Below are 72,089 nucleotides of genomic sequence, written 5' to 3'. Positions count from 1 at the left end.
CACTCCCACTATCTCAGTATTCAAAAAAACTGATACATCTTTTATGGCCAAACCAATCTTTTCTTACATTGATCATGCATATGAAGAGTTATTTGATGACACTATTCGTCCTCGAAAGAACCTTCATGCATTGATTAGTCACCTTTATCCACCTCCATTTATACAAGTTAGACAAGCTTTTGCAAATCACCGACCTTCGAACCGAGAACCTACTACTTACGATTCTCTAGAACACAAATTTGCAACCATAGATATCGGAAGCTCTTCTTCTGGAACAAAACTATCCGTGTGGGACGAAGCTGTTGCTGCTTCTTCTTCTTCTACAGCTTCTGGCTGGGGAACTTGGTCCACTACTGCTCAACCTCAGACAAGGGAACACATTCATCATCGTTTCCCTGAATTCGACGATCCTCTTGACATTCCTCCTTTCAAACACAGTTCAGTAGTATATCCATATGTTTCTATTAATCGTAGATGCAGTCTTGAAGACAATCTGCTTACATCATGGTATACTTCTACCTTGCCATCTCGGATGGTTCGAAGTGTCCCACATCCCATTGAAACTCTAGGGATCAGCCCTGCGCTTTTAGCCAAAAAGGCAAAACTTTACCCCTCTGATTGGCTAGAATGTGTGACCAGGCCTGAATTTCTAGACTCACTTAGGGAACCTCCGACTGCTCCTCTTCTCCCTTCTAAACCAAATTGGATTAATGAGTTGAAGCTCACTCTCTCTGAAGACTGATCATTTCCCCCTTACAGGGTCCCAGTGCCTCCAACTTCTTATCAGCAATTCAGGGCTCAGATATTGCTCACTGCATTTTCTCATTTATCCTTCGAGGCCCTTCGAAATGATATTCCTCACTAAAACTTTCTATGGGCTTGTGACATTATGTCTCGAAGCCATCTCTTTAACCCTGTGGCCCAAATGGAACTCTATACATTTTTAGACCAACTTCCTCTTCTGCTTAACTGGCACTTCCATGCTTCCATTACCAGTGACGTTCTGGATGAAGCCAATTCTGCTCGAATCCAGGTTCAGTATGAGGCGGAGAATGAATCCTTTAAAAGGCAGGATTCTGAGTATGGGGAGGATGCTATTATGAATGAAGTGCATGAAGAGGGAGAAATGGACGCCACAGATAAAGCCTTAAAGCAAATAGAATTCGAAGTGAAAACCCAACAACTCACTTCTCAATTAAGGGCTTATCAATTAGACAAGCCAAACTTGGACAAGATAAAAGATAGAGTAGAAAAAGAATTTTCGTTTATTGAATTTTGCTGGACTAAATTTCACGACCTTGTAACTCTGTCCATTCCGTATTTCTACGAAATCGAGAATGTAATCAAATGAACTCTAGTATCAACAGCATTTATTAATAAAACTGAGCTTTCCGAATTTCATTTGTTAAATTCTGATTTAGCACTCAAATTATGAACTATATGGTTGATGTGCTTTAACTCCATTTTGACTCAAACTCTTCTAAAGTGTGAAGTCTTTTCTTTTGAGAAAGCAATTTTTGCCTTTCATGCCGACCCTAGGGCTAACATAATTCCTCACCCAACGGCTTCGAATTAACCAACCTTACCCTTCGAAACTTTATTCGATCATATTCAATTTCCCAACGTATGGTTGATAGAACCAAATAATTTCGAATCAATTAATTTTCAAACAAACAAACTAAATAAGGAATCCTCTTTTACACTGTTTTATTTGAAAAAAGTGATTTCTTCTGTATACTATCAAACCAACTATTGGTTTGACACTTAGAACAACAATTTCTAACCCAAAAATGTTTCAAGTTTTGCATCGAAGGATTTTACTCTCAACTAGAAACCTACAAACAGGTCCTTAATCTTTTTTGAAGTAAAATACCTAAGCACTTTTTCACAGTGAGGCATGGAATGTGCTTCAAAGTCGGCTTCCTACATTCGAAGCCGTTTATCATTTCATTCTGGCGCCAAAATTTGGCTTCGAAGCCAAATATTTTATTTCGAAGCTAACATTAGTATTTGAGATGTGTTTCCTCCATAATTATCAATATAGAAAGAAACTTTTCGCATCTGTAACTTTAGTACTTTTTTGTGAATTCCGTCCGTGCAACACGACTGGGTATATTTTTTTTCAGACACAAAAGTTTTAAAACCCTTTTATTTCGTGCTTTGAATTCACCTATTTGCCTATCACATAAACCCTTAATCTCTGCTGACCTTCCTTTTCCTCTACTCTCTTTCCCGCCTTCGGCTTCTGAGAAAACTCTTTATCAATGGCTTCTTCTTCTTTGAAAATACCAGTCGTGGAGAGTGCAAGTCCGTTTGTGACCTTGAAAAGGATTATTGACGCAGAGTGTGAGAAGTACAAGGCCGGTGAGAAAAACGCCATTGACGGACGCATCTTCATTCCTCGTCGTCATGAACAGCAAGAGTATGTGCTTGGGCCTATCTTCAAGGAGATTCCTACTGAGCTTCCAACTCTATATCCACGTCTAAAAGACTATTGTCTCCTTTACGAAGATGGTCTTGACTGGGAAAGCTGGAGGATGAACCGCCCCCATCGCTGCTGGCCCACGGTGAGACCAGAGTGCCAAGAGTGGTATGATCAGGTTGTCCCTGATAGGATTTTGGACCTTCAAAAGCTTTGCCTTTTCAATGCCCTCCAATTATCCATGTTTACTATCTTAGAGAACCCTTTCTTAATACCTGCTGCCCTTTGCTTTTGGAATTCCGCTTTTAATTTCTTTCAATTCAAATGTGGGATGATGGCCCCTACTGTTCTTGATATCTACCATTTATTAGGATTGTCCCCCACTAGACCAGATTATCCTGATCTACAAACTCCTTTTTCCCTCCCCTCTCTTAATTCATCCTATAGTGGCTTTGTCAAGGCTGAGAATAAAAGAGAGGGCATTGTGACTGATAGGGAATTCTTTTCTTTCATATTATATTGGCTTTGCAAATTTCTTTTCTGCACCTCTTCTCAGAGGATCATGCCTGAATTCGCCCCTCTTGCCAAAGCCCTTGTTTTACAAAAAAAGGTAGTCTTAGCTCCATACGTTCTAGGTCACGTATATAGAGCCTGTTCTATTTTTTGTGAGAAACCTTTGAATGCCCATCAAAGAGGTCCATTTTGAATACTTCAACTTTGGCTTTTTGCATAGTTTACTGAACTACAATCTAAATACCTTAAGTTTTTGTAGCCAAATCCTACTACTCATGGCACGAGGCTAGCCAACGTTTCACTCTATCCTTCTACCTTTGCTTTTTACTTCTTTTTCTTCCACCAACTCCTAGCTTTCTTTTCTCCCCATAACTTCCGTCCCTTCGAACCTACCAACATTGGCCCATCTTGGTTGAAAACCTTTTTGAGTGATAAGTTCTGCTCTTCACCCCAACATAAGAACATATGGGCCTCTATTCTGATCCCTAGAGAGTTATTCATTGAGACTATGAATCCCAGAGCTTACAAGTGCATTGCTAAGCCCTATTGTCCTGCTCAATTTGCTAGGCAATTTGGCCTCTCACAAGGGGTCCCAATATCTCTCTGCAGCCAGACCAATTTAAGTCTTACTAGCAGGGACTTAAAGGTTCGAAGATCCAGATTAGAAGAAGCAACTTCTAAATTTATCCAGGACTTGATTGACTTTGAGTATTTCCCTTTCATTCCTCAAAGTAACATATTGAAAAGGTGCCAGAACTGGTGGGTGACCAATATAGAGGTACACTTGGCCATTCCTCCCCAAGACCTATTAATGGTACTGGACATACCTCAACCCAAATCGAAAGGGGTTGGAATTGTTATTCCTTCCACTGCTCCTGCTACTACAGTTCTTGCACCTGTCATTACAAAGCCCATTCTTACTGCCTCAACTCCTCCTAGAGTTACTCGAGCTACCTCGAAGAAAGGTATGTACCCTTGTTTCTTTTCTCTTCTTTCCCTTTATAATGCTCTTAGCTTTACTTTTAGTTCTTTCTTTGATGTAAGTGGTGCGGGTGCCTCACAGGGAGGTTCTCCCCCAAAGGTCCAAGCTTTAAACCTTCTCAGGAGCAAACAACAATAACAAAAGAAAAGAAAGCTTTTACTTGATCCTGAAGATGAGGCACTTGGGGTTCACACAGCAGCAGAAGAAGAAGAAGCAGAAAAAGAAGAGATAGAACAAGAGCAAGAGACACCCTTGAAAAGAAAGAAGAAGATGACTATCTCTCTTGCTGATTTCACTGGAGATCCCATCTACGAAGCATCTGCTAAAGCAGTGCAAGCAGTGCATTCCAAAGAGCTTATTGTATTTCAAAGGGCTGAGAAGAGAAAACAACAGCAAATGCTTAGGGATGAGGCTGCCGTCGCTGATGCACTCCAAAAGAAAAATGCAAGAAAACAACAAACTACTAGACACTATGCTCTTCGCAGCTCTCCAATCATGATCATTACTTCTGAAACCAGTAAGTCCCTTCATACTTCTATTCATCTTTCTCAAATTCTCAATACTGAGGCTTGACATTGTTTTGTATTTCTTCTTTTGCAGCAACAACTAATCTGCCTCCTCCAACAAAGACCCCTTCAATCTCAGTTGAAGTTGAAAGATCTAGAGTTGTAAAGCCAATTCAAGCAATACTTCCACCTCTTAGTCCCATATTTTCTATACCCTTTTTAAACCCAAGTATTCCTGTATCTCTTTCTTTTGGCTTAACTCCATACTTCCCTAATTTATCTTTCAATTCCACTCAATTTACTCACTCTTTAAGCCTTGCTGCCTCTTCTTCTCCCAAGAACCTTCCAGCTAATACATTATCTTTAATGATAGTTGATTTCCATAGAGAAGACGTTGGTAGCTCTCCAATTCCTTGCTTATTATCTTTGTCTAGCTCCAGTCCCTCTTCTCTCGATTTACTGGTGGCCAAAACCATAGAAACTGCTACGGATATTCCACATTCTCCTCCTATTCCTATGCAGTCATTTCTTCCTTCTACTAGAGCTCTTTTTGCACCTTCCATGTCAATGGATGGGGTGGATATCTTCGAAGCTAGGCTAGCTAGTTTATTTGATATACCTTTCACCACTCCAACAGATAGCAGTGAGACTGAGCCATTAATTCTAGCTGATTCTTTATTAGAAATTTTTGAGAGCTCTTCCTCCAATGGTAAGACTTCTTTGCCTCCAATAGACTTAGACAGTTGCCTGGAGTTGCTAACACCATTTTCGAGGATTCCTTTTGAAGCCTTACAGAGGCCTATAATAAAAAATAGATTCCTCTAGTGCTACAAGATTGTTGAGCAATCCGGCATGACTGTTTCAAGTCATTTATCTCAGGCAGCAGCCACCATCGATTTTTACATCAACATCTGTCATGTTGCCAAGGCTGCAAAGGAGAAATTATTGAGAGATCAGAGCTTTGTTTCTAAAATACATGCCGAAGTGTCAGAACTGAAAGAGCAACATTTATCTGTCTCTCAATTTCAAGCTCAACTGCTGGAAAAGAAGGCTCAACTTGAAGAAGAATTATCAGCAGTCAATCAGGCTTTGGATCGAACTGCCACCAAGCTGCAAATCACCAATCAGGAGCTGACTGATCGAAAGCAAGAGATGACTACAGCCATTCAATTGTTCTTATCTCTCAAGAATAGAGCATCTAATGTAAAAAAATAACTGAAACACTGTACTGACTTTTGGGCCAATCTATGGCTACATGTACTTAACTTATTATGAAATAAAATCCTCACTCATCATTTGAGTGTTTTCATGTTCTTTTACTTAGCATTTATTCTATTCCTTGTGTTTCCCACATGGTTGGAAAATAAGGTTTCAAATATCTGCCATTAATCCTCTTGGGATGTACATATTCATTCAAATTTTTCAAATGATATGCTCCCGAAGGCAAGACTCTATGAATTTGATATGGTCCTTCTCAGTTAGGTGACCATTTTCCAAACTTGTGGCTTTTAATCCCTATTGGGAGTATTGTTTTTCATACCAAATCACATTCATCAAAGCTAATGTACTTGACCTTCTTATTATAGTTTTTGGCTGCTTTCTTCTTTTGGAAAAGAATGCTATTTAATGTCAGAATTCTAGCTTCATTGATACTTTCTAATTCTAAGCACATACTCTGATGGTATTGCTTAAAATCTAACTGATCCTGGCATTTCACCCTCAAAGACTTAACATTAATTTTCACAGGTAACACCGCATCATGCCCATTAATAAGGAGTGATTCCTGTACTTGACCTTGGAGAAGTCCTATAAGCCCATAATACATCCAACAACAAGTTATGTCAATCCTTAGATTGTCTTTCACAACTTTCTGTATTCCTTTTTTCAAGGACTTATTGGATGATTCAGCTTGACCATTGGCTTGTGCATAATAGGAGGTAAAATTAACAAAACTAATTCCAAACTCTGCCACAAAAGACTTCACCATTTTCCCATCAAATATAGTCCCATTATCAACAGTTACAGTCTGTGGGATGCTAAATCTATGGATCAGATCTTTAATGAATCCAATAACTTTGATCTGGTCTACAACCTTATATGGCTTAGCTTCAACCCACTTAATGAAATAATCTGTGGCTACTAAAATGAAACAATGATGTTTCGAAGAGGGTGGGTATATTTTTCCCATCATATCCATAGCCCATCTTCTAAATGGCCAAGGCTTTATAACTGCATGCAGGTCAGTTATGGGCACGTGCCTTATTGTGCCATGCTTTTGGCATGCCTAGCAACCTCTAGCATATTCTATGCAGTCTTTACGGATAGTTGGCCAATAATAGAAGTGTCTTCGAAGCAGCCATCTCATCCTTACACCAGGTTGATGAGCACCACAAATGCCTTCATGAACCTCAGCCATAGCTGTCAATGCTTTCTTTGGACCTAAATATTTCAATAATAACCCATTTGCCCCTCTTTTGTAGAGAGCATTACCATACATTATGTATTGCATAGATTGCAATTTAATTTTTCTGCTGGCTTTCGAAGATGGGCCAGCCAGATACTGCATTATTGGATGCCTCTAATCTTGTTCTTGTAAGTCATTATGATTGACTTCTAAGACCATATTCCTTTTATTCGAAGGTAGTATTACCTTCTGATATGTTGTTTGGTTTATGTTCCTTTGAGTGTTATCTCTTCTCTTGAAATTCGACACTTTCTGAGCCACATCATTAGCTTTACTATTCAAGAATTTGGGGACATAAGTTACATTTGCCATCTGAAATTGAGACAGCAAATACAATGCAACAACATAGTATGGCAACATGTTTACACTTTGACATTTGAAAATCTCTTTCACCTGGTTAACTACCAATTGAGAATCTCTAAATATGTCAACTGCATGAGCTTGTAATCCAATAAGTATTCCAATCCCATCATTAAGGCTTCATATTCAGCTTGATTATTGGAACAAGTAATTTCATCCACTCTGAAGCCATGTGTGGTTTCTACCCCTTATCGCGACTTAATTACTACACTAATTCCAATTAGACTATTGGCTTTTGACCCATCGAACCACATTTGCCATGGTTCAACATTAACCATACTAAGTTCCATCATTTCTTGGCTCTCTGTTTGACATGGATGGTCTGCCAAAAAACTAGCTAAAACTTGTCCTTTTACTGCCTTTTGGGGGACATATTCTAAATGAAATTCTGATAAAGCTAGTATCCATTTGCCAATTCTTCACCTCAACATGGGTCTAGATAACATATATTTAACCAAATATGTGGTTGCAATTACCAAGACAGTTGTAGGCAAAAGATAGTATCTTAATTTTATTGCAGCAAAATACGATGCAAGGCACAGCTTTTCTACAGCTGAGTATTTACATTCACAAGAATTTAGAAACCTACTAAGGTAATAAACTGCTTGCTCTTTGCCTTCTCCATTGTCCTGAGCTAAGAAAACTCCCAGTGAATCTTCTGTTGCAGCTATGTATAACTTCAAGGGCTTATCATCCCTTGGTGGCATCAGCACTGGAGGTTTAGCCAAGTAGGCTTTGATACCTTTGAAAGCAGTTTGATGCTCTGCTGTCTACACAAACTCCTCTTCATCTTTTAACTTTAATAAGGAAGGAAATACTTTAGTTTTCCCTGCAGTATTAGAAATAAATCTTTGAAAAAAATTAACATGCCCAAGAAATTTTTGTACTTCTTTCTTACTTGATGAAGGCCTGGCTTCGATGATAGGTTTGGCTTTGTTTTGATTAATTTGTATTCCCTTCTTGTGTACTACATAGCCCAAGAAGTTCCAGCTGATACACCGAAAGCACATTTGAGAGGATTAAGTTTCAACTTGAACTTTCTCATTCTTTCAAAAGCTGCTTCCAAGTGAAACAAATGTTCCCCCATGGATTAGGACTTTACTATAATATCATCAATATAGCATTCTAAGTATCCTTCAATGAGATCATGAAAGATAGTGTTCATAGCTCTTTAATATGTAGCGCCAGCATTCTTCAGACCAAATGGCATTTTAACCCTTTTGAAGGTGCCAATGTTCCCAGGACATCTGAATGCTGTCTTGTGGATATCCTCTTCTGCAATACAGATTTGGTTATAACTAGAGTGCCCATCCATCATTGATAAAATTTAATGCCCTGTTGAACTGTCTACCAATAAATCTACTATGGGCATAGGATACTCATCTTTCGGAGTTGCTAGATTTAGATTTCTGAAATCAATGCATACCCTCATTTTACCATTCTTCTTGACTATAGGCACAATGTTGGATAGCCATTCAACATACCTGGCTGTCCTAATAAAGCCTGCCTTGAGGAGCCTAAGGATTTCTTCCTTGACCTTTTGAATCACTTCAGGACTCATCCTTCTTGATTTTTGCTTGTATGGCTTGAAGTTAGGCCTCATAGGGAACCTATGTTCTACTAATGATCTATCCAATCCTGGTAGCTCATTATAAGACCATGCAAAATAATTTTTATATTTCTTCAAGACCACCAACAACTGGTCCCTGTCGAGAGCATTCAACCATGCACTTATATAGGTGGGCTGCTGTATAGAACCTTTCCCTAAGTTCACTTTTTTCAAAGGGTCTTGCATCTAAAGACTCACTGATACTTCTGTTTTGATTTCTTTTATCTTCGAAGCGATCTCCTTGCTCTGTTTTGCTCCCAGCTTCTTTGTTTCAACATCTTTGCCCTTCTCCTCATAGACAAAGTCTGTCCACAAGGCCTCTTCTTCTTGTATCTCCTGGACTTTTGTTTAAATGTCCAATGCATAGTATTTTCCCAAGGCCAACACCTTAACCTGTTACTGCTCCTGCTTACAGCCAATTGCCATGGCCTCTTCCTTTTGCTCTTGTATCTTCTGGACTATTGATTTTATGTCAAATATTGAGAATTTAATTAAAGCCAAAGATCTGGCCTCTTTTGTGTCATCTATTTGCCCACAACCAGGCATCATTGTCATATTTGGCGACAAACTCCTTATCAGCACTTTCTTGAACTAAATGTTTCAGGTGTGCTAATTCCTCATCAGCCGTCACTTCGGCTGATCCATCAGGTTTCCTCAATACACTGAGTGGTGCCACTCCTTCAGTATACAATTTGGCCTCTGCAAAATCTGCACAAACTATAAATGGTTGAGGATCTGTATTGATCTCCTCTGTCTCTCCACTGCCCAAGGCCATCATTATTTTCTGATGTAGAGAGGAAGGCACACAATTGTTGGTGTGAATCCAATCCCTACCAAGTAGAGCATTGTATTTAGCATTGTTGTCAATAACGAAGAATGCAGTCATACAGTCCCTGGTTCCCACACTCAGGTTGATGGGCAAAATGCCTTGAGCCATTTGTTTGTCTCCAGCGAAACCAGCAATGGTTGTACTGGTTGGGATTAGTCTGGGGTTCCTCTTTCTTAGTTTCTTCAAGGAAGATTTCGGAAGCAGGTTTACTACTGTCCCATTATCTACCAATACTCGGTTCATCTGTATCCCATCGAAGAAGGCCTTAATATACAAGGGTTTGACATGCTGTGTCATGGATGTCGTGGGATACTCAAAAGGGTATGAGAGGTTAATGCTCACCTCTTCCTCACTCTCATCTCTAGTTTCCATAGGTGTGGCCACTTCGGATTCATCTTGCACCATACTCACTTGTGAGTCTTCACTGGAAACTGGAATTGGGTCAATTTCTTGACCTTCTTGGTTCTCATCCTCAGCTTGGAATTCTTGTGGTAGTATGTGTACCATATTCACTGATACTAGAGGAAACGAGCCAAATTGGATGACTGGCTGTACTTGTTTCTCTTCCTGGCCAACTTGTTCAATTATTTCAGAAGTATCTTCCATGCTGCATTCTGGCACTTCAGTACTCGTAAATTCCTTCGAATGATATGTTTCTGCTGGTTTTTCAACCAAAAATGTTTGTTCAGCCATGAAGGCTTCAAACATTTCTTCTTCAACCATCTCCTTCTTTTGGCCTGGGCCAATTTCTTCCTCTGTCTCACTATCACTTTCCATCAAAGCCTTTTCCAGTCCTGCCAAACTGGATCTCTCTTTGGCTTTTAGTTCAGAGTGAACTTTGGCCAATTGCTCTCTGCTGCAACTCATCTTGTCTTGAAGAGTTGATTTTGGACTATGATCTAGCTTTAAACTTTTTCCTTCCTCTGCTTGGCCCTTTGGCTGGACCAATAAAGAGCTTTCTCCACTTTCTTTCTGATCTTTCTGGTACTGAGTGTACCTTTGTTCGATCTTCCTCCTTTGGGATTTAGAGATCACTGGAACCATTCTGGTTCTTTTGTTTTTGGATGCTTTAGTAACATCCAATTATTTGGAGCAACCAAAGGGGGTTTAACCATCCTGCACTGATCTCAGACAATATTTCTTTGGGTAGGTATTTCCCTAGGTTTGTTCTGCATCACAAACCAATCTGGAACTCTAGGTACCCATGAACCTACCAACCCAGTTATCGAACTACCTCTTTCTTCCTTCGAAGCCAATTTCGAAGCTGGCTGTGAGGACCACTGCTTGGCTTTAACCCCTTGTTTTGGGCCTAGTTTAGGCCTTCCATGAAGGTGGCCATTTTCCTTTTTGTATGAGGCTGGTCTAGGGGGCCAATCTTTGGCTTTGATCTCATGATTTGAACCCACTTCTAGTCTCCTCTCAGGGTGTTTGCCCTCCATTCTGTAATAGTTGAGTCGTCTAAATTCGTGTAGAGGTCTCTTCCCTTTGGACTGCATTCTCATGGCTGCTGGTTCAGTGATGAATGACTGTTGTCTAGTACCAGTTGGATATGGTCTCTTATTATAGGCACTGGTTGGTTTAGGACGCCTCCACACATCCTTGTAATATTGTTTCCCATCAATCGGAAGCTCTTTCAACCACTTGTGGCTCAACCTATACTTGGGACACATTCTTTGCACGACAGCCGCTTCTAAAGAATCATCATCCAGTGTCTCTTCATCAGAGTCTTTCTTTTGACCTGCAAAGCCTTGCCCAACAGCTGGTAAACTTCTAGCATCTGTTTTGACAGTAGTTTGGCTAGCAACATACATTTGTACATTGACCTCTTCTAATTGTTTCAAGGACAAGTTCTAGAAGTCTGGTACGATAACATTGGCTGCCATTTCTCGAATTTCTGGAAATGGATTAGTGTCAATCCCCATGGCCTTTTCTGCTTTAGTTGGGAATTTTAAACTCCTTTTTGAATCTGTTCTTAGATCCTGTCTCGAAAAATAATACAGTTTTTAGTTGAGTAAGACCAAGAATTATGCCATTTACAATACACTTTTCCTTTAAGTTCCTCTGGAGATGGATTTTGACTCCTTTAGGTAACTTCAAAAAGTTTACCGCAAGCAAATGATCAAAAATGTCATCTGCCTTTGTTAAATTGAAAGAGTATATCCTATGAAAGTCTTTCTTTTTGAACTGCTGGTCTATTGTTGTGTCTTTATGAATTAATGTTTTACAGATCACAGGTTCTTTTCTCACAATCTCTACTGCACCAATTTCATAATTAGGATCTCTATAATACGTCTTGTTTGATGCATTACTTCGATCTTGCTCTTCCTCTAGTAATGCCTCATACCTAGACACCTTATAGGTTAGTTCCACCAAGTCTCTAAACTCAGTTGAGTCAAACTTCTTTCGAAGCCTAAACTCGAGACCATTTTGAGCTAGCCTCACAAATTCAGGTTCTGGTAAGATGATCCTATATTTGTTTCGTGCTCTTTTGAATCTGGCAATAAACTGAGTAGCCTTCTCATCAGGCCTTTGACTCAATTTTGCCAAGTCTGCCATGGACACTTCTGGCTCTGTTTGGAAGAATTGGGCATGAAATGCCTCCTTCAGTTGTTGCCAAGTTTGGATAGAGCTAGGTGTAAGGTTAATATACCATACAAAGGCTCCCCCAGTTAGAGAATTTGGGAATAATCTTAACTTCATATCGTCATTATTGGTAAATTTACCGCATTGAGCCGCGAACCTAGCAATATGTTCAACCGTTGACTGGTTTCCATTCCCATAAAAAAGGACAAAGTCTGGTATCCTGAAACCTCTTGGGTATTCATGTACCCTATCTACCCATTCTGGGTACGGTTTCCTGTACACAAGAGTCTGAATCCCTCGAGCCATTGGTCCACACATCTCTCTAACAATATCAACAATTTGGTCCCTAAGGACCACATTTTGTGCCTCTTGAACCACCACTAGAGGAACAAACACAGGATTTGGTGGACAACCCTATGTCTGGGGTCCTCTTGGTCCATAGGGTGGTATGTTTGGGACTGGTTGTCCTTGTGGTGCTGGCTACTGTTGAGGGTATGGGTGATCCCTTCGAGCCTATCCTGCAAAAGGACCTGCAAAAGGTGCTGGAACAGGTGTTGTGTCTCTTCTAATTGCAAGAAACCCTTCTAACCCCCCGGGTATAAATTTGAACAAAGGATTAGTGAACCCCCTCGTACCAGGTATGGCTTCGAACATGGGATTTGGAAACATCCTTACGCCATTTTCCTGTGTTGGACCAGATCCACCAATTTGCATGGCTTCACTGTTGAGTAAGGAGGCATTTTGATTTGTCACAGACCTCGAAAGAGGCTCATACCAAGACTGAGGTGATGGTCTTTCATTGTTTTGGTTACTAGTTTGACCATTAGTATGTCCATTACTCTGCATACGCTGTTTATCTCTAGCCAATCTTTGCTAAGGGACATTTGAATTTTTCTCTATATCTCTTGCGTTAGTTGGTTGATGAGTGTTCATTCGATCCAAAAAGGATGTTGCCCATCTTTCCATTGTGTTCATTAACTGCTGTCCCATAGCATCTACTAGGCTACCTCATGGGTTCATTGGCTGAGTAGATGGAATAGTGGGTGGTCCAATTCCTTAGCCTCATCCAATATTATGAATATATGGTACTTGTTCCGAAGTGCTGGTATGTTCGACCATAAGTTCTGATAAAATAGGCGTTTCCACAGGATGTGTTATCACATTATCCTCTGGATTAGGCATTTCTACCTCTCCTTCCACGCCTTCTTCCAAACGTTCATTTTCTCTTTGTCTCCTACGTCTAGCCATTTCAATTAGTCTCACTGGGCGTGCCAAAAATATATGTTGACTTTTTGGCTTTTGAAGGTTATTTTTGTAATTATGAGCATGCCAGCAAAAATCAATCAGTCCTTACAGAATATTAATTGCCAACCAATTATCAGACGATTGCGTTTTAGTTCTTTCAGCCTCGATGAAGAGGACTTTTACTGGTGGCTTTGTTTAAGAGAATTAAGCAAACGATGATTAAATGAAGAATAATTGTAGTATTTCATTAAGCAAAATGAAAGACTTACAAAGATCCAAATCAGCCTCTTATAGGTTTACATCAACAAGCTACTTGAAAACTACTTCTATGAACGAAATGCAGTGTAGGAATTTGAAGTATTGAAATGTAAAAAACAAGAAATGTAAAACTGGAAAGGAAATAAAGTAGAATAAAACTGATTTTTTTTATCTGAGTCTGGGGGTACTTTCTGGGCCCTTCTCTGCTATTTATATTTCTCACTGAAAACCATCGAACTGCACTTCTAACCGTTCCATGATCGCTGATTATGTTGTCTTATAGTTAGCTCTACTATGCCAATATCTGCAGCTAGGCTTCCCTCCTAATTTTGAATTTAAATACAAGTAACCATTGAAACCACATCATTTTGCATCTCTTTACTGATCTAGTGCTACGCAGATCTTATAAAAACTAATATTAACTACCACGTGTATGATTACGATCGAAGGTTTGAATCGTTTTCCCGCATTGCCCTTATCTTGTCACGTGTCGAATCGTGATTGGCTTATACAAAATATATACCCAACAATATGATAAAAGTAATAAAAGTAAGATTTAATTTTGTGTGTTAAATATTTGTTAATTTAGAAAATGAAATGTTGTTGAAATCGTATAAAGTGCGGGTTAAGATATTTGTTATGTAGATGTGGGATTTACTTTACTATCTCTCTCTCACTGGGGCAAATAAAAAAAATTCTAATTTATGTTGTAAATTAATGTATGACACTAACAAGGGAAATTTTATTTTACACACTTATTTATTTCAGTGCGTATGCTTATTAATTTAGTTATTGACCATACATTTTGAAAACTCCATTGAAGATCCTCCATTGCATTATTGAAGGTGAGTATGTTCCATCCATTTTTAAATCTTTTGTGTCATCTATTTACAATCTATTTTGTATTTGCACTCCATTAAAGACACTCGTTTTTTTCTTCGAATATTTCTAATTTTGTACATTCAGCACTGATTTACCGAATAAAAAGCAATAATTCGGCTATTAACTTCCGAAATATTAACATATTTTCAGAACTTGATTTCTGAATTTAATTGTTTAATTCAAAAGTTGAGTTTCGAATTTTGTATAATTGCAATATGCCAATCCTTTACTTGCCTTGTGGTGTCAAGCTGGTAACAATTTTACTGATTGTTTTTCCAAAAATTTCAGGTGCACTTTCCTTGAATGATGATGATCAAAATGTTTCTCGACACTGTTTTCTCTTTAAATCAATATAAATGATCAATAATATTTTGAATGGTGATCTAAAAGTCTCAAAACTTGAGAACATATCCAGGCTATATCGAAATGAAATCGAAAGTCTTTCTTTTGTTACTTCAACTGGTTAAAGCAAACCCACTGTAGATATTGTTAGGGCTATCTAGAAACAATGGAAGTGGGAAACAATAGATAAATTAGGGATTAGGTCTCTTTTTTGTTTTTTCTTAAAAAATGTGCCTGGAGATTTAAAAAAATAAAAATAAATAGTAAGTGTACAAAGAAAATTTGAATAATATTAAAGGTGTAATTAAATATTCATTATGATCATTTTACTTTAGAATAACTATTATTAAAATAATATTTCATTAAGTGTGTACGAAAATAAATGTGGAAATAAAATTTCCCCTCTACCCTAGCAGTTAGAGCGGATTTGAGTGGTATGGCCTTGAATTTTCGCAAAATATACACTGAAGATCCAATTGAGTGAAGCTGATGGAAATACAAGCAGGGCTCTTCTCAGGGCTCGTCTCAGCAAATGCACATTCTCCATTCAACACTACAGTACAGCTGAGTTAATCGAACCGAACTCCAAAGGTAGTGAACATCAATTAATTACCGACACTAATTCAATCAAAACATATGTTATCGTACATGCCTGTCTGTCGTGACAACAAAAATAAAGAATGAACAATTTGAAAATCTAACAATGCAAAAAGTATACAGAGCGGCACTACAAACAAACAGCCCCTACAGAAGAATCCCTGCTATTTTCTGAACTCTTTCCTCCATGGCTGAGACAAACAACTTTACATCAATTTGAGTCTATATGACTTTGCCTGAAAGATTCATATGGCAATTCTTTCCCCCAAGTACATAAATAAGCTACAAATATGACCGTGAAGACAGTGAATTGCGTTATCTGGGAGCAGAGAACCAACATGATATATATGGTCAGCTACAACTGATTATTGAGCTTCTAGAGCTAGTCTTGAAGGCTGTGGTCAATGTAGCTTCTCATCCCAGGCTTAAATCCATGGAAAAAATATATATTTCTTCAACACTACGAGACATAACAGGAAAATTAACTCACCTGTTCTCCAATCAAATCAAGACCAACAACTAGGAAAGTGATCCCTTGAAACAATAGGAAGTAGAAGTGAATCCCCTGCGCAGACAACAAGCTTCTCACCGAGGCACTCAATAAAATAAACGCGAGAGCAAGTTCCTTCCTGTACAAAAGATTTCTTCTACCCTTCCCAGATTTCTTAGTCATCTCTAATTTATTAAGCTCGGCAAGACCTGATTCTGAGGAGGATCTGTTACGTTGCACTAGAGGTTCAGACTCATTTTCCATAACGGCAACTAGGTCTGCTTCTGATGATCTGCCCAACTTCTTAGTAACTATCCACTCATAAGAACTTCCAAATTTAAAGAGTCCTGAAATCATGGCATTAAATTTGGTCACAGACATAGTGTTCTCAAATAGAAGGAAGGGCACAATGAATGGGAATGACCGTGGTGCTGGAAGGATATTCAAGACGGACATGATTCCAGGGACATAACAAACTACCCAAGCAGGTAACTGAGCTTCCGGCAGGAACATGCTCAGAGGAAGAATAATGCAGAAGAGAGTGAATGAATAGAAAGGCAGGATAAGCTTCCGAAGGAGGAAGAAAAGAAATATCATATTGGCTTTCTTGACCACACTCACCTGAAATGTCACATAAAGATTATATTAAATATATATATATAAACAAACAGTTGAAACAAAATTACATGATGTCTACAAGGCTATAAATTGTTAGTTGCTTATTTTTAGGAATTCTTGATATTATTCTTGATTGTGTGTTTGCACAATCACTTCCCTCGCTTACATGGAGTTGAGGAGATTCAGTCAACATTTCATGCTCGAGACAACTTCAGTTACACTATGTTTGAACAAATTTGCACATTTACTAATTAGGCATTCAAAAATCCATGTAACATAGAATCTTAGGAAATCAGTGAGCTTGGCAAAATTGTAACGTGTTACTCTCTACCACTCCTTTGAATTAATCTCACTATCGGCTTTGTTGCCACAGGTATCTAGTTGTTTCTTCAATGGGATTTCATGGTTCAAGTCTTTAAAATCTGCAACTAGGTTGAAGGGTTGAGTGAAAGCCAGGTGAATATAAGCATTGCATGGAAAGCATCACAGGAAAGACACCTCCCATGGATAGGGCTGTTCAAAAAAACCAGTCAAACTTGTAAATCGAACCAATCCGGTCCAAACTGCCGGTTTGGTCTAGTTTTTATTAGACTTAGTTTTGGCTCTGATTTCGAAAATGATCTAAGCTTTCATGTAGAAATCCAGCTTCTATTGAACTAGCTTAGCTACCATTGCCAGAAAGATGAAGACAAAAGGTGCGAAGCGAGTCTTTAAGCCCTAGGAATGAAAGATCCCAAGATCCGTTCGAAGCGGTCTATTTCCTTGTTCCAAGGCTTTGGTTATGGTTGTGAACCGAACCGAACCGAACCGAACCGAACCGAACCGAACCGAACCGAACCGAACCGAACCGAACCATTATATATTTATTTAGTATTTTTTAATATTTTTGTATCTAAAAATAAGAATATGGAAGTTACTCGTGAGATTTAAACACTAGTCTTGATTGTAAAATCGCCAAACTCTAACCAACTTAACTAAATTAATTGTTGTTAGTATGCTTATTATTATAAATATATATCACATTTCTTATTATATAAAATTTCCATAACTGTACAAATTGACAAATTCTAACCTACTTAACTAAATTAATAGTTGTTAGTATGTTCTACTATTATAAAATATATGTCATATATTTTATTATATAATTTTTCCATAAATGTAGAACCAAACCGAACTGAACTAGTTTCTATGGTTCAATTACATAAGTTTAACAGTTCAGTTATGGTTCCAATATTTCTGGAAAGTTAGGGACTGGTTCGGTTCTTGGTTTACTAAAAAACTAGACCAATCCAATCCGTGAACAACCATGGGAATATAAGCATTTCTGGGTTAAATGATATACATATTTGCCTATACTTCCTAGTATAGTCTCATTATTGGGAAAATATTTTATCATACGCATTTCTTTATTATCATAGAAAACAATGGAGCTTATTTATGAGTTCACCACAGAATCTTATCCTTGTTAAATTCATTACTGAATAAGTTCCAAATTCAACTAATAATTAGTTTTCTACGCTACTTTTTTCATAAGCAAAATTGCAATAAACGTTATTATCAGATAAACTTTCCAAACCTTTGAATGGATTATGTCCATGAAACATAAGCGGAACAATTGCATTGGACCTGAATGCCAGCGATATTGCTGCTTCTTGTATGCTGCATAGGACTCTGGCAATTCACAAAGGCACTGCAAAAATAGACACAGGTGAACACCAGAATACCATCCAATCTCAAGAGTACGTAGAAATTTTCAAAATGTTGATAAATAGCAAACCTTAACATCATTCAGATATATAAATTTCCATCCACAAAGGTGAGCACGAACAGCAACATCCATGTCCTCAACAGTAGTTCGTTCCAACCAGCCACCAGATTCCTCGAGGGCCTTGATTCTCCATACACCAGCAGTTCCATTGAAACCAAAGAAGTTTATGAACACTCCATTGACTTGTTGTTCAACCTCAAAGTGGAATGATAAGTTTATATTTTGTAATCTTGTAAGCAAGTTCTCGTCCTTGTTGACAAAGGCCCATCTTGTTTGCACCAATGCAAGATCATCATTTCCCTTGAGAGAGAGAGAGAGAGAGAGAGAGAGAGAACAATTTAGTAACAGAAGAAGACTGGTAATTTCTAAATCCTCTTTCTTTTTTTTTTGACTGGCACAGAGGTGTTTGGATCAAAGCCCGACTAATCCCCAGGGGTGCACAGGCTTTTGGTAAAGAGTTTCCCGCAAGTGTACCATGGTTAATTCAACCAATCCAATGGCTCCAAGGAATTGTTAGCACCTGAGAGGTTTCAATCCCTGAACTTTGGAGGGAGTACACCTCCAAAACCCAAGGCCTTGCCAATACATCAACCCCTTGGGGTTTTAGTAATTTCTAAATCTTGAAGACCCAATGTTTTAAATCAGCATAAGAAAGTAAAAAAATCTGTATATAACAGGTATGTATTTGTGCATGTATAGATCCAATTAACTTGATAAAAGCATGAGATACGGTCTGGAAAATATTTTTGGCTTTGGTGAGTATGGGAAAAAAGACAAGGCCAGTAGTATATACCAGACATCATTAAAGACCTGTTCAAGGGAGAGAACTAGTGTGGAACGGTGAAAAACAGAAATAATAGAGTTTTAGATTAATTTAGCTTCCATAAAATATCAAATTTGGATCAGCGTGTGTTTTAATGATTTGTAAACCAATTGTGGATTTGTTAAGAATAAGTCACTATATTAGTATATCATATTCATAGTAACATAATCATGTAAGAAGGATCAAGAAAACCACCATGTATTGAAATTACTGGAATTATGGTAAATATGTTTTTTACTCAACAAAGGCAAGGTTCCATTCAGGGTCAGGAATAGATGGTCTCTACAACATTAATAAGATAGAGCAAGACAAAATAACAAATAGAGCAAGACAAAATAACAAGCAGAGCTGCGCACATGTGTTTTTCGATGTGCATACAAATCAAGGATATCTGCATGCAATATAAATTTCACCTACAAAGGTGTCATGTCCAAGTTGGACATGTGTCATACATCAAAACTTTCCAAGACGTGTTGGATACAAGCTCAAAACGTGTCATTGTTTTTAAAATATTTTAGACCTAGACAAGCTTTGGACACTTGGGAGACACACATGTCAATCACTTGAACACACATGAAACATATTATAAATTTGAACAAAATAACTTGCAAGTTATAAAGATAAAAGAAAAAGAATGTAAATTTATATCTATTAATACTTCCTCCTTTAAACTCTAGGAATTAATGTTATGTTGTATTTCTTTTTATTTTTGAATGAAATATTCATATTTATATATAATATTATAGATATACAAAACTATATATTTTGCGTGTGTCCCTCACATGTTGCGTCCTATATTTCTAAAATTATCATGTTGTTGTATCCATGTCGTGTAGAATGCCACAAACTTTGTTGATATAAGCCAAATGATACTTCAGAAGAATATAAACCAACTTACACATCTTTTCCCTTTAATTTTTTGGACATTTTCCAACACATCCTTTACCACAGTAGATGGACTGAATTACAGGACAAAAAACTACACAGTTACTATCCTCTTGTCCACATCAGAAATCAATTCATGACTATTCTATTTAAGAAATTTGTGTCTGTACAAATACAAGCATTAATACAATATAGGCATACCTAACTTTTTGATAGACAGCTTCTTAATGCCTAACCTTTTCTTTATTTTAAGGAGAAAACAACGTTGATTTTAAAACCTGCTAAATCCTATAGATTGCTCCAAACAAATGGTAAACTTACCTTAAAATAAGGAATAGTTTTCTTCAAGAAATCTGGTGATGGTTGAAAATCTGCATCAAAGATTGCCACAAACTCATAATCTTTGACATAATCGCAACTCATTGCAGATTTAAGATTTCCAGCCTTATAGCCAGTCCGGATAAGACGATGTCTATACAATATGCGCACACCCCTCTGCTGCCATTTCTGCACTTCTGCTTGGATGAGGACTTGAACATCCAAATCATCAGAATCATCTAAAATTTGTACAAGCATTCTCTCCCTTGGCCAGTCCTGAACACATACTGATGCAATGGATTGTTGGTAAACCTGTAGGCCACCCCAATTAAGGTATTTAGAGTCACTGAAAAAGAAATTCAAAACTGTATAAGGAGAAACTGCAAGTTACAGAGAGAGAGAGAGAGAGAGAGAGAGAGAGAGAGAGAGAGAATACATAACTGGAAGAGTTGAGAGAAAAGAATGAAACAGAATAATATGCTCAAGTAAAATCAGGTTTACTCTAATGGATTAGACAAGATATTCAGCTTTCCAATTGTTTCATTTCTAAGCACATATTCAATTAAGCACTCAGAGATGGACTCTACCACTGAACCTCCAAGAATGGAGCAAACACAAGAAAATATTCAAAATGAACAAAATGCAAAGATAAAGTTGAAAAACAACACTAATGCCACAACAGCTGACCTGCTCTTATAGGCTAATGCTTGTCCATGTTAACAATCATGGATAGATACAAGACCAACATCCAATGCACAGAGCTCACTTGATTCCTTTAAACTTGCTCAATTTATTGAAATGCTGATAATATTTGCTTAATTTTTATTGTCTAGTTGCTTAAATCAGTTTCGCATCATGGAGAATACTTAACATTCATTATGCTAAACAGTGGCAACTACCTAAAAATTGTAATTGAATCAAATTGAAAGTAGAGATCCTGCTACAAAGAAGCATTTGTGTGTTTTCTTTGAAGTTAATTTGGTTTTAAAAAAAAAAAAACATAATTGAATATTCCAAGATATTTCAGCACATGGATCGTAAAAGTGCTGAGACACTATCCAATAGGGTCAGCACCACCGACTCTCACACCACTAGCACCTGCACAACTGCACCACATAGCAGAGACAGGGACAAATCTTGTGCATTACCATCATCAAACTTGGCACTTCCACCCTTTCCACAAACATATCTAGGTAAACAAAATGTACAGTTTTCAACAAATCTTTCAGCTGGCAATTAAAACAACATTAAGCTTTGTAGTTGACAATTAAAACAAAACCAAGCCTTGTGAATGTTTGTTCCCTGTGTTGCACAAATATGAACATGGAACACAGACTCAATGACATTTAAACATGTCAACGAGGCAAAATCAATTCGAAAAAAAAGAGAGAAGGGCACAATGAGGACACATCTGGATACATAGCTACAAATGGATTTGTACGAGTAAAAGAGATGATCCAAATGAGGCCTAACTAGAAGGGGAGGGATATACCATGTCACATGAATTCTTCTAAATTTGTGAAGTACCCATGTCAAACACTCAACACTTCGGTGAAGGTATGAGATACATCACTGTCATGTAGTGAACATGCATCAAGCAAGAATGTCTACATGTCCAAGTTTACTATATAGCTATACATAAGACTCTAATGTAGACCAAGTGGCTTTGTGATATTTGGCTCAATTGGATCAGAATGTGGCAAAAAGGTAAGTAAGTTCATTCAACATTGATGGATTCGCTCCAAAAGGCCTATGTTTGATGGAAAACGACCCAATAGTCAAGACTCATTGCTTTGTCGTGACCTAAGGTGCTTTTGGGGCGAATTCCACCATTTAGGCCCTCAATTTTACATTTTATCCATTTTAAAATTTTTATTTTTTCAATTACTTATATATAGAAATTTTTTCTTATGGTTGTCGTTTCTAATGACATGTTTCTTTAGGTATCTAGTAAACAAATGTGACCTTAACTTGAATTTTTCATTTTTGGTAATTTTTTCATTTTCTTTATTTTTAGTTTGATTAGCAAGGAATTTATTACTGTGGTTGTTTCCTAGTAGACCTAGGTTTGCATTTACATTGTAAATTCAGTTGGAAGCATCTAGGGTATTCAGTTTTTTGATTGAGATTAATAAATTCAGAGAATAATTCTCTAAGTTATCATTGTTCGTTATTTGCTCTTGTTGCTTTGTTCATTTCATACACCCTTCCCTGCATTAGACTCATTTTTTGCATAAAATGTGTGTTGTTAGTTTGTAAGCTCTGTTATTAGAATCAGTGGGTAATCCATACAGGTTATGTTCGATTCAATGGGTAATCGATACAAACAGGTTATGTGAATCGCCAATAGCTATGAATCGTAGTGAATCGGTGAACCGAATTGGTGAATCATAAATCGATTTGATTTGATTCGATTCGCTAAAATCGATGTTTGACTTTCTTTTTTGGTTTTTTATTGTTGGAAAATGGTTCACACAACCTTTTTAAGGTCTTTAGGATTACTATATGTCATCTTTTGACTTTCTACCTTCTTATTTACACTCAAATACTTAAACCTTAGCGGAAAAAAAATTGAACTTTCTCTCTCTATAACATTCTAGGCTTACATATTCAAATTTATCTAAGTACTTCCATTTATAAAATGAATTTTTTGAAGGCATCAAGTAAATTTTTGAAAAAATTTGAAGATTTTGATTTTTTAACCTTGTAAAAAGTTAAAAACATTGTTGTTTAGTTATTGTTACTTGAAAATTGAAAGTTTGTCTCTGTTTGCTTTCTTTATTAAGAATGGTTGATAAGAAATAGTATCTAAAAGGGAAAAGGTGAAATGGTAAACATGAGAATCCGTGCTAACTTCTTACCCAGACCACATGATCATCATTTAAAATAATATTTTCATTGATTTAAGTCTAAATATTTCATATTTATTAGATATATAATATCTAAGTGTGTAGCTATATTTTTTCATGTAATTTAAAGAAAGTGACCGAATCTTTACGATTCACGATTGGATTCGATTCGGCACAATACCATTTTGATTCACAATTCGAATCCCGATTTGACAACTATGGTAGGCACTGTTTCACCGTAAATAAATTATGGTATTAAAAAAATGAAATTTAGTTGCGTCATAATGTCCAACATCTAAATGTGTGCCCATGTAAAATAAGGGATATATCAAGGCTTCAGTGGGTAAATTGACCCAAGTGTTTAACATTCGGCAAATAAAAGGGTATAATTTTTCCCTTACAAATCTATTCAATATCTAAAACGAAATCAACCTCGTAGAAAAGAAAATATGCATCAATACAAATGCCAACTAAGTGTCTGAGATTTCATTCCAAATACAAAAACATCTAGAATTTGAGGCACATGGGGCTAAGGGTCGTGGACAGGGGTTGGCGTCCTCGCATGAGACCCCACATATATCTGTTTTGTACTAGTGTCCATGCTCATAGAAAGTATAAAAGACTTTTACCCAGGAAGTACTTTTACTTTATGGAAATACAAATTCAATTGTTCAACTTAATCAAAATGTTTGCACTCTCAAACACTAACAGATTAATCTCACTTGTAAAGAAACTATTTGAATTTTCCATCCTTAAATGATTTTGAAGCTTTCATCCTAAGTGATTACAGTTTGCAGATACTGCATGTGGGTGTGTGAGTGCGGATATACGTTCATGTGCATATTCAAAATGATATTTAGTTGTATTCATCAGCAAAGTGGAAATTTATTGGTCACGGGATGAACAGCATAATATGCCGTTGCTAATGATTAGCCACTAATGCATCAAAAAAATGTTCACACAAAATGAAGATTGACATGCTTTCGAAGCATAACATACTTGTTCTTCCACCTTTTAAAGAAAAAAAAAATGAGGTGCAATTGTGAAGTTTGAATGGGCTGCTGTTCGTCTTGTAAACAGTCATTCAGTGTGAAAAGTGTCCAACCCACTAACCAATCATACAGAGAATTTTTTTACGTACAACGGTGGGCGCAGAGAATCAACTCGTGTTTGCTTAAAAACCATGAGGTGATGAGTAGGTAAAAAATTCCTACCATAAATGGAAAGTAAAATAATGCCCCAAGTAAAAAAGAAAATTTAACAGCCACCACATTTAATAGGATATAACTAGATAGTTCAACATCAACCTTCATATGATTGACTGTACAAATGGTTCCACAAATCATAGCAAGGACGGAGAGAGAAAAAGGGATGAAGAATTTGATGTATTAAATTCATCCTTACTCTGAGCTGATGGCTAGCCCAGTGGGTGGGTTCTTGTATGCCCACTCATGATGCGGGGCTCAACCCCTGGCCCCTACTATCAATGTATCACACGAACACGAACATAATAAGAATGTACTTAACATCAAACTGTCCTTGTTGGGCATAGTGGTCCTAGTAGTTCCACATAAGACCTATAACGACAATTTTGAAATGATCATCCATCATCATTCTAGGTTAGAGTAGATATGCTTGCTCGCTAGAAATGGCAACATAAATTACAGTAAAATCTATCAAACACGTTTGCTTAAATGTTTATAGCAAGTGCATTTAATCAAAACAAACAAACAAGGTAGGCTAAAGTTTCAGAATTGGAAACAAAATTTACTTAATGTAGAGCCAAGATTACTGTAATCTATCTAGAGCTAAAACAAAGTACTAAAAAAAGAAGCAAGCAAAGCAAGTTCGCACAGTAGGGATTCGAAACCTACATCTTCTTACCTCCCTCTCATTGCACATTGGAATCTGCACCATCACCATCGGATAATCGTCCACATTCATAGCTTGCTCGGAATCCTGGGAGTAGTCCATGACGGCAACAGGCTTCAATCTCCGAAATTTAATCCAAAAACATCCAAGCACCAAAACTAGTCGATCCAGTGACTGAACCAAGAACAAAACCACACACACATTGGTCAAACTCTGCAATGCCGGAGCCAGATATTTGGCCCTGATATGGAGCCAATTGGCGTAAACAAGTTGCACAAAATCCACCACCTCCGCGGCGGAGCCCACGGTGGGAGGACTAAAATGCCATCCCTTGAAGTACGCAACGAGCTCCAAGACTAGCAATGCTAGTACAAGGATCAAGAACGCCTTGATTGCGCGGTACAGACGGGATTCGGGGCGGCGAGAGTGCGAATCGGAGACTGTGATCCGGCGGTTAGCGGTACGGAGTAGGGAGATGAATCCATTGGTGAAAAATGCCAAGGAATTCGCGATTTGGTGGAATCGCAAGAGGCAGACCCAAGAGAGCTGACGAGCACTCCGAGTTCGCTCCTTCTCCACCGTCCGATCGGCGGAGGGGCTGCGGATCTCGACGGTTAGCCAGCTAGGGTTTTCGGATTTGTCGAAGTAGTCGTGGTCGTGGTCCTCTCTCTGCTTGTTCCACCATTCTTGAAATTCAGAGTTTGGTGGTCGAGACATAAATATGAATTTCCAGATCTACCAATAATAATTAAATCTGCATATGCTTTCGTTCTCAGTGAACCACCATTGTAGCTTCTTTGTTGTTGTTGTTGTTGTTGTTTTTGTTGTGTTTCTCTCTCTTCGTGATCCGGAGGAGGTGAGAGAGAGAGAGGGGGGTTTGAGAGGTTGTGCTAAATATAGTAAAGAGGTCTGGTGAGAGAGAGTGCCACCAAATTTAGCGGAGGTTTGCTCTTTTATTTTTGTTCATCTCTTTTTTATTGCTTTATTTTAAACATTTTAGCAGAGCTGATGATCATGTGCGACAAAGGTGCAAATGAGTAGTCCTAGGATTATAAAAAAAAAATCATAAAAATGTTCATAAAAAGTTTTTTACTTTTAAATCACATTTATAATAAAATATCACATATTAATAATAAAAAAAAAATTATAATATATTTCATAATATTTCTTTTTTTATGTTTCCTAAGATTATTCTTTGAAAATTTCACACGCTTTTGATCTCCACGCTCGCTGCTACCTATGATTTCCAGCATGCTCGGAGCGCGTGAATGTGCCGGCGCGTCAGTGTTTGATTATTAGAATGGAAAAATGCTTGGGAGCACTAATTAGTGCTTCCACTAATTAGGTGGCAGTGGGTCCCGTCATTAATGATGTGATGTTTTGGTCTTGGAGTTGTTTTTTTTTTTTTTTTTTTTTACTTTTTTAATGCATTAGTGCTATTAGTGGTGATATTTTTAGTGGGATGAATCATTGTTGATTAGAATGTAACCAGCGACCTGGACCTGGACCAAGACCACTAGATCATTACAAAGTTGAATAAAATTTAGGGTAAATTATAATTACGCCCTTAAATTTGTTTAAAATATAAATTATCTTCTGTAATTTAAAAAATTATAAATATTTTATTTTTAAATTTTTTTTATTTAACAGAATTAATTAAAAAAATAAAATTCATAATTACTCTCCTATATAATAATAAAATTACTTAAATTATTAATTGAAACATATTTCGAATATCATTAAAAACTATTAATTGACTTAATGATTTATTAATAAAATGAGTGATTTGTTATAAAATTAGAAATCTTAGAGGTAAAATGTAATTTCCAGAACCACAAAGATAATTTGTATTTTAATCAAATCTCATGAGGTGTATTTATAATTTACCTAAAAATTTAAGTAGAAAATTGATAAAAAAAAAAGTTTAATTTGATATTCTTCAAAAATTTTGTCATATTTTTTTAATGTTCAAACGGATGTTTTGGAGGTCGTCCGGATATGAATAAAAAAAATTATCAAATTGCCTTAGGTAGACATCTGGGTGGACATCCGATCCAAGTAACAATTTAAATTTAATGAATGGTCAGACCTCTCTCCATTTAATGAAATATCTGTCTCTCTCTATTTGATATCACTTTGATGAAAACATTGAAATTCATTTTTTAAGATTTTTTCATCAAATTTGAATTTGATAACAGATTTAAGTGAAGGTTAGAGATGGTCTTCGAGTATCTCCAATGCTAATTGTCAAAATAGTATTGCCAAAGTTATAATTTGGCATGCTATAGTAGCAAAATGCCAAATTATAGCAATGGTGTTCCAAATGTGCAATGTCGTTTTGACATATTTCCAACCAATTTTCCCTCATATTTTTTAGGTGGTGTTTGGATATAATATTTTGAGTAATTTTTTTTTTTTTTTTTTGTCTTTTATGACTTTTTTTTTTCTTTAAAAAAATTAAATATTTACAATCTACCACAAATATAAAAAATTTAGAAAATATATATATATAAAATCCACCCCACCATTCATGTCCAACGACTCACAACTACCCTTGCTTTTTCTCTCACTTCATCTTTTTTAGAGAGAACTCTCTGGAACACCAAAGAAACAAGCATCACTGACCCCCCATTCACTCTTTTCGTTGTCAAGCTGTCGTCTCTCTCTTCTCTCTCTCTTCATCATTCTCTCTCATCTTTTCCCCACCACTACCAAATCTTCATCACCACAACCACGCCCCTCTTTCTTTCTTTTTCTCTCCATCTCTGTCTCATACAATCCCAGAACTACGCCCCTCTTTCTTTTTCTTTCTTTTTGTTAAAATACAATGTATTATTGATTGATGTATTTGATTGATGTTTACAATGATCAGATATATAGAAGAAAATGTGGTAGTAGGTGTAGGTGGTAGGTGGAGTGAAGTGGAGGTGGTAGGTGGAGTGGGTGGTAGTGGAGGTGGTAGGTGGAGTGGTGATTTATTATTTACAATTTACATTAACAGCCCCCCTCAAACTCAAGGAGGATAGGTACTAGCCAACTTGAGTTTGGAGAGAGTAACAAAACAGAAAAATAAGCTGACAAATAAAATTAAAAATGGGATAGGAGACACTGTATGGTTGTGTCAGACCGTTGTAGAAGACACGGTATGGTCGTGTCGGACTGTTGTAGCAGACAGTTTACGGGGTCATGTCGGACCGTTGTAGCAGACACTGTGTGGTCGTGTCAGACCGTTGTAGAAGACAGTTTATGGGGTCATGTCGGACCGTTGTAGCAGGACAGTTTACGGGGTCATGTCGGACCGTTGTAGAAGACAATTTACGGGGTCATGTCGGACCGATGTAGCAGGACAGTTTACGGGGTCATGTCGGACCATTGTAGAAGCTGACCGGAATCAATATCGGGACAGTTTATGGGGTCATGTCGGACCGTTGTAGCAGACACTGTGTGGTCGTGTCAGACCGATATAGAAGACAATTTATGGGGTCATGTCGGACCGATGTAGAAGACAGTTTATGGGGTCATGTCGGACCGTTGTAGCAGACAGTTTACGGGGTCATGTCGGACCGTTGTAGCAGACACTGTGTGGTCGTATCAGACCGATGTAGAAGACAGTTTATGGGGTCATGTCGGACCGATGCAGAAGACAGTTTATGGGGTCATGTCGGACCGTTGTAGCAGAGGTTGTGGTGGTGCACCAAGGGGGCGACTTAGGGAGTGCGCCATGAGCGACTTATACATGATACTGTGTATAACCCCCCCTCAAACTCAAATAGGTGTGAAGATAGAAACCTATTTGAGGTTGAAACAAAGGGATTGATAAAGCTGACTGGTGTAGAAGACACTGTATGAGTGTGGATATAGGCTGCCCAAAAGATATACATGGATATAGATATCGAGCCCTCAAAAGTCGCGTCCTCAAAAGGTGTGCCCAATCTTTTAAAAGGCGTGCCATCAAAAGGCGTGCCATCAAAAGGCGTGCCATCAAAAGGCGTGCCCAGTTTGTCTGGCGTCAAGAGGCGCGCGATGCGCGTGGCTGCCTCGGCTATTTAACCAAGACGGAGCCTGAGGCCGAGGCAGAGGCAAAAAACCTGTGAAATCCTCTGAAAAACTCTTCCGTTTCTGAGAGAGAGACTCTGTAACACTCTATTGCCCAGAAAATGGCGTCGTCGTCCCGTGGTCTGCTCACTCTCTTTCCCGACCTCAACGAATCAACAAGAGAGATAACTGGGGCGGTGGCCCCTGAACCTCAACCAAGCGCTTCCGGTTTTGCTCTGCTGAACTTTCCGATGCGGTCTGTGGAGCAAAAAATGGCGGTGCAGTCGGATGTGGAGGCCAATCAGTATACGTTGAAGTCATGTGTGGAAACCATGACGGCGGTTACAAACTTGTCGCACCGGCTGCAGAGTAGGACAAATGAGGTGCAGCAGTTAAACGCCCAACTGGCTCTGCTCCAACGCATGTATAAGGATGCGCGAGCAGAGATAAGTGTGCTAAAGGCAGAAAATAAGGAGCTGAAGTGGAAGGCAACCGTGATGTTCCGATTTAGAGGGCCGCCATATGCTGCAGTGGAGGAGCAGGGAGTAGTGATTATGCCCAGTGGAGTGGGAAACACGGAGGCAACACCGGCAAGGGCCGCCCAGGACGGAGGCAAGAAGAAGAGACCGGCGGCAGAGTAGAGAAGGGAAAATCTCACTGTGGGTGTGGTGGTTTTGTTTGTGTGTTTTTTTTTTTTTTTTTTTTTTTTTTGGATGTAAAATGGTGAACGGGGGGAGTCCCGACATGAATAAAAGGAGTGTGGTGTGCAAGTTCGTCTTCTGCCTGGTTGTTTTTTTGTTTGTTTGTTTGTTTTTTTTTTTTTTTTTTTGTTTTTTTGTTTGTTTTTTTTTTTTTTTTTGTGGTTGTGCAAAAATAAAAAAAAGAAAATAATAATAATAATAATAATAATAATAATAATAATAATAATAATAATAATAAAACTAATAAGAATGGTCTGTGCAATAGATTAAAAGAAACATAGAGATATATATAGAGAGATATATTAAAATAAGAGAAAGTGAAGTGGGAGGGATTAAATAAAAAAAAAAAAAGAAAAGGGGCTCTTTATGCAGGTGTATGTCGGCTAGTGGAGAAAAAGAAAAGAAAAGAGAGGGTGTAAAGGGAGACATGTGGGTGATCAAAGAGAATAAAAAAAATAAAGGGTTTGAAAGTGGAAAATAAAGAAAAGAAAAGAAATGGGGAACATGTGGGGATGAAGGGATCGTTGACAGCGACGAGCTCAACATCGTCTCGTTGCAGAGCCAATCTGGCCACCAACCGGCCAAGCCTTCCAAAGCCATTGATGCCGATCGTGATCTGGCCCATGAGCTTAAGGGAGAAGAGGGAACAGACTGCAGAGAGAGAGTGAGCGATAAAGAGAGAGAGAGAGGTATTCGCAGAGTGGTTCCCGGCTGCGGAGCAATGTGTTGGCCATGGATACAAGTGAAGAACTGTGCAGGTGGAACAGCTGGCGTAGGCGACGGTGCGGGAGGCGGAGGAGATGGTGGTGGAGTGGCCGGTGCAGCGGACACCACAGGAGGTGGCGCCGCCGTGGGGTTGGATTTAAAGTAGGAGGAGCCGGAGTTGCAGTCGGAGATGTGGCCGAAGGTGAGAGAGGCTGCCATCCGTGAGGAGTGAAGGTATGTGTAAAAAAAATTCCAGCGGGCAGCGAAGGCAAGGTTGCCGGCCGGCTGCCCGCCGATGAGAAAAAAATACAAGCCTAAATCTTATAACTCTGATACCATGTTAAAATACAATGTATTATTGATTGATGTATTTAATTGATGTTTACAATGATCATATATATAGAAGAAAATGTGGTAGTAGGTGTAGGTGGTAGGTGGAGTGAAGTGGAGGTGGTAGGTGGAGTGGGTGGTAGTGGAGGTGGTAGGTGGAGTGGTGATTTATTATTTACAATTTACATTAGCACTTTTCATCTTCGGTGAAGATCAATCGATAAAGATCGTAGATCACAAAGCATTATTCGATAAAACATAGGGTTTTAGCTTTATCTTCTCCAACCCTCTATTCTATCTCTCTCTAAACTTTAACCCTTGAAATCAAAACTGTGTTATGTCTTGGATTTGTGTATGAAATAAACCAAAACCCTTGATTGAATCAGGTCGAAACCCTTGAAATCATTTGAAGAAGAAGATGAAACCCTTGAACTGAAACTCAGAGCATCCAAATCAGTTTTTTAAAGAAGATGAAACCGACTCTTCAGAATGTTGAAATCATTTGAACCAACCATCTTCAGATCCAGGTATTTTTTGTTTAAAACTTGCTTCAAATTTCTTGAGATTTGCTAGGTCCCTATATATTGCCAATTCTGCGAATAAACTTGGTTTTGAAAGTTGTAATTTGTCCTCTTTTTTTTTTTTTTTTTTTTTACTTTACCGTTTGGGCAGTGAAAGCTGCGCTTGAACGAAAAATCAACACTTTTAGAAGTTTGCTTCTCTGCAAAAGTACTGGGAGTTGTGTTTTTACGCTCGAGTAAACATTTCATTGCTCGAGCGTAGATCATTGTTCAGAAACATGCGTTTAAGTCACACCGCTTAAGCGGCCATTCATGCGCTCGAGCGCTGATCATGAATCTGACTGTTATAAATCTACAATCAAGTCAGTTTTTAGGGTACGACTTCCAGATCATCTTTTTGGGAATTAGGGTTTTCTTCTAGAGCATCTTTGCTAGTTTCTTTGATGTTTGTTTGAGTTTAACCCATGGTTTGATAAGTATACATCGAAGGATTGTTTGATTGTTTAATACAAGAGTGTTCTTTTTTGGTGGATTGCAAAGATTCAAGCGTGGAGTCTTTGAAGGAGTTCGAAGTTGCTCGTGGTCATTGATTCAACATAGATGTTGTGGATTCGACGTCAAGCTGATCAATTTTGAGACAAATGCGTTGGTGAAAGAGACATGGATTGTTAAAGACAATTTTACAGAGTTTGGGTAAATTGTTTGGTAAATTTGTGTTCTTTCTTTCTTTATAGTGGATTGATTAGTGACGTTTCTCCTGTGCTTTTTTTTTAATCACAATTAGAGGAGCTCAAACTGTGATTTTTTCCACGTAAAAATCGTTTATGTCGATTTATTATTTGTGAAACAACAATCTAAATCACTTGTGTACGTGTTAGATGATTTAGATTGTTAGTTTTGGTTGTTTGGGAATTGTTGCAATTAAATCTATTACGAATCACGAATCACGTAGTTTTTCAAGATTTGTCAAGATCATTTGAAATTTGTTTGAAATTGCTTCATTGTTGTTGTTATTGTCTGATTTTGTTGAACAAATTTTGGTGAATTTTGTTAACAAAAAATAAAATAAATAAAAAGCCGAATTTTTATAAACAAATTGGTGAATTATGATTTTCTAAAAAATTGGTGAATTTTGATTTTTTTAAAAAAAAATTATTTGTTTTGGTGTTTCTTTTTTTTTGGGGGGGAAATGATGAGAAAGGGAGGAAAGTAAGGAAAGTAGTTGATTTTGGGTGAACTATAGATTTGGCAGCTACTATAGTATGCCACTGGAGAACTCAGTTTTGCCAAAGCCACCATATTTTGGCAATATCTGGTGTTTTAGCAATCCATTGAAGATGCTCTTAGAGCATGTTTGGTACAATGGAATGAAATGAAGTAGGAATAGAATGAGAGTAAGAATGGAATGCAAGATTGAATGGAATGGTGGTATGTCCATTCTCATTCCATTATTTGGTTGCAAACATGGGATGACATAAGAATATAATGATAATTTTCATTCTCATGTTTGGTTATATGTACTAAACTCATGGAATTGAATAAATTATTATTATTATTATTATTATTATTATTATTTAACAAGGTAGTAACAAATAAATTATAAATTTATATAGATCATGATAATATTGATAGTTTTGAAAGTGATGATGTGAGTCGTAGTAGTGGTAGTTGTCACGACCCAAACCCGGCCCTAAGGGTTTAGCACCGTAACCGGCCAGTAATCCGAGATTACCGAAGGCCTGCAGAACAGTAATACAGTAAAACAGAGTACAGGGCCTGGCGGAAGCCAATACAGTAATTAAACAATGTCCAATGAGCTGTGTCAGTCTGTATGCCAAAAAGATTTTTCATGCATTCATACATAAACAATACAGAACCGTATGTACAATATTTACATTCATTCAAACTAGGGACTCAACCCTACAAAACAGTACAGAAAACATTCCGTCTGTACAAAACAGTACGGCCTGTACAAAATTTACAATCACACAGTACAGGGACCTAATCCCTTGATAACAGTACGGTAAACAGTCAGTCTATGCAGAACAGTTAGACAGTATGGAGACAGGCGGGGGAAAACAAACAAAACACCCCAAAGCCATAGCATGGCAACTCGGAACCTCGCAGTGAGGCACAAAGGTTGGCTTGACAAAACTGGAGTCTAACCCGCGCCCCTAGCTCCGGTCTGGTGCCTGTACACCTACATATATATATGAGCAGTGAGCTAAAGCCCAGTGAATAACATAAAGCGTAAAGGGGTTTAGAATGAATGTCCTTACAGTAATGAAAACAGTTCAATTCAATCAGTATTTCAGTTGTTCAGTACAGTAAACAGTCATATGTGGTACATCCATTAGCATAACAGTAACAGTAGGTCTTAAAAGACCGAACAGTAATGATGGCCATCAGTCAGTAAACAGTAGTGGTTCCACGAGGGAACCGACAGAGATCTCTGTAACAGTAACAGTAACAGTAAACAGTAGGTACTAAGGATGCCACAGTACAGTTCAGAAATAAAGGACATACATTCATTCAGTGATACCAGTTCAGTAAACAGTTCAGTTCAGTATTCAAAAGATATCAGTTGAACATATCTTTACACAATTGTTACTCACAGAGTTTGGGCTACAGTAGGCTAGAGCGTGTCTCCCCAGTCGCCAACCCTACACAGTTAACAGGTTGAACACACACTAAGCTACACAGTTGGGAAATATCATAACTTAATCCCTAATTTGCCTTGGTGTGTTCTACAACGATATCCTCATCTAAATGTCTTAAACTAGGCCTAAGAATGCCTAGGATGGGATGAGGATGCAAAAATACACTTAGAAAACATTTTGCAAAGTTGCTGAAAATAGGAGCCTCGCTCGAGCGAAACTTTCTACGCTCGAGCGTAAGTCCAAAATCAAAGGCTTCGCTCGAGCGAGGAATCCTTCGCTCGAGCGAGGCGGTCTGCAAAACAGTAAAAGTACTGGATGCTGAGATTTTACGCGCGATGGTCGCTCGAGCGGAGCCCTGGACAAAGGTGCTCGCTCGAGCGGGGAATCCTTCGCTCGAGCGAGGAAGCCAAATCTGGAATTTCCAGATCTGCCTCCCAAGCTCAAACCAAGCATTCTACCACTCCAAACTCGACCTCTTGGGCCCAAATTCTGGAAAACATCATTAAATTCGATGTATAACAAGTTTCAAGCTCAATTTATGAATTCAAGCCCCAAAGGTGAGTCAATTAAAACCACATTCAAACCCATTTTCAAGAATAACATTCAAACATGTCATGTATGAGTTTTAAACCAAATTAAAGCTCCAAAGCTTGCTCAAATGAGCTCATTTCTTTTCAAAACCAGATGAAAACATGGTCTATAACAACAATATGAGCATGCATGTACTAATGTCCATGTAATCAACCTCAAAATGCAACAATACTAACATGCATGCAAGAGATGAGCTTCAATCCACCATTAATGAACCAAATCATGACTTAGCTCTACAAATTAACATGAATCATGCAAGAATGGATTCTAAGACAACAACAAGAAGATGATGATGTCCTACCTTAGTCTTGTGTTCAAGGTCTAGGAGCTCAAAGTAGCAATCAACACTTCAATTCCAAGCAAGATCAAGCAAATCTCTCAAGAACAACTCAACTCTCTCTCACTCTCTAGCTTGGGTCGGTTGAGGCAAGAAGAGGAGAAGGAAATGTTTTGTTGAGTGTATTAGGAGATCAAAAAGGCTCAAGTAGTGGGCCACTCAGGTGGCAATTTGGTAAATGAATCAAACTATGCAATTGATCAATATTAATCTAATTTAATCATACCTAATCAATTTTCAGATAATTATACCATAAAATCACATTAATTATGACGCTCATAAAACATCAATCGGTTACTAATTCGGCCGCCGATATGGCCTTCAATTAGCAGTTTAAACATATGAACATGAACAGATAATCATACAGTCAAACAGATATAATGCAATTTAACTAACATATACTCAATCAATTCGGTTTCCAGTTTCAGTCAGTCAGTTCAGTACTTTTAATCAGTTCAATTATCAGTCAGTTATCAGTCATTATCCATTTCGTTTTACAGTAATCGGTGATTATCGGTAATCAATCAGTCATTAATCAGTAAACAGTATGAGGGTTGTTACAGTAGTGGTGGCGGCATCGGTGGTGGTCATAACAATGATAGTAGGATGGTGGTATTAAATAGTTGTAGCCTTAGTGGTGGTGGTGGCGGCCAATGGTAATAGTGGTGGTAGTAGTAGTGGCAACATCGGTAATACGGTGGTGGTAGTATAGTGGTGTAGTGGTTTTGGAAGCAATCGTGGTGGTGGTTGTGATGGCAATTGGGTGGCGATAGCAGTAGTAATGGCGGTGGCGGTGGCGATATGGTAATGGAATAGATAGTAGGAGGATGGAATGGTGGTTGTAGTTAAATAATAATATTTTTTTAAGTGCTAATAATGAAATTTTATGATAATTCCATAATGGAATGGAATGGCCATTCCTTAGGTTAGAGGAAAGAATAGGCATTTCCACATTTTGTTGGAATAGCCATTCTAATAAAATGACTATTCCCACTTAAATTACCAAATAAGAAAAAGAGAATGCCAAGTTAGAATGGACATTTCATTCTAGCCTATTTCATCGTACCAAATGTGTTCTTAGTGATTTTTTAAGCTATAAAATATAACCATCAAGATATTAAGATTTTACATTCATCATTTCTCCTTTATCATATCAAATATATATGTATATATTACAAATTTTACAAATTATTAGCAGACTCCTTATTTTTATGTAACCTCCCTTGAAATGTAGAAAAAAATACAATAAGTTATATAGTTTTAACATAATTATATTGACGCTTTTTTAGTAATGCTAAATAGATCGAATTTAATCTAGATGGTACGCAAATACAAAAATAAATAACATAAAGTATACATTTATGTAAAAAAGATGACAATATTATTTTTTCATCCATATAATTAAAATGAAAATGTGGTTAGGTGTTAATTAATTAAAATTTCAACATAGCTCAATGTAATTATGTCAAAATTGTGAAACTTGCTATATTATATCTAAATCTCAAGGGAAGTTAATATAATTTACCTAATCATATACCTATGGATGATAAACAAATAGAACGAGCTAAACAGTTAACTATTTAAGTTTGGTTTGATTATTTTAATGAGTAGCAAAATTTGTTCAAGGTTGATTCATTAAAATTTTGAAACGATCTCAAACAAGCTTTTGTCGAGCTGAGCTCGAGTGGTTTGGAATTTTTATATAATTTTAGGCTTATTAAATGAGCCAAATGAGCAATTAATTGTTTAAACTTTCTTTGAAAACTTTAATGAGCTCCAAAATGTGTTTAAGCTTAGCTTGTTTACTTAACAAACTGAGCTCGAATTGAGTTTTTAACGAGCCGAACACGAGTCGTGCTCGAATTGTTGGTTCGTTTATTACCCCTACATATATGTAGTGCATTTACTATATTATTATAAGGGTCAAATAGATTTTGTCTAAGTCTTTGAAAGCTAACTACATCTAAAGCCTCTTTTGGCAATTCAAAATAGCCACCTCTTTTTCTATATTTTTTTTGTCTTTAGTGATTTTTTTTCAAAATTATGTCAAGTTTTTTTACTTTTTTGGTCTGTTTTGTTGAAACGAATCTAAAAAGTATATTTCAAAAAAAAAGTCAAAAAAACCAAAATAAGCAAATAAAAGATTTTTTATTTTTGTCTTTTCTTAATTTTTTTTGGAATTTTTTTAAAAAATTATAATTTTCCTGTTTGTCTTGTCCAGCTGAATCTAAAAACCTAATTTTTTTAAAAAAAATTTAAAAAAAGTTCACTAAAGACGAAAATAAGCAAAAAAATAAGTCAAAAAATAAGCAAATCCCAAAACAACGTTGAGACAAAATACGTAATGATTTACATAGTGCAGTAGAGTTGAAAAAAATGAATTATTCTAAGTATTTTAATTAACAGACTTATATGCCTAGTGGGTTTGGAGATGCTCTTAGGCCTTGTTTGGGAATATGCTATTTTAGTAACTTTTTAGTTAAAATATGAGATAAAAAAATTTAGCATACTTGTGATGACTTTTTGATTTTTTATGAAAAGATATGCAAAAAGTAGAGAGAAAAATGGAATCTTTGGTTTTTTTTTGTATAATTTGTTGAATTTTTGACTTTTTTAATGATTTTTTAACTTTAAAACTAAAATGTGATGTTACCAAACGAGGCCTTAGTATTTATAATACACCCATTTGATTTGGGAATTGTGGGTTGAATTATTTTATGGGTTTATTAGTGGTAAGTTTATTTCTATGGAAATATGGTATTATGTATAATGATTGATCTCTTTTGGGGATAATGACATGATTAATAAAACTGCTTGGTGAGAATGACAAATTATTCTTTTGAAGGATTTTTTTTTTTTTTTTTTTTACACCATTGTCGTTAAATTGATGTTGGACCACTACTAGACTATCGTCAGCACTGAAAAGTCATCGACGGTGGCTAGTGGGGATGACTAGTGATGATGGTAGTGATATGGACAGATATATAGATTATGTAGACAGATAGGTGATATGTTCAAAAATAGAGAGATGGCACGTGGACATGTAGATGAATAGGTAGGTAAATGGACATACAGACATATAAATTAGTGGGTGTAATATGGTCTTTCAATTATTTGTTTATTTATTTTTTTGGTCTTTTTGACCCAACAATAATAAAGTTTAAGGCTATTGCCTCAAAAGTTTTAAAACTGAACTCAAGGCTTGAGTCCCTTTATTTTAATATTTTTGAAATATTTATTTTATTTTATTTTAATTATTATGACACTCTTTCTTGTATCGATATTATTGTTATATTAAAATTTTATTTTAAAATATATTTGCGTAAATTACAGTCATCTCTCTTGATGTTTGAAAAAAATACAATTAGTTGTACACTTTTTAATATAATTACACTGACCTCTCTTTTAGTAAGGTTAAAATGGCTGATACCAATGTGAATGATGGATAGATACTGAAATAAATAAAGATAAATATATATTTATTAGAAAAGAAATGACAATTTTATTTTTTCATTCATACAACTAATAAAAACTAATTAAAAATGGTCTACTTATTATGTAAACTAAAACATCAAAGGAGAACAGTGTAATTACATAAAAAATGTGAGACTAATTCTTCTTTTTTTTTCAAATCTCAGAAAGATAAATATAATTTATGCAAAATTTAATTAGTAATTTTGAATTTGAAAATGCTTTAAAAGATTACACTAGTAATATATTGAATGGTACTCAAAATTTAATCATCGGAACTGTTACCCAAAAAACAACTTAAGAGGGGGGTGAATTAGGTTTCTACAAATAAAAACTAACAATTCCCCAATAAAAAAAATTACCAACTAATACAATAGATATTGATCAAGCAAAATAATAGTGAAGTACTACTAATGCAATGAGTATATCAAATGATCAACACAATCATAACAGATAAGTATAGCAATAGTAGGAATTAAAGCAAACACAGCGGATGGAAAGTAAAGAGATAAGGGAAGAGAATGCAAACAAGATTTATAGTCGTTTGGCTTCAACCAAGCCTGCATCCACTCCTTAAGCTTCACTTGAGATTTTCCGCTAGCTTCTAGCTTCACAGGGGTGTTAGTAACCTCATACACATGAAGCAATTTTCCGCAGATTTTCCTTAGCTTTATAGGCTTGCTAGTGACCTTTTACAAGATTGGAATTGGGTATTTTTGCTTTCAAAGAAAGCTACAAAAATATCTCTCATAGATAGATATACAATGTTGAAGCTCAGAAGATATATCTCACAAGTAAAAGGGCTTCAAGCTATAAGGCTCAGTTACTGATTTTGAAGGAGAAGGAATTAAACAAGAACGGAGAATACTTCAGATAACTCTTATGATGATTTTGAGATTGATGATTGATTCAAAGAAATTTTCTTGGCTCAAGTCTCTTTGATTTTTCTGATAACCTCTCACAGGAAAATAAGCTTAAGGCTTAGGCTCAGTGTTTGTTTTTTGAATGATGAATGAAACACAAATGAAGACCTTTTCAAATAACTCAGAGAAGATGAAATATGTGGTTGATGAATGATAAGAAAATATCTTGGTTCGTTGTTCACTTCTCTATCTTTGCTTTTCACATCAGAGCTCTATATATATAGCATAGCTCGGTGTTTTATTCTTTCTGCCAAGCTCATCTTCTTCTTCACATTGAGGAGATGGGATAATGATATACATATCATCAATGTCAGCCTTTGTCTCTAAACCATGTGAGTTTTGCCCGTTGGAAGATGGGTGTGAATCATCTAGTCCTTGCGAAGTTGAACTTTGAAAAATAACCATTGCAGAACTGATTCAGCAGGTGGTCATCCTCCCGGATGTCCTAGATGGATTTTTGTTCTTGGTGGTTATCTGCCCGAATGTCCTTCCAGATGTCTTGTCATGTCCCAATTGTTAAGGGACCTCTTTAACACTTGTTTAAGCTTCTTTTTGGCCTTCACAAAACATAGTTAAGCACTAAGAGAACCATATATTATAATGATTTAATCAAAAAATAATTTTTCAATTATAATCCATCAAAACAAAATAAAAACAATGCATCTACTGCTGCTGCTGCTACTGCTACTTGGTTCTTGCTTGTTTGAGCTGAAATTTTGGTCTCTAATAAACATAAATAAGACAAAATGAGGATGAATTATGATGTTAATTAATTATAAGATTTCAAACAATTTAACTCTTCAATAAATCAAAACAAAATCATCAAAATCAATGTTATTCATGCTATGATGAACAATCTCTCCTATTTTGATGATGGCACACAAAGATGTTTTGATTTGTTTGAAGTGAAGAACAACTCCCCCTCAAGGTATGCTCTCCTCTAATTTTCTCTCCCTGACAAAGTAACATTCATATTAAAAAACATCCAATCTCTTCCCTTGTGACTTTATCAAAAACAAAATATGGAGCTAATGTTTAAGTCACTCTCGCCTTGAGAAAAACATCTTACTCTTACATTATCAACAACTAAAAAGCTCAAAGATCACGTTTGTAAGAATTAAGGTAACAAAAATAAAGATACCAAAACAATTAACTCTTTCACCCCTATGACATTATCAACATAATCAAGAACAATGAGGGAATTTGCCACTACTCAACAATATAGGATGATGAGAAAATGACAAGTCTCATTATAGCACAAATAATCATCCGGTAGCTCGACTTTTCGTGCTTCCTTTCGGAAGTCGAATAAGCCCTACAGTATCGGACTCCCGCGGTTCTGAATCTGATTCCACAAGTGCAATGTAAAATAGATAAACACCAAAGAGTCTCAATATGGAAAATCTTTTGGAAAATTAATTTTGAATTAAATTGCCAAAAATGGACTGCTTTGCTAGATACAGAGTCGCCACCTAAATAGTTTTTTGAGAAATTTAGGAAACCCATGACTCGTGCCAAAGGCCACGTGTCCGTAATCACCAAGATTGTCTCGGTTCAAGAACTTAGATATGAGAGGGGAAGGTCATAAATTGAGCGCTCACCCGATCAAAGATCGGCCTTTGCTAATCATGATATGAATCTTATGTGCATTATGTGCTCTTGTTCCAATTTATTAGGCTAGCATTACTATGTGATGTTCACACACACAAGTATAAACGAATTTGCAAGAATTAGAACGTTTGATTTCATGTTTGTTTTGAAAAATTGTTTCGAATATGTACCACTTGAAAAAAGTGATTACATATAAGCATTACTCAAATTATTCCAATTCAAGCAATTAGCCTTCATCCACGGGCATTCAAGCAATTTATCACTTAAGCACTTAGCCTTATGGCAAACATGCTAGATATGACAACACTAACATACAATGCAATATGCTAAAGCGAGTAAAGGCTCACCTTGTACTCCAAGCCAAAAAAATGAAAAAGTTAGAAAAATGCATGCTCCTAACTTATGCAATATGACTAATACAACGCATGCAATATTCAATTAATAGGCTCGGTTACTAATATGGCAAATGAATCAATTTGATAACATGCGATCTAAACACGTATTCAAAGAAGTATTTAAACTAACAATGCAAATTAGAATGATGAACCGAGTCTCAGTACATGCAATACAAGTGGATGCAAAAATGAAGTATGCTAAACGAAACATGATGTCCTTAAACTAACCATCGTAAGCTAGTAAATAAAAGGGAGAAAGAAGTGGGGTTGGAAGACATATACGTTATTACAACATTGCGCTCACGAAGGAGACAGAGCATGCACAGGGTATTCTCAAGGGTTTGTTTGCACAATTCACCGATCCTTATCATGAACAGATCAAAAAAGAGACAAAACTTGGTCCACAAACCACCAATTCAAGCAATGCCATAGCATTATGGCTTATGAATCAAAGTGTGCAATTTCAATAGATGCAACAAAACAAGACGCAAACCTCCTCCCTTTCATGAATTGATCAAGGGAAGTAATGACCTTGGAGACTGGAATCATTTCATCACTAATGAGTATGAAACGACTCAAGTTTCCATGTGTTCAATTAACGTCCGATTGAACACAATACTTTTTATTATCTTGCACATTTTATTTCCATTTTAATTACTTCATTTTTAATTACCAACCATCCTTTAATTCATTGAGTCCAATGGTGAATTTAAGTCATCTGATGGAAAGAGGATTCAAACCAAGAGTTGCTTTGGGCATGAAAGAGATATCATACCGTTGGTAATGAACCTAAAGGGATTAAATCATTAAGCATGACATTTCAATCTCATGCTTAAACAAACAAGTAGTTTGAAACCACTTTCAAAGCAAAACAAAAGCCAAAAAAGAAGGGAGGTTGCAGAGGTGATTAAGGGTATGGAAAGCCATAAATAAATGCAATCAACTCAAAGAAGATGATGTCTAAGGCCTAAAACACCAAACTCATGAGGACAATTACACTACAGGCATGCAAAACAAAACTCAAATGCAACAAACACTTACAAACAGTGCTAAAACATGTCTAATACAGTCCTAAAATATGCTGAAATTAAGCTAATAAAAAGCTAGAATAATAGGCTAAAACATAGAGCATGCTAGGCTAGTAAACAAAACACAATGAGGGGAGGCTACCCCCTCCATTTTTGGACTTCAAAACATGATTTTAGCCACTGAAATAACTCTGAAATTTAGTATTAAAAAGCTCAAAAAGAGTTGACAACAAAGTGGGAAACACAAGGACAAAGGCCTTAGAAGTAAGGTGTAAAGACGGGCTATCAACCCCTCTACCTTTAATAGCCTTAAACCACAAGTTTCAGCCCAAAAATACCGGTTTTAAAGAGCTTAAAAACAACAAGAAAAGATGGAAAACAAGTGGTGTAGAGATGGTACAAAAGCAAGATAAGGTATACCTCTTGAAGAGGAATGCTTCTTTGAGTTATAAACCACTAATTTCACACTCTCAAGTGTTTCAATAGCTCAAATTCAAACTCAAATCACCTCAGCAATAAGCTCTCTAGGTTTGGTTTAGAGTGTTTAGGCAAAGGCTATACAAGTAGAAAGGAAGAGAGGGTACTGTAGAGAGAGAAATTTTTCAAAATTATTTCCTCACTCTAAATGTTTCTAACCTTCAAACAATGAGGGAAGGTTATCTATATATAGAAATAGATGAGCCTCAATCAAAAATATCAAAAAAGAACAGCTAGAGCTTTATGGAAACAGTTGGCAAAAATATGTGGGTTTTATACTAGTGGCCGACAGGCCAGTAGTGGTGGTCGGCCGGCCAGAAGTGGTGGCTGGCAGGCCAAAAATGGTGGCCTGCCGGCCATCTGCGGGCACAAAAAAATTTACTTCCAGGCCCGACTTCAAACGGGCATATGTTCTTCATCCGGACTCAGTTTTAGGTCATTCTTGAGTCTAAATTGAAGTCCCGGAAGTCTACTTTCCATTGGTGGAAGCCTCACATCTAAATTCTAAGTGTACAAAGAGATATGACTATTTAAGTGAAGGTTACTCATTTTTATCTTAACCAGATTGATGCCTAACTTCAAATGGCCAAATCTCCCTCATCCGGACTTGGCTTTATGAGATTCTTGAGTCTAAATTGAAGCCCCAGAAGTCTAATTTCCAATGGTGGTAGCCTCACAACTAAATTCTAAGTGTACAAAGAGATAAACCTGATTTAGTGAAGGTTGCCAGTTCTCCCTTAACAGTTTCATGCTTAACCATTTCCCCAACTAGTTTTCTTCTCTCTCCTCTAATTTTCTTCAACTCCAAACCTATAAATAAGAAGTTTTAAATATTTTTCAAAGATTTCACCCCTCTTCCATTTATTTCCACTTTGTCTTTATTCGAATTACCGAAAAGTGCAACTTTTAAACGAAATGTGATCCTTGGAACATCGTAGAAACTTTTGGGAAAAATATTTTGAAAGAGAGGGCTTTAAGGTCTAACATAGTTTTGGTCAAAATAGTTTTGGTCCAAAATGGGGTGTAAGGTTGGGATTTAGAAGCTCTTCTTGCTAAAGAAATTGAGCGATTGCACAGCATAACTTTCATCATCGAGTGATCAATCAGTGGCGCCCAAGTCTTAAAGACAGTAAAAAATGGGGTGTCTACACATCCATATCAAGTAAGTTACCAATGTAGAGAAGAAACAAATAGTACATTGATCATGAAAATTTATGCTCATACCATTTGTAATAGGCAAAGAGATAATAGTAAAATGCAGGTGCAAGCCCATATGCTTGATATCAAAAACAAAATATAATTTGAGGGGATTTATGAAAAAAAAGTCAAGTTCGACTTAGTGAAAATCTTCCCCTATTTCATTTGACAAAAGCAATAGAAGATATGATATATGAAGCTCAAAACAAAATTGTTTCTCCCCTAGTGATGCCAATAGGATGCCAACAAGCAATCTAGAAAATTTAACAATCATAGCACAAGCATTATGCAGAATACCAATTATAGCTCATAATAGCTTAAACTCATTATGATCTCATGGAGCTAAGGTAATTCTGCTAAAGAAGCATGTCCAACATATATTACTACAAGAAATTGCACTTTTGGCAACGACGTTAATTTTTCATAGGCAAAACTATATTTTTGGTGACACAATGATCAATTTCGTTGGTAAGAGTAGACATTTACCTGATGCAATTTATTACCGTCGCTAAAAAAGCATAACATTCACTAGGGGCCAAAATGATTGGCTGGCGCCAAAATTTCAAAAATTTTAGCTACGAGATTTATTTTTTAGCAACACAATAAGCGTTCCTAATAGTGTGCTTACTTTTGGCGACGACAAGTTGGCATGGGCAAAGAGTTAAACATTTAGCAACGATAACACTATTCGTCGATAAAAGTTTTATTTGTGAAATGAGGTGATTTAGTGATTTGTGTTTTTATTATAACTTTTCAAAGAATTTTGAATATTCTAGTTATTGAATTGTAAAATTAAAGTGATCATCAAATTAGATGACAAAATGAACCCATCAACGCCAAGCACACTCTTAAGTTGAGATGACTAATTTGAGATAATCTAAACTTTTCCAAAGAATGTTAGATTATCAATTTAAATATGTTTGGTTTTATTTTTAGAAACTTGTTTTATATTTTTTTTCTTCTGAAAAACTAAAAAAAAAAATTGGTGAAAAATTAAAAAACACTTATTATTATTTTTGTATAATTTTATCTTTTAAGAGGTCATAAATAATTTTTAAAATTTTAAGAATAGCCCGCAATAATAGTTAACTGTAGAGCTTCTTCTCACAAGTTCAAATGCATGTAACAAATTAAACACGATTGTCAGTTTAGATATTCAATCAATCAATCCTTCTCTCTTTCTACAATCACTAGTACAATTTCCCAAACTAGGGTTTTGGGATTTGGAAAATTTCTCATCATTTTCTCTCTTCCTAAACAATAGGAGTAACCATCCTGACTGACGCATGGGAACCGAATCAGGCGCTATATGTTTTCATATTAGTATCCTACTCTCTCTCAATCTTTTGTCTACCTCACCTCTTATCGAATTCCAACAGAACTCTCACTCACACTCCATTCAATCACTCTCTTCCTCTTCGCTCTTTCGTTTCCAGATAAGTTTTCTTCTCCTCTATTTTCTCTCTTCAGGTCTGCATTGTACATTTCTTTAGAGTGCCATTCAGTTTAGTTGATGAGAAAAATAATGAAAAAAAGAGAAAGAAAACTTGAGATTTTAAGAATTAGAAGCTCAAATACTTGTTATTAAGCTAAAAGCCTAGATTTTGATCTTGCTTTAGTCGTTAATCAGTTTCTGATTATCTTTTTTTTTTCCCTGCTCTATGTTTCTCTCAGTAATGGAAAGGCTGTGGTCAGTGTTTAGAGAGTATGAGTTGTCATATTATGGTGTTGGTAGGGTGCAAATGGTGTTGTCTTTGTGTGTTGGTTACGCAGCTACTCTCTTCCTTGGTACTTTCTTAGGCATGCTTTCTGATCTAATGTAAGTGCATATTGTTGTTGCCTGTGGTTTCTTGTTTCTTCTTCTTTTGTTTTTATTTTTTGTTTGATGCAAAGTTAATAGGTTTATGGTCTAATACATATATACTTCATTCTTGCAAATGCATACACCTAGGAATAACAAAATCAATGAGATGGTTGATTTGAATTGTGAAGCAAACAAAACATTTTCTGTATTTTTTGGAAAATTTCAGGTTATTTAGACATTATTCACAATATTAGGAGTAATCGGTGAATAAGTAGGTGATAACATCAAGATATTCACGAAAATGGCATGGCAATGATTTCAAAATGCATGATAGTTTGTTCGAAACTAATTAAATATACTTCTGGACTATGTACTTTGTTTGCATGCAATTCTACCTCGACAAGAAGATTGCACAGGTTCTTTTGTGTTGTTATTTTAACATAATAAGTGGATAACCTTCTCATTAGCATTCATGCATGTTGCTTCTACTGATAAGTTATAGAGTTATTATGTGTGCTACTACTACACAACTTGTCTTGTGGTGTTTCTTGCTTTACTGATTACAGTATGATCGCTTCATTGAGTGCTATATCTATTGAAATGCTTTCTAATTTGGGGGTTACAAGGCATAGTAAACTACTAAATTGTATCCATATTCATGGTTTTGTTTTTTCTACTAAGTTATAGTGCAATTTATTATTTAAAGCATAGGTCAAAAGAAAGTTCGTTAATATTTTGCATGCTGCACGTCGTTGTTAGCGTGTGGAAGAGAATTATTGCACATCCAAGTGTCTGGTTAGCAAGTATCTGTCTCTCGCTTGCCAGTTCTATATTTTCATTTAGTTTTAAGACATGGATGGTGGTTGAGCATGACAAGGTTTGTGTTAAAAAACTAGTTTTCAATTTTGGATTAGACATTGGTAGCATGTTTGCTTTTGGAAACTCTATTACATGAAACTGATCAGTCCTGTTTTTTATCCTAAACATGTATTTCTTTGCAGCTAGTGTACAGGCAAGATACATTGAATGACTTGTTTTGGTTAATGACATTCACTAAATCTAGATCTTTCATCAGTAGCCAAGTGATAGAATATTCGCTAGAGAAGCTCTGCAGTTAACTATTGTTTGTGTTAACTGTATCCAAACTTGAAAGTATACAATGCTCAGCTTCAAGTTTAAGTGCATGAAAGTAATGGTCTTTCTATTTTAAATATACTTCTTCAAAATATTATATTTTGATGCATTCTTCATGTTTTTGTTGCTTCTGAATACATTGTATACATGGAATTGAAATTAATTGTGCAATGGTAGGATTATGAAATAACTTATGAATTAGTTTCTTAGACATTTTTTTTTTTGCATGAATTCATGATTAGTTAACCTGTTAATGAAATATTCATTTTGTTTCTAAATCTAAATTTACTCAGTATCCCATTGTTGTCATTACTGCCTTTTTGTTAGTTACATTATATATAAACCATTTTACTTAGTCCTTGACAAGCCATCCTTCTTTTTCCTTAATTGTGCTACTTTTTATTCTGTTTGAGAATTTACGACACTGTTAACATTTTACTTGAAACATGAAGTAATCAGTTACTTGATTGAAGGATCACCTTTTGTAGGGCCTAGTTCTCTGTCAAGACTTAATTGAAAAGAATCACTATGTGCTGGTTTATTGCATTAGTATTAAATTTGTTGAGAATTCTCAAATATTGAAATGTGTAGGATAATGAAGTGGTGCAATGCTATGAAATTTACTAGCGATTGGTTGTTTGGTTCCAAATGCCATTTTTCACTATTTATATTTGACCAACTTTCTCCTTTCCGATATTGTTAGGAAGTACAAATAAGGCTTTATTACTTTGAGAGGTGTCTTTTTCCACTCTCTAAGCTTGAGTGGTGTCTTTTTCCACTCCATGAGAGCAAGTTACAGGGTTAAAGTTAGTAATTCAGATTCTCATCTATTTAACATATTTTGCTACTTTTTGCTTAGTTTCCTTTTTTACCTTTAATTTAGGTCACCTTTGTTCTATTATTTTGTGCTTTGGGATGCTACAATTTCATAGCCTATCACTTTTTTTTGCAAGATAAATTTTTATATTCATTGATAAGTATATCTACATATTCATTGATAAGTAAATCTGTATTTTTTCGTTTCAATTTGTAACTTACTTACCCAAAAAAAAAAAAAATGCTCTTCTTGTTGCTTTATGATTGGTTTTACCTGTATCTTCTTGGTAATACTTATCAGTTGTTTCATAATGGACGGGACAATTTCATAGCCTATCACTTTTGTTTGCAGGATAAATTTTTATATTCATTGATAAGTATATCTGTATATTCATTGATAAGTAAATCTGTATATTTTTTTGTTTTAATTATAACTTACTTACCCAAAAAAAAAAAAAAATGCTCTTCTTGTTGCTTTATGATTGATTTTAACTGTATCTTTTTGGTAATACTTATTTGCTGCTTCATAATGGACAGGGTTACTTGATGCTCTTTGGTCATTTTGATGTTCAATGGTTTGGCTTTGAAGTTTGGTGGTGGTTGGAACTTTTTTTTGCCATGCCGTGTCAGTGAAGTGGATCATCCTATAGTTTTCAATACTTTTTGTATACATTCCTCTTTGATGTTGCTGCTACTATATCCATTAGTTTATTACCTACTCCTACGGGTTATGTAGGAGATTATACTATAATTTTTAGTTGGGTAGTTGTGGTAAGTAATGGTGATATGGTTGTAATACTTTTTGTTACTGTAAAATTGTGTTGTTACTGCCAAAGAAGTTGAATTTACAACTAGTATTCTACCTAGGTGCTAGTGCTATAATAGGAGCATTTTGTAGAAAATTATTGTCATATGTGTAATATATATATGCTAGCGATTTTTTCATTTTTAGCGGCACAATCAATTGTCGGTAAAATAAATCTTATAAAAAATATAAATGATTTTTAATTATTTTTGTCGATGCAAATTTGTTATTGCCAAAAAATAAAGCTTTCTCGACAAATAACTCGTCGGTAAATGTGTTGCCAAAAATTTACTTTTGTCGACTTATATTGTGTTGCTAAAATTATGTTTTTTGCTGACGCGAATTTGTGTCGGGAAAAGTGCCACACAATCATCATATTTGAACTACTTTTACAAACGCAAGGAAAATTACTGACGATGGATGAAGGCTTTTACCGACGACTCTGTTTGTCACTAAATGGATTACTTTTACCAACGCAATGATAATTTCCTTGGGAAAAAGTTTTGCCGACTCACTTTTACATACGAGTTGCCCACGTAGCTCCGTGTGTCGGCGAAACTTTTTGCTGACGAGTTTTTCCTTTTAGCAACATATTTTGTTGCGTTGCGAAAAATGCAATTTCTTGTAGTGTCATATGTCTAGAAAATCATGAAATCAATATATAGCACATATTTAAGCATATGCATAGGCAAAAGCAAAATTTATCTTCATTTAACATCAAAAAATATTCATTACAAATCATATGATGCATATTTAAATTTCATGAATAATCAACCCCTTTCACATCATTGTGATGAAAATATTAGCTCAAAGAATATGAGAGAACATATAAATTTTACCTCAAAAGCTCCAGAGTGTGTAGGAAGCATACCTTTGGTTCAAGAGTTGAAAACTTTCTCAGACTTCAATTTCCTTTCATGAGGAGTACATCTTAATTGGGTTTAACATAATTATTTCTCTCCCTAAGTTAGTGCTTCCCTTTTCTTTGGTGATATTGTGCAAAAATTGCAATCATAAAACAATCACTTTTATACTTATGAAAAATACAACACACAATAAATGTTGTTCTATATCACCTCTTATCACAAACTCAAAAGATGAGAAACAATTCAATAGGTGCCAAGTTCAAGTAAAAAGTTTAGAATGCTATTTTTCAAAATTTTCAAATTGTAGTACATAACATATTATACATGAGAAAATAGTTTTATGCTCCTTGTTCTATCAAAAAGTGATGCATCATACTCATTTTATTACACAAACATTGTCAAGAGGCATTTTCATCAAATATGTTCAATCTACATGCTCAAGCTTGATATATCATTTTACTCAATGTGGAAGAAAACATGAATGCTATAGGCAAGTTAGTTTTGGCAATTTATCACTCCAAAGCATTTCATGAGATATATGCCATGATATTCAATAAACATATGATTTTTCATCGATCAAGAGATCTAATCAAATATTTCATAACTCAGTCAAATATTCTGATGTGAAGCATATGAGCATGAATTTTTCATATTAAGCATACTTTTGAGATCACAAGTGTACATGGACGTACCAAACACAATTTTCACAATATAGTTAGTATACAATCTCAAAACATGCTATATCATCAAAATTGATTCTATAAAGATATGACTCAAAAAGAATTAGCATATTAGTATGTAGTCATATATAAGATGTCAAAAATATAAGAGTATGCTCATAAAAAATATTTTCATTTTTTCTTTTCATTGCAAAGGATGACAAGATATAACATAGTCAATGAATACAAGAATCATCTATAAATGAGCATTCGTCAATATAGTGTAAATCTCAATTTTGAGTTCAATGATGGTTTGAAACGAAACAAGCAGAACATGATATAGCAAACTTAGCAAACTTTAGGTTTTATGAAATCAATTAACAAATTCAATCTATTTAACATACATCACACCTTAAGACATATAAAAGTTAAGCTTAAAGGTGTGTTAGAGGTTTATACTTTCATTTACCTCTTTGGAATCTTCACCCATACACTACCTCTCATGTTCATCTTGGTGATTCTCATTTCATCATTTGTCTTCTTGTAGGGACTGATTTTGTTCTTAAAATTGAACATTCTTGTTGTGCTTCTTCTCTTCAAGTCCTTGGTGTTCTTTGAGATATCTCTTACAAAATAACTTGATTTCTTTCTTGGTACCCATATTTTCTTGGGTCCATGGGGATTAGCCTCAAGAACATTTCTCATAAGTAATTTAGGAGGACCCCTTTCAAAATTAGTTTTGATGTTCTTTTGTTTCTTGATAAAACCAATGCCTACTTTATCAAAAACATATTTTTGATTTCCAAGAAGCTTGTTGAGGTTTTCTTTTTCTTTTTCAAAAATTTCAAGAATTTTGTTTAAATCCTCAACCTATTTTTCAAAATATTTTTCTCATTGGCAATAGATGTAAAATTATTTTTCAAAGTAGAATTTTCTATTTTCAATACATCCACATCATTTGATAGAGAAGTAACTAATTTCTTTAACATAGAATTTTCAGCACTAACATTTCTAAATTCATCATGTAATTCATTGAAAGCACTTTCAAGTTCTTCATAGTTAAAGGTTAACTCATCATCTTCTTTTGCCATTAAGCATAGATGAGATGCTTTATTTGTGTTGTCTTCCTCATCGGAGCAATTTTCATCATCTTCTCCTCAAATACCTTTAGTTTTCTTTTTACTTCCATCCATCATTGTAAGTTCATGAGCTATGAGTGACCCCAAAAGTTCTTAAATACTTAATCTTGTTAGATCCTTTGCTTCTTAAATAACAGTAACCTTAGCTTCTCATTTCTTTGGCAAGGACCTAAGAATTTTTCTCACAAGCTCCACATTAGTATAGGATTTACCAAGAGATTTTAAAGTACTAATAATATTGGTAAATCTAGAAAACATATCAGAAATATATTCAAAGGATTCCATCTTAAAAAGCTCATAATCATGAACAAGCATATCAATAAGCAATTCTTTTACTTGACTAGTTCCTTCATAGGTCATTTTAAGTTTATCCCAAATCTCTTTTACTGTAACACAACTAGAAATCATATTGTATTTATTTGTATCTAATCCACACACAAGGATATATTTGGCCTTAGCATTAGCTTGTAGGAGTTTATAGTCATGTCCATCAAATTCTTCTTCAATTTTGGACACACTAATATTGTCTACTAATTTGGTAGGGATTTTAGGACCTTTTGTGATAATGAGCCATAAAGCATAATCAATGGCTATAATTATTTCCAAGCTTACATCCACTCCTCAAGCTTCACTTGAGATTTTCCACTAGCTTCTAGCTTCATAGGGGTGCTAGTAACCTCATACACATGGAGCAATCCTCCACAGATTTTCCATAGCTTTACAGGCTTGCTAGTGACCTTTTACAAGATTGGAATTGAGTGTTTTTGCTTTTAAAGAAAGCTACAAAAATATCTCTCATAGATAGATATACAATGTTGAAGCTCAGAAGATATATCAATAAACCTCTCATAAGTAAAAGGGCTTAAAACTATAAGGCTCAGTTACTGATTTTGAAGGAGAAAGAATTACACAAGAATGGAGAATACTTCACATAACTCTTAGGATGAGTTTGAGACTAATGATTGATTCAAAGAAATTTTCTTGGCTCAAGTCTCTTTGATTTTTCTGATAAGCTCTCACAGACAAATAGGCTTAAGGCTTAGGCTCAGTGTTTGTTTTCTGAAGGATGAATGAAAGACAAATGAAGACCTCTTTAGATAACTCAGAGAAGATGAAATATACGGTTGATGAATGATAAGAAAATATCTTGGTTCGTTGTTCATTTCCCTGTCTTTGCTCTTCACATCAGAGCTATATATATATATAGAGCAGAGCTCAGTGCTCTGTTTTGTCTGCCAAGCGCATCTTCTTCTTCCTGTTGAGGAGATGGGATGATGATGTACATGTTATCAACGTGAGCCTTTGTCTCTAACCCATGTTAAACACTAAGAGAATCATAGATTATAATGATTTAATCAAACAATAAGTTTTTAATTATAATCCATCAAAGCAAAATCAAAACAATGCTTCTGCTTCTGTTACTATTTGCTTGTTTGTTTGAGCTAAAATTTTGGCCTCTAATAAACATAAACAAGACAAAATGAGGATGAATTATAATGTTAAATTAATTATAAGATTTTAAACAATTTAACTCTTCAATTAAATCAAAATATAAATTAAAACAAAATCATCAAAATCAATGTTATTCATGCTATGACTAATATGAACAATGAGTTTTTTTTTTTTTTTTTAAGGATAAATTATGAGTCAAGTCTGTGTGATAGAGTTAAAAATTTACAAGTTTTGTATATTTTTTTAATGCATCGGTAAGTCTTAGAATGTTTATTTTATTCCAACTTTTGAGAATGTTGATAGAGGACAAAAATGAGTAAGACTTCTAGATAAATAAATTTAGTCAATAGAATTGGCTTGTAATGTTGTGTTTGGATCATGAATTTTGATATAAATTTAAAAAAAAAAATGAAATGGTAAGTAAAATATGAATAAAATACAACTACATTTTAGTCACCTTTTTTCTTTTCATTTTTAAATCTTTACCCAAATTCATAATTCAAACCAAAGTTGTTAATCCCGTACCGGATAAATTATCGTTTTCTCAATTGGTATGGTATTCACCGGTACCAATATGTTTTCGGGTACCGTTTTAGATTTATCGCAAAAATATGATATATGTATGAAAAATATTGTCTAATAGTAAATAACTTAAGCATATAATTTAACTATCCAAAGTTATATTTTTTTTATTTTCTTATGGCAACAACGTATATCATATAATATATTTGATATAATATATATCTATAAAATATATATAAAGTCACTTTTGCTTGCATACCGTTTAATTCGACTGCAATTATATTTATTATCCGGTTACGAAATTGGCCGGTAACTAAAATGGTATTAATTTATTTGTATTTCGTTTTCTCTTGGATATGGTACGTGTAACAGCAAATACTGATATAGGCTTGACAACTATAATTCTTGGATATGGTACGTAACGACAAATACCGATACAGGATTGACAACTATAATTCAACACAACTTGTGTCTTTTTTATTTTTATAAGTCCCTTTTTTGTTTTTGTCAATCAATGAAACAAATGAGCTCTTTGAATTTAGGGATTTTAAGGTTTTGAATAGACGCGGCCCAAAGCGAGCAAACTCCAAAGCCCAAAGGAGAGTGGGCCACAGCCGGCGTTCTAGCTCACTTCAATTGTTCAACGCCTCACGGGCCTCTCTATATGCACATGTAACGATACAAAAACAAAATTAAGTGATTTAAGATTTTGTTAATATATAACTCTAAGGTATTTATATAAATTTTGCATGAATCTGCAAGCAATAAAAATGTACAGTTTTTTCAACCTCAACAAGATTATTTTTTAAAATTATAACTCACGATGATGGATGTTAGTTTAAAATGAAAAAGGGTAAATTATGCAAATGGTTCCGGCAGTTTACACGATACGTAAATTTGGTCTATGTTTTTTTAATTTACTCGATTTTGCCACTTAATTTAATAGATTGCATTATTTTAGTCTAATAAATAACTGTTGTTAAGTTTGGTGGACGGAAAGTCTACACAATGTGTTAATTTTCAAATTGACACATTGTGTAAACTACATAGACTAAATTGACACATAGTTTGACATTACATCCACCAAACATAACAACCGTTATTTATTGACACAATTCATTAAATGAAGGGACAAAATCGAGCAAATTGAAACAGTATGAACTAAATTGACGCATTGTGTAAACTATAGGGACTATTTATATAATTTACCCAATGAAAAATTATAAATAATAAAAAAATCCATTCCTAGTAAAATTGTTGTAGAAAAATTTTATTTGCAAAATAATACTCAATTTTGGAAAGATGGGCAAACAAATAACACTATACTCCCTCAGCTCGACTCAAAATTGGGGAGTCCCCATACCATTTGCTTTATGGCAGTAATGCTATAGTGGGTACAAAATGTAGAAAGTGATCATAATTGTAACTCTGTACTCTCGAGGGGGTTGATGAGTTTCACTGGTATTTTGGTAGTAAGTCCTTTCTTATGGGCTGAGTTAAATCAGGTCGGTAACCGGTTATCCCGGGATCTAGGCCCACGGATGCCGTAATGACATCTCAGAACATTTTTTTCCGTTGAAAAAAAAAATTGACCTTTTGACATGAAGCAATTTTCAAATTTTTTTGAGGGCCGTTGGGTGAATTGTTAAGTTGCCTATATTATTAAGTCAATTTTGCTAAGCCCTAACTTGCTTGATACATTGAAGGCACCAAAACATTTGAAATAAGTTGATATGGTTAAGGGTTGTTTCGAGAAGTTGATTAAAAGTTAGTTTTTTGGTTTTTTTTTGACTTTTTTTAAAAAAAAAAAATTGTGTAAAAAGATAGAGAGATAATATGACCAAAAATAGATTAAAAGTTAGTTTTTGACTTTTAACCATCTTCCTAAAAGAAACCTAAATCAGGGTTTACAATTTATCGACTCCACAAAATACGTGCATATACATGTATTGTTTTAGTGGAATGCCCTCTTTTTAGCACATATGTTGTGATGATTATTCCTTGATGAAAAAAAGCTTCTATCAATAAAGGCCCATTTCTTGCACTTTGTTCTTGGATTCCATTACCTTTATCCTTTTGTTTCACTTTGCTGGAAAATTTGCTCATTACTTGTTTGATTCAAATCGATGGCTAAGAAGAATTTGTTGGTTGCTTTAAATTTAAAATGGTTTTTCTCTTTGTCCTCACAAATTCTAGTTGGCACCAACATTACTTCTTGGCAGCTAATTTGAGATTGTTCACTAGAAAGTAAAGTCTGCCTTCATAAAAATTGTTGTTGCTGTAATTCCTGCCTCCTCAACTCTAAATAATTTTTATTTGTATGAAAATTATCAAAAAAATTTCTTCACTTTTTATGTATGTTTAGATAATAAACATCATGTGTTATGTATGAACCTAATATCTAAAAAATAATTAATACTCTCTTCGATAATTGTCATCTTAGATTAATTACAGGAAGAACCAGATGTTTAAAATATCTAATTTTCTCTCTTATTTGGTTGTAGACCAGCTTGGGGAAGAGCCAACTAAGATAGATAGACACTTAGAGGGCTGCCAAGCAAGGAAAATGTATTTAAATATCAGTAGTTGGCTTGCTCACTCAGAGCTAGGTTAATTTTTTAAAATATGTTGAATCTTATATATTAATTATTATGTGAATCTACATAAGGAGTGAAAATTATCAGATCATACATAACATTGAAACATTCTTTTTATATTTATCATGATTATGGCTTTGAAAGGTCTTATCATTTACCCGTTTGTTCAATTTTTCTATCTCTTTCTTCTTTTTCTTTTTCTTTTTATTTTGTTAAACAACAATTATTTTTGTTCAAACCATTGTCTCAAGATAATAATTTCCACATCTACAGTTGATGCATGGATTGTAGTACAACTAACATAGTCAACGGTTGGTGAGAGGGTCGTTAATAATTTCGAGGAAGAAGGTTTTGCCTTTAATCTAGGACTATTGTTGAGCATCCTAAGCACAAGTAAAGAACAATCCTAATTCAAGGGTGGTTTTTTACAAAAATCAAATGATTAATCTTTTCAAATATATAACCACTCTTCACTTAATATTGATAGTTCATCATTATTGCATAGGATTAATTCATGGTTTGCAAAATGATTTTTGCTAACTCATAGTAGAATCTAATTCACTCCAAACTATTATTCATTTTTTTAGGCGCCAAACACAGAGATGAGAGAAGCAACTTTCTTCATGATTGCCTCCATCTGACTGAATTGTGTATTTAGAAGGAAATCAAGTTGTAGTCTCCCTTGCTAAGTAGGCTTAGGTTGTAGCCCAAGTGGATATGAAGGGGAAATTTAGGTGCTAGTGAGATGAGATTTCAGGTTTAAATAAATGGAGTAACATTGGTCTGCTGTAATAATCTAATTATACCAACTTACTAAAATCTTAACATTTGGCATCTAATTGTCATTAGGGGGACAGTTCAGGTTTGAGTAAATGGAATAACGTTGGTCTGTTGTAATAATCTAATTATACTAACTAATTAAAATCTTAACATGTAGCATGTAATTGTTAGTAGGGGGACAGTTAGGTGCCAGTGACATACAATCTCTGGTTTGACTCAATGGAATAGCATCGGCCTCCTGTAATAATCTAATTATACCAACTTACTGACATCTTAACATGTGGCAAAAAATAAATTACACACCTTAGCTAAATTTGCTACTTCGTACAATGAATGTACCTTTTCTCATGTCATTTCTTGTTTGAGCTCTGTATTGGATTTTGATTTGAAAGGTCCTTTTTTGTATAACTTGTTATAATTATGTGCTTTTGTTTAATGTTATGCTTTTATTTCTGTTCAAAGAAAAAAAAGTCATGCAACCAGGTCAGTAGTCATCTAGTTATGGATCAAATAGAAATTTATTTTAGAGTGTCTCTAGTGCAATAGTGGCCTCTCCAGGGTCATTGTCTCTTGCCCTTTTGGGTATGACTAACTCTTGGCCTTGGAAATTTTTCCATTGTATTCGTAGGTGAATGGAAAAGCACTTATGCTTGATGAAATTATTAACTGTGCAGTCACTGCAATGACAAGTCAAGGTAAATTAGGACTTGTTCGATGCCACCATGTTTCATTCTGATTGCAAAATTGATTTCTATGGCTTAATGGGTGTTCTGTATTCATTTTGTATTTTGTAGTTTCTGTCAATGAAGTTATAGCTTCTGTGAATCTAAGGTTGGAATTTAACTTGGAGAGTCTCTTGTGCAGTTGGAAAGCATGATATAAATTATACAAGGGTCCTATTAATAACAATTCTAAAGGTTGTCAATAAAAGAATACAAAATGTCAAAAAATATTTTTAATCTTAATATATTTTTCACGTATTCCAAAATACTTATATATATTTTTATACATTTTTCAATACTACCAATAGTCACTCTATTTTTAACATTTTCCATTACACAATAAATGGTGGTTGTAACAAATGATGCAAAGAAAGGACCCAAGTGAAAGGATAAAAAGTTACCAAATAAGGGAAAGAGTATAATAAGAAGAACAGACAGAACAGAACTATGATTAATGGACACCAACCCTTAATAATGATTTGTCATACCTTACAAAAGGACCAAATCATTTCAGTCTCTTCGAACAAAAACTTTCTTGGCAGCATTCATTTTCTTATTGTCTTTCTGGGAAAATATGTAGCAGGTTAATTTGCAGAGGCTCTATGCTTTTCTTGGTAGATGAAGGAGTAGGACATAAAACACTTTTACACTCATTCTCATGTAAACTAAGAACGATATATATATGTAGAGAGAGAGAGATAAATCACAGAAGAGAAGCACACAAGACATTAAACTTGAATTCCAACACAAATCCCATACTATCATGTCACTGCCATCTTAATACTTGCATTCTTATGAACCATGATAAACCCACTGGCCAAGGAGTGCCTGGGCTTTGTTCTAAAAGGCTTTCTATGCATTGGGAATGGCTGGACAGTGCTCTGTTGCTAGATTGAGCCAAAATGCTGGATTTTTGGTCGAAAGTGGCATTTTTTCAGTTTGTTGAGCTCTTGGGTTTTGCTAATATGCCAAGCCTTTGAGGTGCTTCGGCTTTATGGTAGAAGTTGTCCATGACGTTTTTGAACTGTTTGCTGCTAAAGAATATCTGAAATAGACTGTGTTGAATAATTGAAGTTAATCTGAGGGCGCCAGGAGTCTTGGACTTTGTATTATAAGCCGAGCCCAAGCATTTGAAGAGTTGAAACTAATCGAAGTTGTTGCCAAACCCAAAGGGGTCAAATATGCCGAAATGAGTCGCTTTAGGCCAAGTTAAGTGAAGTGTCAGGTTATAGAAGACCTTGGGGTTATTTCTAGAGTTGAGGTCAACAATTTTAGGGGTTATGGTTGGCCGAGTTTGCTAATTCGCTGTTCCAAAGTGGATAAAATGTCAAAATTGGTCTCTTTTGGACTTAATTCGTTGTTCCGAAGTGGATAAAATGCCAAAATCGGCCTCTTTTAGACCTAATTTTCTTAGGTGCTAAGTCATATGAAAATTTGGACTTCTTTAGGGGGCTTAACTCATCTAAATGAGACCTTAAATGGTATGAAAAAACTGATCAGACTGTGAGCTCATGAACTAAATGTCGAAATAAAGTATGTTTTTGTCTATCGAGTGGCCCAAATTGTAGCCATATGTACTAAAAAACTTGTGACAAACAGTACTGTAGTAGCATTTGTAAAATGCTGTTTAACTTTTTTTAGTGAATTTTGTTTAAATTTTTTTAGGTACATTTTCCTGTGTTTTTACACTAAAAATCCTTAACGATTAGTTTAAAAAATGGATGAAATTTTTACAAAACCACTAAAAACAAACAGTGAAAAAAAAATTGAAAATTTTTTACTATCCAAAAAAATTGTTATTTTATTTTTCTCCTGTAGGTTTGGGTTTTGATTCTAAATTTGAAACCTATTTGAACCATTGGGTAAAGTCAAAATCGATGCAGTCACTAGTCTGGTTTTCAACTCCTGAAAGGCTGACTCTCGCCGTTCATCGCAATCAAATGATACATTTTTCTGAGTTAACTGGGTCAATGGCATGGCAAGTTTTAAAATATCTTTCACAAATCTTCTGTAGTAATCTGCAAGTCTCAAAAAATTTCTAACTTCTGTCACATTTGTCGGTTTAGGCCAGTTCATAATAGTTTCAATTTTCTGTGGGTCAATAGAGACACCATTCTTGTTGATTACATGCCCCAAAAATGCCACATTGTCAAGCCAGAATTCACACTTGGACAATTTTGCATACAATTTCTTTTCTCTCAAAATCTGCAAGGTAGTTCTCAAATGATTCTCATGTTCTTCCTTGCTTTTGGAGTAAATCAAAATATCATCAATAAATACAACAACAAATTCATCCAAAAACTATTTGAACACCCTATTCACAAGGTCCATAAAAGCAGCAGGTGCATTGGTTATCCCAAATGGCATGACTAAGAATTCATAACGCCCATATCTAGTTCTGAATGCGGTCTTCTCTACGTCTTCTGCTTTGACCTTTAACTGGTGATACCCGGATCTAAGGTCAATCTTAGAAAACACTTGGGCTCCCTGAAGTTGATCGAACATGTCATCAATTCGGGGAAGTGGGAACTTGTTCTTGACGGTCACTTTGTTCAACTCACGGTAGTCAATACATAGTCTCAAAGATCCATATTTCTTTTTAACAAATAAAACCAGAGCACCCCAAGGTGAGGCACTCGGACCGATGAATTTCTTGTCTAAGAGTTCTTGAAGTTGGGATTTTCAACTCTTTCAATTCAAAAGTCGACATCCTATATGGAGTCTTGGAGATGGGTTGTGTTCTAGGTAGTACATCGATGGTAAATTCAATTTCCCTATCAACTAGATCCCTAGGTAGATCATTGGGAAACACATCAGGAAAGTCACAAACCTCAGGAATGGTTTCTACACCGGTGCTATCTAAAGATTTAGTTAATGCACAACACAAGTAGCCCCGACAACCTTTTCTTAACAATTTCTTAGCTTTCATAAACGAAATCAAGTATGGTGGAGGAACTACCCCATTCCCAGTGAAAGTAAACTCAGGTATGCCAGGTGGTTTGAACATAACGGTTTTGTTCACACAATTAATAGTAGCACAATATTTAGTCAGCCAATCCATACCCAAAATACAGTCAAAATGATCAATGTTTAAGGGCAGTAAGTCAATATACAATGTCATGTCACCAATTGTAATATCACATGTCGGGTACACATAAGCACATATCATAGAACCCCCAGATGGTGTAGACACATATAGCAAACAATTCACAGGTTCTATCGGTCTAGTTAATTTCTGAGAAAAAGCATGCGAGACAAAAGAATGCGTAGAACCAGAATCAATCAGTACATAGGCGTTCTGAGCACAGATAGGAATTATATCTGACACCACTATTTCGGCATTCTGTACATCTCCAAGGGTGAGTGCAAACACCCTTCCTTGCCTCAGTGTTTCATTTCTAGTATTACCTCTGGCATTTGTTTTAGTATTGGCCTTTGTTACAAGAACGGATCCGGCTGAACTTGCCGCTGGATGGCTAACATTGTCAAAGCTCATTGGACAATCTCTAATCATATGACCGGTTTTGCCACACCAAAAACACGCACCCGATGCACATTGACATATGCCTTTATGCCTCATTCCACAGTCTGAACAAATTGGTATAGATCCACTACTCTAGCTGGAGCTGCTTGAAGATCCCGTGTTTTGCTTTTTGTTTGAAAAGAAGGAATGACCTTTTCGAAAATTAGATCCAGGCCTTTTACTTTCCCATTTTGTTATTAGTGTTTTGGCTTGTTTTATTGCTGCTATTGTAGCTTCTGCCATTATCGCTCTGTTTAAAACTTCTACATAGGTAGGCAATTTCAAGACGCCTACTCGATCGAACACTTCCAGATCCAGTTCGCCTTCAAATTTTCGTGCCTTTTTATAATCAGTATCCATCATATGAGGAGCAAATCGTGTCAACTCAGTAAATTTGGCCTCATACTCAGCCATAGACATCCTGCCTTGTTCAAGTTCTTGGAATTCAGAAACTTTCTGATCTCGGAAACATTGGGGGAAATATTTATCATAGAAGATTGCATTAAATTGTGCCCACGTCATATTCCCATTACCGCTGCGGATTAGTAACCACCATCTTCGGGCTTCACCTTTCAGAGTATAGGTGGCTAGGAGAACTTTCTGGACCTCAGAACAAGGGAACACTTCAAATAGCTTCTCCATTTCAAGTAACCATGTTTCGGCTTTTAGCGGTTTAATGCCTCCTAAGAAAGCCGGTGGTTTCATTTTCAGAAACTTCTGAGTTAAACTTATGAGATCATTGTTATTCGACTCTACCTGGACCGGCGGGGAAGGTAAGCGTTGTTGCCTCTGTTGTTGAGCCATTACCTCAGTCAAAGCTGCAAGCATTTGTTCCATTCGGCTCATTCGAGCCTCAGATAATTCAGCTGTTCCATCACTTCTTGCATTGTCCATTTGCTATAGGTAAACAGGACATTATGAACATAGGCAAATAGTTCTTTTTACATTATTCAGATTGTTTGTTCCCATATCACATGATTATAATCGGATTTATGCTTTCACTTTTAAACACACAGACTTATATATGCAGGTGGAATGTCCCTACTTCTTACTTGGACATCCTAAGCTCATATGGACTTGTGTGTGTGGTAGAACACGTGCTCTGATACCATTCTATCATGACCCAAACCCGCCCCTATAGGTTTAGCGTCATAACCGGTTAGTAATCCTTGGATTACCAAAGGCCTCTTGACATAATAACATATAGTTAGGGGCTGCAAAAGCAAATATACAAAATATACGAAGTCTATTGAGCTGTGAAGGCATACATGGAATTGAAAATCTTAAATTTTATATACATACAAGTGACGTCATAGGTACAGTATTTACACGTCGCTATCAAGTACATACAAAAGGAGAACTTGTTCATAAAATAAAAGAAAAGGTCTTATATATCCATATTGACACAGCCAAAAAACATGACTTGATTTGGAACCTCCTCGTGAGGCGCAAAAGGTGGCTGACCAACACAAAATACCTCAGGCATCATCTTAAGCCTGATCATGCACAAAATGTCTTAAATCATACTAGTGAGCGGAGGCCCAGTGAATAATAACAAAGTAAAAGGGTAAATGAATGATGTCCCATAACTGTGGTTGAAATTGAAATTCACATTCGTATTCTCATTATGAGCATATATATAATTCAGAGTTCATGTTTAGTCTTACATAGTACATCCATTTGCGCTGACTGATCACGCACAGAATGTCTTAAATCATACTTGTCAGTTCTATATAAGAACTTTCGGTCGGGTAAGAATAACTTGTTAGTCCCATAAAGGAACCTCCGGACTGGGAACTTGTAAACTTGTTAGTTCCACTTAGGAACCTCCAGTCGGGTATAGATAGCTTGTCAGTCCCATAAGGAACCTCCGGTACTGAGAACTTGCATATGCTTGAATCATGGCATTACTTGAATCATAGCATAATGTCATAGTGCTTGTTAGACTTGGACAATCATTCATAGCATAAAACATGACATTTCATAGAACAGTTCTTAATCCGTGAGCAGAAAGTAATTTACTTGAACATAGTTTTACTAAGTTATTACTCACAGATAATAGATGCTCCAAGTAAACAAACTGAGCAGCCAATTTAGCTTCCTTGTGGTGCGTGACCTAAACAGCACGACAGATACATACATTGAAAGACACGTTTGGATTATACTTAACTTATTTCGTTTGTTCTTAGTGTGTTTCTACCCCTTTATCCTCATTTCGGTGTCTTAATTATGGCATAGAAATGCCTAGGATGGAATGAGAATGCAAAAATGCACTTGAAATCATTTTTCAAACTTGTTGAAAACAGGGTCCACGCTCGAGCGTGGCTTTCCTCGCTCGAGCAGACATGCAAGGAGTGAGGGTTGGCTCGAGCGTGACTTCCCTCGCTCGAGCGGACTGTAAAATCAGAAAAAGTACTGGTTGCTTGCTTTTCACTCTTGACGGACGCTCGATTCCTGCTCGAGCGTGAGGCCTAAACCCTCGCTCGAGAGTGACTTCTATCACTCGAGCGTGCTGCAAAACACAAGGACTCCGAGGGCTTGCATTTCACGCTCGAGCGTGCTTCAAGTCGCTCGAGCGGAAGTGCACGCACTCTGAGTGGTCGCTCGAGCGTGAACTCCTGTACTCGAGCGTAGATGCAAATTCTGAAATTTCCAGATTGATCTTCAAGCTCAAAACTCAAACTTTAAAGCATCAAACTCAATTTTTCTGGGCCAAAACTTAGGGAAATACTTAGAAACTCATAAAACATCATGAATTAAGAATCATTGCAAGAAATCATTGCCCAATAACTTGCTAATTGTGCAAAAATTCAATCTTAAAATGTAAGAACATGCTCTAATATGACATGGATGTAATCACTTGAGTTCTTTGCCTCCAATACATGATAAAATAAGACAAATGGATGGAAAACAAGATGAAATCCCAAAGCTAAGGTAGAATGATAACATGCATGGAAGAATTCTTTAAAATTAACCCAGAATGTGGAGAGATGAACATGCATGCATGATAGGGTCCTTTTACTAACTTGTTTAACTCAAGTCTTGCTTAACTCAACATAATCCTCAGGAATTCATGTTCTAAACATCATAAGTATATAATCTAGGTGTTGAATTCATACCTCAACCCCTCAAGTAAAATCTAGATGATGAGAACATTGAGACTCCAAGCTAATTCTTCCCAATTCCAACAATTCTTGTTGATCTCAACTCTCTCTCTCTCTTGGTGCCTCTTTCTTTCACACGTTTGTGTGTGTAATAGCTCAAGTATGCTTGAAATTGAAGAGAGGAGTTCAGTGGAGGCTTGTATGGAGCCTTATATAGGCTTCACTTGAAGATAACTTAATTAAGACTAATTAAGTGAGCACTAATTTAACCTAATTTATTCGTTCCGAATCGAACTTCTATTGAACCTATCATAAAATCCTAAAAATTCTAATTAACACATAAATCGAGTTAATTCCTGAACCGGATGCCGATAAGGCCTTCAATTCGCAAACCGAAACGAAAACATGAACAGATATGTCTACGCTAAATAGATATAAACACAAATAAGGCAACATATGATGCAAAACTTCACTTAAACTTATTATTAGGAATCATTAAGCATGGATTAACGTTAATTATGGATCGGGGTTGTTACAAACATGCATTCAGAAATTCTAGAAAATGTGCTCTACCGCTCGAGCGGTAAATGTTGCGTTCGAGTGGTCTCTGTGGCTCTGTTTTCTATAAAGTACGTCGTTTGCTATTTTTAGGGTTTAACCCGTCCAAATTCTCAGAGAGGAGAAAAATACAAAATATTCTACATTGAAGGTATTTTTATTTGAGTTTCCTTGATGTATACAAGGTGATCGATTGATCAACGGATTGCAAAGTATCAAACATTTGTTCTTTTATTCACATAACAAGAGGGGTGGATTCCGGAGAATTTGAGCTTTGAGCTTTGATGGATTTCGAAATAGTTTATCGACGTGGATTCGATATCAACATTATAGATTTAACGTTGGGCAAATCAGTTCCGAGATGAAAACGATGGTGAAAGAGACATATCGAGTTTGGTTCAATTCAGGCGTAAATTTGCTAAGTAATTGAGATTACTCATGTGTAATTTCTTTATATCTTTTTAGTGGATTATTTTATGGTTTTATCCCGTGATTTTTTATCACAATTGAAGGTACTCTAATTATGATCTTTTTTTCCCAGTTAAATCATTGTGCCTATTTGACGTTGATTATTTGATTGTGATTGATATTCACTGTTTTAAATTGAAACATAATCAGTAATCAATATCTCGATGGTTATTTTAGTTTTTTGAATTTACATTATTTAATGGGCAAATTAAACTAATAGCCCCTATAGTTTAGGACTTGTATCACTTTGGTTCTTGACTTTTCAATTGTAACACATTTGATCCTGAATTTTGAATCTTGTTCCAAATAATGATAATTGAAGATACCATTACTCAATTTTATGGGCAAAATCGTCAATTTGATAAAATATAAATTAATTTGACAAAATAAATGTCAAAAAAAATATATTTTTGAATTTCTAAAAAATATTTTTATCCACCAAAGATAAAATTATATAAAATTGATAATTCTTTTACACATTTATTTATTTATTTTACCAAATTAATTTTTATTATGTGTTTGGATGATGATCATGTAATAAATGGTTTTTTTTTTTATTTTCATTAAATTATTTTATATTTTTCCAAGACTCAAATATGGCGACAACTTTGATATCATTATTAAACCAAATCATTAAATCAAAAAATCTAAAACTAAAAATATTTCATATCTTAAATATATTGATTACACATTAAAAATTTAACAACCACACATTATATGATCATCCTCCAAGCACATAATAAAAATTAATTTGATAAAATAAATAAATAAATAAATGCATAAAGGATTTATCAATTTTATATGATTTTATTTTAGGTGGATAGAAATAATTTTTAAATAAATGCAAAAAGTTAGAGATTCTTTTTTCTTTTTACTTTTTACACATCTTTTTGTAAAAAATTAAAAAATCATCTCAAACATACTAGTTTTTTTACATCATATTTTAACCAAAAACTAAAAGTTACTAAAAAAAAGTATGTTCCCAAACAAGACAAAATGATATCATTAATTGTCCTTATTTGAAATAAGATTCAAAATTTTAGGTCAAATGTGTTACAATTAAAAAGTCAGAGACCATAGTGACATGAGCCCCAAACTATAGGGACTATTAATATAATTCACCCTTATTTAAATGTATAAATAACATATTTATCCTATTTTTTATACATATTTTTACATTATTTAATATATAAAAAATATATTTATTTTATTATTCAAATAAATATTAAACGAGTCGAGTTTTGATATATTTAAATTTTTTTCTATTAAAATTAGAACAAGTTCAAACTTAAACTCAAACTCAAAGTCAATAAAAATTTAATAAATCAAGTTTGAATAAAGCCTTATCAAGCATGTTTGTTTATATTTTTAAGTCACTTTCTTCTGTTGACGAACGGTTCTTCATTTGTACCCCTAGGGTGACTTTTCTTCCGACTCCTCATCACTCATCTTCCTTTCGTAAATAAAAATGTCCATAACGTTTCTGTATGTACAATTAAAATATATATATTAATTTCATTTTTATTTCACCACTAAATTATCATTTACGTCTATTTAATCTCTAAAATTTTTAATTTTATTTTATATTGTCAAATTGAAGAAGACAGTTTGTCCAAATCAATAATCGTTAAAAGCCCAATTTGATGAGTAAAAAAGTCATTTCAAATTAAATAATTTAAACCATACAATTAAACACTTAATATTTTTATTCACTATTTTGAAAGTAGTGATGTAGAAGAATATAACTATTTGGTTATTTGGATATAAGTTGTTTGATATAATGTGGTGTGTGAAAATAAAATTTCTGTTTGGTTGCATGATTTAGGTTGTTTAGATTAGGCCTTCATGATAATTGATTTGGACAAATTGTCTACAATTAGATTATATGACCTGAAATATAAACTTTTAGGAACTAATCTATGAAAATGATAGTTTAGGGATGATAGGGAAAAAAAATAATAATTTTAGTTTACGAGATAAAAGTTAAATTAATCCTAATATATATATATATATATATGTATAAAATATAAAAAGTTGGGGCATAATACTCTTTCAATCACCCAATTTTTTTTTTTAAAAAAAAAAATCTAAAGAATTCGGATTTATTAAAGTTGAAAATCACAATTTATGGGCACATTGAGGAACTAATCTATAGCTATCTCAGTTATTTGAATCGATCTATCATATAACAATTTAAGAAGAATTGCATATCAAAAATTGGATTGATCAAATATAAGTAATCATATAATCAAATCATACATATATTATAACAAATGGATAATCTATTCTTAAAAACATGTATGAAAAAAAAAAACACCCAATGGTACACATTAATCTATTCTTAAAAACATGTATGCTATATAAATAAAAATAATATGATAATATGACAATTAATATTAAATCAACTTAATTTTTTGTATAAATAATTTTATCAATTAATTATATGAGATGAACAATTTAAATTTTTGAAATATAATCCATCACCATAAAATTAAAAATTATTCAACTTCAATAAATCCGAACTCCATCGAAAGTAGTGGGAGGGCTGCAAATGAACAGAGCCGTTCATGAACAGACTTGAGCTTGATTCAGTTAAAGCTCGTTCGAACTCGGTTCGTTATATTTTTATTGTTAGAAATGGTTGGGAAAATTCTAGGTAAAGTCAGAATTTTTTCCTAAGTTTGGTCTATTTTTTAGGAGGGACCTGAGCATCGATTTTCGCGGGTCAAAGTGGTAACGCGTTCTATGCCACGTTTGATTCACGTTGTGTATTTGGTTGTTCAAAACCATTATCGAGTAAATGAGAAATTGAAACCAAAGTGTGCTCCATGAAAATGGAGTTTTGGTGGAAAATTCTTAAAGGATGAAAAATGGCTTGTCCCACGTTGATTTGGTGAGAAGTTTTGAATGGGTTTATAAGGCATAGGATTGGAATTGGGGTGTGCCCTAAGGGGTACCCAAGTTTTGTAAAGAAGGAGGTTATGGGCAAAATGAGCTAGACCCATTGGACCCAAAAATCACCACGCGCCGCCGTCTGGTCGGGCGGGCTAGGCTTGGGCGCAGGTACGTGGTGTGAGGTTGGATTGGGCTTGTCCGGCCCAATACTTATCTTTTTGGGCCAAGAACATTTGAATTTTATTTTTCTAAAATTAAATTCAAAATTTTCCAATTTGTTTTTAGGAATTTAAAATTCAAAATTGGGTCTGTTTTTCTCCCACCTGAACAGAATTGATTCTGTTTAATTTTCAACAAACCCGAACATATTTAAATCTATACAATTCGATTTTATCTGTTTGAATTTGAATCCAAATAGTACCAATTCAAACCAACAGGTTCAGTACCTGTTTAAAACAGGTTTGCACCTGTTTAATTAAAAACCAGCAGCCACCAATCCATCTATAAATAGGACAACCCTCATTTAATGTTTTATTCAGAAATTTCGTACTTCTCCTCTGTAAATTTATTCTTCATTTTTGCTGCATTTAATTTTTGTGAGAAAGAGTGTAAACACTTAATGTGTTCGTTAAACAAATAAATTGTAGTGCTGCATTCATTTGTAGTTGATCATTTCATCCTAGGAGATAGACGTCCATATTCTGAAAGTACCGTAGAGAGGACGAATCTGTCTTAAGGAGACAGTGTCGAACACTGGACTTGATTAGAATAATATTCAAGATATTAATCACGTAAGTTATTTATTTATTTTCAGTTTTATTATTTATTTAAATCAAATTTTAATTTTATTTTTGTAACTAAATAAAATCTATTATTTATTTATTTAATTCTATTTCTAGTTTGATTTTTGTAATCAAACTTTCTCTCTCCTTTCCTATTTTTCTTTTATATTCTGTTTGTCATTTAGTACCCAAACAGAATTAATTCATTTAATTACAGTGAAGATTGTCCAACAATCTTAAAACAAACCATTTTTGGTGTCTTTATTGTATTTAATTTTTTGTGTTTTCAAAGTGATATTCTGATTGAAAAATACAAATAATATTATAAACTATTTGACAGATAGTAGTAATATACTGTCTATTTTCTTTGACAACTAGTAGTAATATACTAGTGTCATTAACAATTACAGAATATTATTTGGTGTTACAGAATATTATTTGGTGTTACAGAAAATTATTGTGGTATTTTATTTTTCTGGTTTTAGTAACAAGGAAAATAAAACTATTTTGTGTTATAATTTATTTTTTGGTTTTAGTAACTAGAAAATTAATTTGTGTTTTAATTTTTTTTTATTTTTGTAATAAGAGATTATGGCTACTGCAACTGAAACTGGTACTCCAATTGTTAGACCAACACCGGTCCCTATCCAGAACCATATTCAAGTACCAATAAATCATGAAGAAAAATAGGAAAAATTTAACGGTACTGAGTTTAAGAGATGGCAGCAGAAGATGCTGTTCTATCTTACAACTCTTAATTTGGCCCGATTTCTCCATGAAGAGGCTCCAGCACTTAAAGAGGGTGAAAGTGATCGGCAAGTTGTTGCCGCTGTAAATGCTTGGCAACATTTAGATTTTCTGTGCAGAAACTACATCCTTAATGGCCTTGATAACATGCTGTATAATGTTTACAGTCCTTTGAAGTCAGCAAAAGAATTATGGGATTCTTTGAAAAAGAAATACAAGACAGAGGATGCCGGCACGAAGAAATTTGTTGTCGGTAAATTTCTGGACTTTGTTATGGTAGACTCCCAAACGGTAATTTCTCAAGTTCAAAATTTTCAAATAATTTTGCATGATATTCATTCTGAGGGTATGTCTCTGAGCGAGTCTTTCAAAGTCGCTGCTTTAGTGGAAAAGTTACCACCGGCTTGGAAAGATTTCAAAAATTATTTAAAACATAAACACAAGGAGATGACCATGGATGAATTGATCGTAAGATTGAGAATTGAGGAAGATAATCAAAAGGCTAAAAAGAGGAATGAGAAAAATCCCATTGAGTCCAAGGCTAACGTGGTTGAACAACTTCATAAACCACATAACAAAAAGAGGAAGTTTACTGAAGATGGTCCTAAACAAGGCGACAACAATGACAACAAGAAGTTCAAAGGAAAATGCTATAATTGTGGCAAGACTAGACATCGAGTTTCTGATTGCCGCCACCCTAAGAAGGATTGCAGAAGTACAAGTAAGAAGACTACCAATCAGGCCAATGTAACTGAACTAGATTACATCTCTGAAGGGGTGAATGACATCAACCTCTCTGCTGTGGTGTTTGAGGCTAATTTGGTTGGAAATCCCAAGGAGTGGTGGGTTAACACTGGAGCAACTCGTCACATATGTGAGGACAAGAAGATGTTCACTACCTATAATGAGGCTGCAAATGGTGAACAACTTTTCATGAAAAATTCTTCTACTTCTACTGTGGCTAGACAAGGAAAAGCGATCTTGAAGATGACATCGGGGAAAGAACTGACCCTCAACAACGTACTCCATGTACTTGACATTTGGAAGAATTTAGTTTCTGATTCTTTGTTAAGTAAAAATAGTTTTAGGCTTGTCTTTGAGTCTGATAAATTTATATTAACAAAAAGTGGCATGTATATTGGTAAGGGATACATGAGTGATGGTCTCTTCAAACTAAATGTAATCACAGTTGTACCAAAAGTTGCTAGTAATAAGAATAACACATCCTTTGCTTATATTCTTGAGTCGAATTTATGGCATGGTAGATTAGGACATGTAAATTTTGATGCTTTGCGTAGATTAATTGGTTTTGATTATATTCCAAAGTTGAAATTGATCTTAATCATAAATGTGAAATTTGTGTAGAAGCAAAACTAACTAAGGCTCCATTTAAATCAATTGAAAGGAAAACCGAACCTCTAGAATTAATTCATACAGACGTATGTGATCTTAAATTTGTTTAAACTAGAGAAGGCAAAAAGTATTTCATAACATTTATCGATGATTGCACAAGATATTGTTATGTTTATTTACTTAAAAGTAAAGTTGAAGCCTTAGAAATGTTTAAACTCTACAAAACAGAAGTTCAAAATCAACTTGGTAAAACCATTAAAATGGCTAGAAGTGATAGGGGTGTGAATATGATACACCATTAAATGAATTTTGTGCACAATATGGCATTATTCACCAAACTACAGCACCCTATTCTCCACAGCAAAATAGAATTACTGAAAGGAAGAATAGAACCCTAAAAGAAATGATGAATGCCATATTACTAAGTTCAGGCTTACCACAGAACTTGTGGAGGGAAGCAATATTGTTTGTTAATTATGTTCTTAATAGAATACCCCACAAGAAAATCAACATCACTCCTTATGAATTGTGGAAAGGTCGACCGCCTTCCTACAAATACTTAAAAATGTGGGGGCGTTTGGCAAAAGTTGAAGTTCTTATTCCTAAAAGACTAAGATTGGACCAAAAATAGTAAATTGTGCGTTTATTGATTATGCTCAGAATAGTAGTGCATATCAGTTTCTGACTTATAAATCAGAAATACCTAATATAAATGTGAACACTATTATAGAGTCAAGGAATGCTGTGTTTTTTGAACATGTCTTTCCTTACCATAAAGGACATGAATTACGTTCACAAAAAAAAAAAAAACTTATGATTGTACACAAAGTCAAAAGACTAATGACAATCAAATACAAGAGACTAGTAATTGTCTCGACCAACAAGATTTAACTGATGATGAACCAAGAAGAAGTAAGAAAGCGAGAACATCAAAATCCTTTGGTCCAGGTTTCCTAACATACCTGTTAGAAAATGAACCTCAAAGCTTTAAGGCAGCAATGACAGGTCCTGAAGCACCTTTGTGGAAGGAGGCTGTTAATAATGAAATTGAGTCCATTATGCAAAATCATACTTGGGAATTGGTGGATCTTCTACCAGGTTCTAAACCTCTTGGATATAAATGGATATTCAAGAGAAAAATAAAAGCATATGGTTCAATTGATAAG

General features: G+C 35.2%; 3 protein-coding genes and 1 long non-coding RNA gene across 5 annotated transcripts; 1 reads left to right on the top strand and 3 right to left on the bottom strand.

Annotated features, from left to right (window-relative positions):
- Positions 1–15,564: 15,564 nt before the first annotated feature.
- Positions 15,565–26,238, bottom strand: CSLC6 (Cellulose-synthase-like C6). The gene is made up of 5 exons (XM_028209407.2): positions 25,228–26,238; positions 20,498–20,806; positions 18,478–18,768; positions 18,277–18,390; positions 15,565–16,703 (listed from the first exon to the last, which is right to left on the bottom strand). Exons 1-5 carry the CDS (start codon positions 25,930–25,932, stop codon positions 16,074–16,076), a joined length of 2,049 nt encoding a protein of 682 aa, XP_028065208.1. The 5' UTR covers positions 25,933–26,238; the 3' UTR covers positions 15,565–16,073.
- A 4,939-nt stretch (positions 26,239–31,177) lies between these two features.
- On the top strand, positions 31,178–48,815 carry LOC114268264 (uncharacterized). Of its 2 annotated transcripts, XR_014364229.1 has the most exons (3): positions 31,178–31,513; positions 32,048–32,200; positions 48,489–48,815. It is a non-coding gene; the product is annotated as an uncharacterized LOC114268264 (long non-coding RNA). The 2 variants fall into 2 exon arrangements; XR_014364228.1 differs by lacking the exon at positions 48,489–48,815 and having other exon boundaries at positions 32,048–32,482.
- Positions 48,816–60,092: 11,277 nt separating this feature from the next.
- Positions 60,093–61,007, bottom strand: LOC145821644 (uncharacterized). The gene has a single exon (XM_082918185.1). The coding sequence runs from the start codon at positions 61,005–61,007 to the stop codon at positions 60,093–60,095; it is 915 nt and encodes a 304-aa protein (XP_082774311.1).
- Positions 61,008–61,109: 102 nt separating this feature from the next.
- Positions 61,110–61,910, bottom strand: LOC145821643 (uncharacterized). Its single transcript, XM_082918184.1, has one exon. It carries the CDS (start codon positions 61,908–61,910, stop codon positions 61,110–61,112), a length of 801 nt encoding a protein of 266 aa, XP_082774310.1.
- Positions 61,911–72,089: the final 10,179 nt, after the last annotated feature.

The sequence above is a fragment of the Camellia sinensis genome, chromosome 3 (assembly GCF_055761805.1).
Source record: "Camellia sinensis isolate YWXY chromosome 3, ASM5576180v1, whole genome shotgun sequence".
NCBI lineage: Eukaryota > Viridiplantae > Streptophyta > Magnoliopsida > Ericales > Theaceae > Camellia > Camellia sinensis.
The sequence above is the reverse complement of the archived record's forward strand: the minus strand, read 5'-3'. Positions and strand labels throughout refer to the sequence as shown.

What these genes read in the sequence shown, in the direction of transcription:
- CSLC6 (XM_028209407.2), bottom strand. Translation starts at nt 25,932, where the DNA reads ATGTCTCGACCACCAAACTCTGAATTTCAAGAATGGTGGAACAAGCAG. An exon ending in TATATCTGAATGATGTTAAG is followed by an intron (nt 18,391 to 18,477) that starts GTTTGCTATTTA and finishes CTATTTTTGCAG; the next exon opens with TGCCTTTGTGAATTGCCAGA. An exon ending in TGGACATAATCCATTCAAAG is followed by an intron (nt 16,704 to 18,276) that starts GTTTGGAAAGTT and finishes GTGACATTTCAG; the next exon opens with GTGAGTGTGGTCAAGAAAGC.
- LOC145821644 (XM_082918185.1), bottom strand. Translation starts at nt 61,007, where the DNA reads ATGATTAGAGATTGTCCAATGAGCTTTGACAATGTTAGCCATCCAGCG.
- LOC145821643 (XM_082918184.1), bottom strand. Translation starts at nt 61,910, where the DNA reads ATGGACAATGCAAGAAGTGATGGAACAGCTGAATTATCTGAGGCTCGA.